This window comes from Bidens hawaiensis, unplaced genomic scaffold (assembly GCF_021521415.1).
Source record: "Bidens hawaiensis isolate Kalapana, Puna unplaced genomic scaffold, B.hawaiensis_p1.1 tig00032417_1, whole genome shotgun sequence".
Classification (NCBI taxonomy): Eukaryota; Viridiplantae; Streptophyta; class Magnoliopsida; order Asterales; family Asteraceae; genus Bidens; species Bidens hawaiensis.
Genome location: NW_027505249.1, coordinates 135,296 through 201,844, shown reverse-complemented (window position 1 = coordinate 201,844; position 66,549 = coordinate 135,296). Strand labels below are relative to the sequence as shown.

Genomic DNA, 66,549 nt, shown 5'->3' with positions numbered 1-66,549 from the left:
CGTATAAATTTTCATGAACGGAAGGGGGAAGGCTCAAATTTTCTGACGAAAACAAGTAAATTTACGCTACGTATAAAAAAATTCCGGACAGAAATGGATAAATTTACACTATTACACAAAAAATGGAGGGGGCCGGGCCACCCATGGCCCTAACTATCCTACGCCAATGGTTAGAAACATAAAAAGTAACTTATAGTTTATACATGCGTGCTAAAATCGAAGAATCAAAATAACATCGGGTTAATAGATTATCAAAGAATGTGCAACCCTCTTGTTAGAACATCAGAAGAAAACCATCAACGGCATACATATTCAAATGAGCTTGCAATGCAATGTGATGCAGCTTATACATAACCCGAAATATGACATGAATTCCGAATCGAACAAATATTTTTTTTCATGTTTATTAGAATATTCCAGATGATGATGCATTGAAGGTATCTATATTCAAAATCATAGAGTAAACGACAGAACCAATTCATATGATCAACAAAGACATCGTACTTAACAGTGGGAAGAGCTTATCTATCTTCAACTGTCATTACACTAAACATATATGTGACGAAGTACTCATGGAAGTTTCTATTCGGATGTTCTTTTTGTAGTTGTTTACAAAATGCGGCAAGTAGGGTGGCATTTTCAGAAAGCCTGTTTAGAAAATCAACACGTGTTTCTTTCTTTTGCTTTTGATATATTTGGGTTTCTGGCCCCGGAGGCCGTGAATTTTCTAAACAGGGTTCAGCGTGTCGTTCATGGTACTTTGTCGTCTCCTACGACCCAACGCTTTGTTTTTAGTAGAATTGGTTTTGCTATTCAAAAGGGGGTTGGCGCAGCTTGTTGCCCGTTTGCCTACCACTTTATTGTAATCGTTTTGATTTTAATGATAAATCATATAATACAAGTAAATAACTTACTATTACTATACCATAAACAATAAAAAAAAAATACTATTGGATGAAACAAATATTGGCTTAGGTAAGACATAAAGCAAAATGAATAGCACTTTATGAAACTAGTTAACAAGATACCCGACTCATTTTGCTAAAAATAAATACATAAGTTTATAAAAATGTAATAAAAATTAATTACAAGGATTTATTTTGTTAAAAAGTAATTGCATACATTTATAAAATTGTTATAAAGAATTATTTACACCGATGGTTTATATAGATGGCATATATTACCCAATTGTCGCCGACCACCAACTCTACCAACCCACCTTGTGGCGATCAATTCCACCAAAAGATCTTATTGCCAGCTGTCTTTATCTCTCACTCGAGTGTTTACTCCTCTTTTGTCGCCAACCCTCACCACCAAGAGATCTTGTCTTCTATCTCTTGTTCCAGGCCAAGTTTTCTTGCCAAAGGTCCGTTTCAGTGGTGATCATAGTTCAGACCTAATTTCTCCTTTTTTTTTGTCTTAATAAGATAGTATTGGTCGTGTGTGGGGTGGGAGGGGGGGGGGGGGTTCCTTGCGGACCATTTCTTTTAGGAGGAGGGGTGGTGGCACAACTACACACACCACCAATCGATAATTACATTACACATGTCACCTCATTTGAACTCAATGCAACCCTTCTCCATTTCAAAATCAGTGAATTGATCAACTCTATTGGTCAAGTAGAAAACGACCTCTCATTTATTATGAGCTTAACTACCAATTTGTTTATCTAACCTCTAATCAATACTATACTAGTCTTAGTTGATTGAATTGATCTTCATTCCCTTATGCCACTGTGATTTTTATATTATATAGTTAAAATCTTGTTCTCTTGTCAAAAAGTGATATTTTATATCACAACTCGGGTAGTCATGATCTTAAAACTTTTAAAAATATATATACCTGGGCTAAAATAATATCAATATAGCATGTCAAAGGAATGATGTTTGATATACTATTTGAGTCATGTTTTATTGTAACATTTGGATAGTTGTGACACAATGACACAGTAAAGACGTGTATGATAACAATTTTTTATTACTTGTTACCAAATTGCCGTACTTAAACAAAATTTTAGTTGCTTTCGTTTATTTAATACTAGCTTTTAGCTCCCGTGTTACGGGGGTTTATTTAGTTTTTTTTAATCTTTTTGCTATTTTATTTTTTGTATGATTTGATTTATTTGTCAATGGAATTTTGTTTTAATTTAATACATTAGACACGGGCTTAATAGTGTTTTGTTTTTCATATTCATCTTTTAGGTCGATGAAAATTAATATTTATAACGTTATAGGTGGTAAATTTTGTTTAGCTTTATTTTTCTTCTTTATTTATTATGTATATATTTTTTGAATAATTGTTTGCATGAAGAAACATACTTTCTAAATTTAATTTAATTTTATTTTATTTTTCTTCCGTGTAGGGTCAAGCTTGCTATTTTCATTCCTAAAAATTCACCCATATTAGAGTCCATTAAAGGAACCATAAATCAAGTAGAATAGATTAAGCGTTCATAGAAACATAATCTCCACCTTCAATGAATCATTTGACTTAAGTCAAGGTAGTCACTGATAACATAACCCTTTTGCCCCTTGTCTTTATGGGAAATATTTAAGCGCTTAAAATAAAATTAGAAAAAATAAAAACTAAATTAGATGTAAAATAAAACTTGCTCCATAAATTAAAATCCATAATTTGACTATTTGAAAAGAATCCAAATGGTAAGACTTAAGAGCATGTTTTGGACTGAGTTTGAAAACAACTTAAAAAGTTGTTTCAAAAAGCGACAAATCCTTGCTTTTTAAAATGGTTTTTTTTTTTTTTTGAAATGCCAATAAGCCAACATACCTAATCAGCAATAGCAAAGCAGCAAATATATAAGTGAATATGATAGATCGCAAGTGCGGTTTAGTTAATATATTTAAAAACAAAAATGTGTTTCAGCTCAAGCTGACCCATATCGACTTTCAAACGCATAAAAACTTGCAACACATGACCATGATGAAACTGCAATTCAAATATGATTTATTAACATATACTAAGAGGCCCACCTGCAATCTTCATGTCAGGTTATATTGCATAAGTATAAAGGTTAAACTTTTAGTCAACAGAGAAGAAATTGGAGATGTCATCAATCAATAAAACATTGTTATTTACATGTTATCAATCAATAAACCATTTTACTAAATAACGTTGACCTTAAAGCCAAAATTGACAAATTAGTAACTTTAGTTATTTTAACATGTTGGCCCTTATCGGTAAACACAAATTGCAAGTTGTCAAAAAAAATGTAGCCTAATTAGAATACGACTCTTTAACAATCAACTTTAGATGAATCTTGGTATAGTAATTCCCCAATGGCTTGTGTCTTCCAATCCGAATGAGGAGTTCTCTTTTATCTTGGGCTCATTCTCTCATATCTGACCAAAATACCCTTCATGCAAAATCTGACCCGTTGTCAAATTCACACCAGATCTGTTAACAAACCACGTAAACTAACTTGTTGATTACTAACTGAAAAACCGCAAACCGATTCTGTTTTGGTCACCCGGTAGACACAAAATTTAGATGATTAATGACCCGTTAGCGATGAGATTTAAATCAAAATTTTCAGTTGAATTGATGTCGTAAACCTTTTAATTTCGGGTGTCTGGGCCTTTGTTTTAATCAAAACTTTATGATCAAGGGTCTAAGGTGTTGACCGCCTTTCACTACATCATCAGCAGGCTCAACCAAGATGAATCTTTTTTATTAAACCGTTTCGAATGGGTTAGTTTTTTTTAATGGGCCAAGCTTATCAGCTTTGGTTTCTTAAACAAGCAGAAGATCATTATTTCACAAAACGGTCGAACATGCTAGTTTTATTAAATGTGTCGAATGGGTCAGTTATATAAAACGCGACCAACTGGTTTTAATAGGAAACATTTTTTTGTTATAATGGTTTGGTACCAAATTATCCATAACAACACCAACCATTTTATCTTTTGTAATAGTTTGTTGAGAATAATAAAATGACAATTTTATTACAAAACCTATGCAATAGTAAACCATCTTATAAAGTTAGCCAATAATAAAGGAGTGGTTCAAATAAAGCTTGTAGCTGTGCTCATCCACAATTCATCACACAAGCTCTCTTGGTAAGAAATTCATGGACTCTTCTTCACACAGACAGTGAAGATGTTAAGAAAAAGATGAAAGAAAGCAAATTAGGGTTTGAAATTTACCCAACTGACGATAGTGGTGGTGAGGACGGGGAGATGAGAGCAATTTTAGGGTGTAGGGAGACATCAGTGAAAAGTTTTCTTGATATGGAGTTACGGTTAGAGATGGTTTCTAGGAAATTTGAGATGTTATGACCCGTGTAAGGGTTAAATGGGTCAAACCGGGCTAAATCAATGAAGCTCTTTATTTACAAACGAAACGAAGTAATCTAATGGATTCCATAAAAGAAGGGAGCGACTATATCGCGACACATAGGATTTTTAAGTTTTCTTTTATATATATTATAGATTTGGGTAAACCTATTTCTTTTATAATATTAATTTTCATATCTTCATAAACAAACACATACAGAGGAACGGTCAACATATTAATAAAAACAAGAAAAGGATGTATACAATTTGTATTCGAGTTGGTTTCGGATATAAGCCGAGAAATAACTCATTAGCATCTTAATTTCAATCATATCTTATTTTAAAATACCATTTTATAAATCATAGATTTTCATTAAATTGTATTTTAAAATAAGATATGATCGAAATTGCGTATAAGTTGCTAATAATAAGTATTTTAATGTATTTTAGAAATAATGATTGTTTATATTAAAGAATTTTTTTGTGCATTTTTGTGTGGATCCCTCAACAAGCTTTTGATTGTTATAAATACGAATAGAGAAAGTAAGAGAAGCGGGAAAAAAAAATTTAGACTTACAAAATTATGATGCGTGATGTTACCTGTATTTGATATAGAGTTTGGGCTTACAAAATTTTGCCTTTCAGTTATATCTGAATCACTGTATTATTAAAGAAAATATTTTATAGCCTAAACCTTTGACGGCATGCGGAGTCTATTTTACAACCATGGCCAAAAAATGATGCAAATGCATGTCCCCTATCGCCAGTTTTAGTCTTCCTTCTCTACTCACTCTATCTCCTCTCTCGCAATACTTAAAATGCAATGCACTTCATAACAAACGTGACCTTTAAATGCACCTCCTCTTCAATACATGTGCCACGTCACCTAAAGACAAGATAAATGCCATGCACTGGCATGGTCTACATTCATAAGACGCCTTTTAGGTAGAGTGCTTTTAATATGTAACATATATTTAAAAAAACACAAATTAAAATGCACTATGTTAAATGTTAACTAGTTTTACACTCGTTTCTAAACGGAAAAAAGATTCTGGGCCTTAGCGATTTTCTTTTCTCTCTCGTGTTTATGGGCTTTTGTTAACAAAACAAGCTGTAGCCCACTAAGTAAATCTTCCTTTTCTTTCTTTCTTTTTTCTTTCTTTCTTTTTTTTTTTTGAGGGTTACAAATAAAGGTGCAAAAAAAACCCGAACCTGAAACCAGACCTGAAAAAAGAAACTTGAAACCGGGTTTTTAATTCCCGACCCTACACGTAGGGTACGGATAGGGTATGCATTTCAGCACCAAAACCCGCACCCAAGCTGGACCCGATTTGTACCCGGTAATACCCGAAAACCGGAACCGGTTCCATACCAGGAACCGGGTTTTTCCAATACCTAAAACTGGGTTTTTCAAATACCCAATATACCCGAAATTACCTAAAAATACCTTTAAAAGTGCAACCCCTTAAAATATCTAATCTATACCCAAAAATATCTGAAAAAAACCCGAAAAAAAGCCGGAAATATGGTTTTTTCAATACCCGAAAATAGGGTATTTAAATACCCGGTTTTAAAATACCCGGTTATGTACCCGACCCAAACCCGATGCATAGGGTATGGTTTTAGAGACAATACCCGGAACCGGACCAGACTTGGGTAATGCCAATACCAAATTTTCCAATACCCAGTCATACCCGAACCCGGTTCCATACCTGAAACCGGTTATTTAAAAATCCTGATTTATGTAACTCTAGTTACGACACTTATGATTAAAAAAAATCCATAAATTTTTCTCTCGTGTGAGAAGAACAAGAAGATGCCATAATAGGTTGGTAGCCCTTTGACCTTCTGTTTAAAGGTACTTGGTTCGAATCCTAAGAAGCAAAAGAAATTTATCATTGTTAAAACATATTTGTCGCATTCGATTTCAAGAATTCAACCCACAATTTTAGAAATCAGTCAAGTTTATAACCCGTACGATAGGTAATCCTAATTTTAGTTAAACCAACCCGACACAGCATAAACTTTCATCTTCTATGTAGTTTATTCTTTAATAAACGGTTCTTTTTAGGAAAAAAAAAATGAAGAAATTAAATGAAATGTCAAAGGAAATATTTTACACTTGCGGAAGTTACGGCCCTAAAGTGTGAAGCTGCCAGCCTCCTAAGAGAATTAATTAACTTTTTGAGTATATAATATTACTAGGTTATATATCCGTGTATACACGGGTTGGGTAAACTATATTAACAAAAGATCAAAACCATATGAAATAATTATACTAAATCATTTAGTACTAATATTAATTTGATATAGGGATTTATATTTTTAAGAAAAATAGTGTTTAAAAAAAGAGTGATACAACTCATACAAATACTTAAATAAATAATACACAAAGTTTAAATAAATATATATTATATTATAAAGTAATATAAATTAATATTTGAGTTTAGCATTCAAAAAAACATATATAAGCAAAACATCAGAAACTAAGAGTTTAAAACAATGCTAATCCACAAAAACTGAAAATGTATTTTAAAACATAAAAAACATTATCTTAAATATAAAAAACAGCTTCATTTTTTCAAAACAACCAAACATCCCAAACAACATGAAACCATTGTAGGTTTTGGATAACAACGACCGTTAGATATTTTGGTCATATTTACATGTATTTTTCTTTAAAGGTATTTATCTAGATTTGATGCATATGAACATGTAACACTACATGGCCAACAATAAAAATTACCGCTATTAACATTTGTTTTTTTTAATGAGAAATATATCAATTTAATAAAAAAAAAACATAGGATAGTAAAATTACATAAAAATTAGTTTATAAGTTTTTGAGCATGTTGCTGTTGCTGTTACTTTTGAAATATAATAGGAGTTATAATTATAGTCGGAAAGTGAAAAATTTTAAAAATCATGAATGGTTTTCAAAATTAAAGTGTTAAGTGTAGTTTAAACTAAAAACAAGAAAAGTATAAAATTTAAAACATTCACTTTTTATCTAAAATTATTAAGACTATTATTTTGTATAAGACTATAAATTGTAAAAAACATGGAATGTTATATTAAAATTATAAAACAAATTTTTTAAAAAGATATCATTTAAGAAACATTTCTTTTTGTTTAAATTAAATATTATGAGAAAAAACATGTTAGAATTTTTGGTGTTTTGATGTGATAAAAGGATAAGTTAGGGAATATTTTAAATGATTTATCTTAATAAAATAATTAGGAATTAAAGATGAAAGAATAGGGGTGCCACTTGTCAAAATATTAGGCTAATTAAAGGATGTGTGGTTGAACCATCATTTTTGTTTATTATAATAGTAGAAGTAGATTTACTATCAATTAAAAATTTGACCAAAGAGTAAAGATAAGGAAGAAAGAAAAACAAAAAAAAAAGGGCTCCTTAAACGGCCGACTAATCTGCCAACACAGAACACACCACATCTTTAAACGCGTGATTAAGCAATTATTGATTTCTTATGGCCCACCAAACATCTAATTATTTACAATGGATAAAACCTCTTGGGCCCACGATCTAAGGCCCACTAACACACCGACCCACAAAACCCTTAAAGCCCACCCCACGTCATCTTTGTAGACAGTGAATGTTTGACAAATGACAATTGGGGTGTAAATCGGTGGGTTGAATTGTTAAATCCAAACAATATTCATATAATTTTTTGAATAAAAAATATCAATATTAATAGGCACACATTTAAAATCTCCAGGTTTAACTCTTTTAATGGCAAATAGGTTAATGAATAATAAAGGTGTCAAACAAGCCATAAAACAGGGTTGTGGGTAAACATATTTATAAACTATAAAAAAACGGGTTAAGCATACAAACCCTAGGTCCCAACACGACCCATTTAACTAACTTGTTAATTCAAACATGACCCATTTATCAAATGTTTAAAAATGACATATACTATTTCTTGCCTTATTTCATTTCATGTCATAAACAGTCTAGTTAATTCAGTTATTAGGTTACCCACCGGTTTTGAATGTATATCCTGGTTCACAACCTATTAGATTTTGAACAGTTTGTTTTTTTTCCTTTTAAAATAAAAGACTATGAAATAATAAATACAAGTCAAATTAATGAGAATAACGACTTAAACCAACTAAAAAGATATAAACTGATTACAAAATTATAACTAGGGAAAAGATTTCACCTTTACACGTCAAAATATTGGATTAGATTAGTTTTACAACTTTTTTTTTCCCCAAAGTATCATCATTACTACCACAACACATTTTGGGGTTAGCTTTTCTTTTTTTTAATGATACTGTTGATTCAAAATTCAATAAGGATCAAATAAAAGTGTAACCAAGATGCTCGAATTTAACTACTAAAAATTGATTCAAAATCGAAAATGATTTTACTCATTTACACCTTTTAAATTCAAATTCGTAACTTGAACTTCTTATAACGTGCATGGGTTAGATTAAGATAGGAAATATCATTTTTGTCGGAATGCTAAGAATTAATCATAACAATAAGATTTTTTAATAAATGGCTAAGATTATGAGCAGTTTGGTAGCCTCTTAATGTCTGCCTCTGAATCGGTTAGAGACAGAATGTTGTTTAGTTTACTAAAAAGACAAATTTTAATGGTACATGTAGCCCCTTAATGATTAAGTTTCAAATACATACCGAATGATTTGCACCCCCTAAATAAATAAACAACACAAAAGGGTGTTAGGGGTATGTATGTATGTATGTATGTATGTATGTATGTATGTATAATTTTAATAATTTAGATGAACTTTAGGGGATCTGAACCATAGGCGCCTGTCCTGTAACTAAAATACTAAATGCAAAAATTGAAGGGATGTGCTTTCGTGTGACAAAGCCAAAACTCCCGTGAATATAATTTGGCTAAAGAAAAGAAAACAACTTAAATTATTCAATTTCAAATAGCAATTTGTTTGTTTGTTAATCAATATAAAGTACATGAAATAATAATAATAATAATAATAATAATAATAATAATAATAATAATAATAATAATAATAATAAAAGTACCAATAATATTATGTAGCCACATAATATCATGTGATTAGGAGCATCTGCATGAACCTAGTTATTTTTGTTTTCAGTAAATATCTATTTAAGTCCCTATGTTTTGTTTGTTTTAATTAGTGGTGGATTTCAATTTCTTGATTCTTAACCCATTGAGTCACCATGGTTTCCAAATTAAGTTAACACTAGGAAGAAAAAAAAACAGTGTTTTGTTAGCAGATATGGCTCAGGGCATTCTTCGTTATAGACGGTTAGACACCCTTATAGAAGTTAATAAAAGAAATGGAAAGATTTATGTGATGTTGATGCGAAAAAGAAAGAGTTCAAGAAATGACATAAATGAAAGATGCAACGTCCCCCGTCTTTATTGTATCACGTATTTGATTTTAGGAAAGTGTACCTTACTGAAGAGGTAGGTCCCAGCAGAGCCCAGTTGGACCCGCAAGACTCACCTTGAACAGGGACGTCTGCGCGATGACCAATTGCTCCAGCAGGACCCACCATGCTCAAAGAACCTTACGCGCAGTACGCCAGCTGTACCCGCAGGGAAAGCCTCCCAATGGTGAAGTACCCCGCCTGTTCCCGCAGCTGCGGATACAAGCCATCAGGGAAGGCTACCCGCACTAACAGCAAGGCTACACGCACAAGGCATTCGTTACTTCAGTTGTCACATGAAGGAATGAGCAAGGCGGGAACACTCCCGCCTAAATGAGCCAGTCCGTATGCTTCTGGAAGGTCTTTCGTACTATACCTACTAAGGTATGGACGGAACAGACAGTTTGACCAGAAGCAGCCCATGAACTAATCACAGGGTGACAGCTCACCGACAACAATACGAGGAGGAGCACCCTCTAGTACTGTTTGTCACTATTAAGCCGCTGCCTACTCACCAACCCTTACGAGGGGACGTGCGCAGCCTACAGTTGGTGGAACAGTGCGTAGCCGGCAGTAAAGGAACAGTATACAGCCGACCTTATTACTGTTGGCCATAACCTATCCACCAACCAGCATGGCCTGTACGTACGTCCACTGTTGGTAGAACAGGAATACTATTCAGCCGGCTGTACCTGCTTGGAAACCTACCTTCGGCTATAAATACTCCAACACCTTGGAATGGTAAGGACATCATCTGATATCTCAATCTTATCTAGCAATCTCTTAATATACTCTTATATTCAGAGCAATCTAGTCTGATTCTCACGCCGGAGGGTGGTCACAAGGAGGAACCCCCCCCCCCTTCTCAGTGACGAGCTTACGGTGTCTGTTTTGCAGGTCTCCTGAAGAACAACCTTCTCAGCTAGATCTCATCCGTGGGAAACTTTACTTAACCCCCAGATTATCTATAATCTGTCCAGGGTTCACTTAGTGTTTCTTCATTGGCGCCATCCGTGCATAAAAGCTAGAACTATTTTAGTTTTTTCAAAATTTCTGAAGAAATGGTTAACGTTACTCCGGTCCAAAGGCCAGTAACCGACCAAGAAACCCCGGTAACCACAACCCCAGCAACTGGGGGGAACACCGGCGGTTACACAAATCTTACGAACACTACCCCGACTACCCAAGCCGGGGCAAGTGCAGTAAATATTCCACTAGGGTTCACTGACACCCAGTTGGAAAAACGAACAAGGGCCCCTCGCCAAACACTAGATCAAGTGAAGGCGTGGGCCGAAGCACGTCAAAGAGAATTCCAAGCCGAATTGGATGAACGCTTGCGTTCAGCTCAACAGGCTGACGAATTCGGCAGTACTCGCCAACACCTCAATATGAGCAGTGAGTGCGAGTACTCAGACGACGAGAGGGAGTCCGATACCGACGCAAACCCTCGCCATAAGGCGAAAGGGAAGCGTAAGGAAACGGACGTCCAACCAAAAAGGAATTTTGGGGAAGCTTTTAAACCAACTGCGGAGAAAAACCCGCGTGACTTCTCCAAAACCTTTAGACCAACTGCTACAAATGCAGGAAAGTCAAAATACGCAAGGGACATTGCGGAGGCAATCGCCCCGAGAAGTGCCAAACAGATGTCCAACATTGGCACTTATGATGGTCTATCCGACCCAGACGACCATTTGAACAGGTTCATTGCGGGGGCTACCGTCAGCAACTGGACGGAACCTACGTGGTGCTACATGTTCCAGATGACTCTGGTCGGAGCGGCCAGGGCATGGTTCGATCGTTTACCTATCCACCACATATATGACTGGGCGGACTTCCAGAACAAGTTCAGCCAGCACTTCAGCCAACAGAGGAAGTACACTGAAGAACAGTGGACGATCCTCAACTGCGTGAGAGAGGAGGATGAATCTTTACTAGACTTCATCACCCGCTTCAACTCCAAAAAGCTAAGTCTCGGCAACATAAGTGAAGATCTGGTTCGCGCCGCTTTCATCCAAGGCGCCGAATACCCAGAACTTATCCGCACATTGACGGGTAAGGATGGCATGCCATCAACATGGGATGCCATCATGACGGCGGCAAAACGCTTTGCCGAGACGGAAAAGCAACTGGGAAGGGATCTTCCCCAGAGTACACACCTCTACACGCAGAGGACAAGAGAGAACAATGTCCGGATCGCCCGGCAGAACAAAAAACGGAGGCTAGGTATCTGGCAGTCAAGGGTAAACTTTGACACCACATCCAGCTCTCGCCCTCTTGTTGGCGGAAGAGGTCACACACACCCTTCAAGCCAAAAGCACCGGTGGACGCCACTCACCAAAAGCGTCACGGAGATATTTGCCACTGAAAAGCTACCGTGGCCAAAAGCTCCAGCGATCCGGCACCGACCTAATGCGGATCAGAGCAAATCCTGTGACTTCCACGGGACCAAAGGTCATGGTACGGAAGAGTGCACATCCTTGAAAGACATTGTCGAAGCATTCGTCAAGGATGGAAGATTGGCACACCTGGTGGCATCAATCAAGAAGGGAGGACGGAACGACAACCGGTACCGGGGCAACGGACGAAAGCCCGTTGACATCAGCATCAACATGGTTCATGGCAACATCGAAGGAAGAAAAAGGCGAGCGCCAGAACCATGCGCATGGAAGGAAGCTGAGGTGCGCTTCCCGCGAGTGCCAGGAGGACCCAGCAAAGAAGGCCCTATCGTCATAAAAAGCCAGCTGGGGCACTACATCACTTCTCGCACTCTTGCTGACAACGGCGCCTCGTCAACGGTGATGTACAGGCAGTTCTTCGACAAGCTAGATGACGAAGACAAGGAGCGCCTGGAGACGATCTGCGCCTCGATGGAAGGGTTTGATGGCAGCACAAGCACCTCCCTGGGTATCCTATCTTTCCCCGTCACTCTTACAGATGGAAAACACTCCCGCACAGAGGATGTAGACTTTGTCGTGATGAGGAAGCCGCACCACACGTACGACATTCTCTTCGGGAGAGACGGGATGGCAAGATTCAACGCCGTGGTATCCTCAGTCCACGGCATGATGGGATGGCCAACAGCTGAGGGTGTAGCGATGATCACCGGCATTCCCCAGGTATGCATCGCATATGTCTCATCTAAACCCAAACCAAAGATGGCTAAACCAACCATCACCGAACCAGAAAGATGGGCCCTCAATGGAAAGTACCCTGACCAGGCCGTTACCATTGGCCCAACAATTGTTGATCCCACTCGCACCTTACTTAAGCGCTTATTACAAAGGAACGCCGACATCTTCGCGTGGACACCAGCTGACATGACTGGTGTACCCCGGAGTAAGGCAGAGCATAAGCTCAGATGCGATCCGGCTGTCACACCGATCGTACAAAAGCGTAGAGTAATGGGGCCAGAACAAACTAACGCGTGTAGAACCCAAGTCAAGGAACTTCTTGACGCAGGCATCTTACGCGTTAGTAGATATCAAACTTGGGTTGCAAATCCCGTAATGGTACCGAAGAATGACAAACAATGGCGCATGTGCATAGATTTCAAAGATTTGAACAAAGCATGCCCCAAAGATTGTTATCCGTTACCTGAAATTGATCTTAAGGTGGATTCGTTGGCACCATTCCGCCTTAAATGCTTCCTGGACGCGTACAAGGGGTACCATCAAATCCACATGGCCGTTGATGATCAGGACAAAACCGCTTTTCGGACGCCCGATGGCACATTTTGTTATCAAATGATGCCATTCGGACTTAAGAATGCCGGGTCCACATACCAACGCCTGATGGACAAAGAGTTTCATTCCCAAATTGGAAGGAACTTGGAAGTCTACATGGATGACTTGGTCATCAAAAGCCCTGACCCAGAAGCGATGTTGAAAGACATCGAAGAAACTTTCAACACGCTCAGGAAGATAAACATGAAGCTCAACCCGAGCAAGTGTGCCTTTGGAGCGGAAGAAGGGAAGTTCTTGGGGGTCATCGTCACTAAAGATGGCTTCAGAGCGAACCCTGAAAAGGTCGAAGCCATTATCAAAATGGAATCACCTACTACCATCAAACAGGCTCAGACACTGAACGGACGACTAGTGGCACTTAATCGCTTTTTGGCAAACCACGCGGATAAGTCGTTCCCCTTCGTGTCAACGTTGAGAAACTGTTTGAAAAAAACGCACTTCCGCTGGACACCAGAAGCGGAAGCAGCTTTCCAGGAGATTCGGTCACGCTTGATCGAACTCCCAACACTCACGGCACCAGAAGCGGGAGAGGAGTTAATCCTATACCTTTCCGCAACTGATAGAGCAACCGGGGCAGTCCTGCTAGTAGAGCGAAAAGGCATCCAGATGCCAATCTATTATGTCCGCCGTATCCTAACAGATGTTGAAACCCGGTACTCTACCCTCGAAAAATTAGTCTTAGCACTTTTACACGCCTCACGCAGGTTAAGACGATATTTCCAGGGTCACCCAATCACCATACTCTCCAACTTCAAACTTGCAAACGTTCTAGGCAAACCCGAGTTATCGGGACGCCTAGCCAAATGGGCAATTGAGTTGGGAGAATACGCGATAAAGTATAAGCCAAGACCAGCCATAAAGGGCCAGGTTCTGGCCGACTTTATTGCAGAAGTGCCTGCATCGCAGGAAAAAGAGTGCCAGGAAGAGGCTCAACCCTCTCCAGCACAAGACATCAATGATGTCTGGCGGCTCTACACTGATGGGGCAGCCAATAACGAGGGTTTAGGCGCAGGGCTAAAGCTAACCAACCCAGCGGGCCAAGAATACACCTACGCTATTCGATTGGATTTTCCAAGTACGAATAACGAAGCCGAGTATGAGGCATTCCTGGCTGGGCTGAGAATTGCGCGTAAGATGGGAGTGAAAAACTTGGAAGCCCACGTGGATTCCATGTTAGTAGCCAATCAAATCAATGGGACGTACACGGCCGTGAACGACACAATGGCCCTGTACCTTGCACAAGCAAAATCCCTTATGCGCGATTTCAATGACTGCAAAGTCATACACGTCAAGCGAAGTGAAAACAAATCTGCGGATGCGTTAAGCAAGCTTGCTTCATTAGCCTTTACCCACCTAGGAAAGGATATCCGCATTGAACTCCTCCAGACACCTTCGGTCCCGCACAAGGAAATTTGTGTCATCCAAACCGGCACGGAAACGTGGATGACACCAATAATAAAATACCTTGCGACAGGTACACTACCGGAATCCAAAACACAGGCAAGAAAACTACGCTGTAAGGCACTGAATTATCAACTCGTCAATGACATCCTTTACAGACGTAACTTTCTTGGCCCACTCTTAAGATGCGTGGACAACCAAGATGCTGACTACCTCCTAAGGGAAGTACACGAAGGCATCTGTGGAGTACACGCAGGTCCCCGCGCTGTTGTAGCCAAGCTAAACAACGCGGGATACTTTTGGCCGGGGATGCATACGGATGCACTGGCATACATCAGAAAATGCAGGTCTTGCCAGCTTTACGCACCCAACACGCACCGCCCGAAGAATGAACTGGTTCCAGTCACTTCTTCATGGCCATTTCAGAAGTGGGCCATCGATGTGACAGGCCCATTTCCTACAGCAGCAGGAAATGTTCAGTTCCTAGTGGTAGCCATCGACTACTTCACCAAGTGGATAGAAGCAAAACCTTTAGCCCAAACAACCGCGAAACATATCAAAAAATTTATTTGGGAATTTATTATTTGTCGTTTTGGACTTCCACAGAATTTGGTGAGCGATAACGGCACCAACTTTGCTGACAAGAAGCTACAACAGTGGCTAAAAGAACTTCAAATCACCCACACCTTTACCTCAGTGGCACACCCGCAAGGTAATGGTGAGGTGGAAAGAGCAAATAAGAGCATCGTCGAAGGCATCAAGAAGAGACTATCGGAACACAGATCCGGCTGGGTGGACGAGCTCCCGCACGTCCTTTGGGCAAACAGAACGCTGAAGAAGGCCAGTACGGGAGAAACCCCGTTCAGCCTCACTTATGGCACTGAAGCCATGGTCCCGGTCGAAATTGGTCTACCCTCACCAAGGGTCTTGATTCAGCCAGAAGACAATGATGCGGAAAGACGGTTGGATCTTATGCTAACCGAGGAACGCAGAGACTTAGCCGCAGTGCGTGAAGAGAACTACAAACGACAAATGCAAAAGTACTACAACACGCGGGTAAAACTCTGCAACTTCAATATAGGAGACTACATACTGCGTAACAACGAGGCTTCAAACCAAGAGCGCCCGGGAAAGCTGGCCCCGGTCTGGGAAGGGCCATACATTATCAAAGAAGTCCTGGGAAAGGGCGCATACCGGCTCGAAAGGCTCGATGGCACTCCCATCCCAAGAACATGGAATGGAGCTCAATTACGCAAATGTTATATGTAGATCAATTCCAAAACTTGTAAAGAAAAGGCCTAGAGCCACTTCTAATGGAAATGATTCTCCTTTCATAATGTGTTTACCTTTATACTTATGAACTTCCCACTGGTATCGGTATTCACCGCATAAACGGGAAGAAGTAAGTCGTTACGTGTGGAAGGCGGCAAAACCCGCATAAACACAACGTTAATAAGGGAAACCTACACGCAGGTATGATGTAAGTAAAGTTTAGCCATCCTTATAAGTGCAAGTGACGGTCTTACCCGCACAATCACGAACAAGGAAGCAAAACTTCAACCTATCATCTACCACGTTCAAAGGTTATCCTAAAAAAAAAAAAAAAAAAAAAAAAAAAAAAAAAAAAAAAAGATAAGGAAAACCTACACGCAGGTCAGATATGGGTAAAGTTTAGCCATCCTACTAAGTGCAAGTGACGGTCATACCCGCACAATCACGAAAGAGGAAGCAAAACTTCACACCGATTATCTACCACGTTCAAAGGTTAACTTATCCTCAAAGATGAGGAAAACCTACACGCAGGTTAGATGGTAAAGTTTAGCCATCCTACTACGTGCAAGTGACGGTCCTACCCGCACAATCACGGAAGAGAACGCAAAACTTCACACCTATCTACCACGTTCAAAGGTTAACTTATCCTAAACACTTGGAAAATTGCTAATTTAAACTAAAGTATGCAAGTCATATAAAGTTTATAAAGCAAGGAATCCAATGAATCAAGCGGTCTTAGCCGCACAAAGATTTACATTTCATAAATATTCGTTACAAGAATGGCCAGGTAACTACCCGCCTACAAGAAAGTAAATCTATACAAACTAAATCTATCCTAGCAGCGGGAAGGGATCTTCAGGATCAGGCTTCAGGGCCACTTCCAATTGGACCAGCGCCGTCAGTAGAGCGTGGCTGTTCAAGGAAAGCCTTAAGGATAGGTAGCCCATCATCAGCAGCAGCAGCAATTTCATTCACCTTCTCCACCACCGGATGCGGGAAGGCGGCGTATTGATTTACTGCTTGGTCATATATGGCTTCAGTATCTACATTGTACAAAGGGAAGTTGGATGGCGGGACGCCTTTCTCAACAAACCCTAGACCAAGCAGGAAGCCGACCCGTTCCCCATCCTCGTGAGAAGCGTTGAGGGCTGCGCTCATAGCATCATCGTAAGATGTCTCTGAAAAGACCCGATGCACAACCTACATAAGAAAATATACAAGTGTCAACACCCTATTTACAAAGAAAAGTGTTAAAAGACTAAGGATTAAACTATGAAGATAAAAGCTAAGAGAGTTGTACTTACGGGTTTTCTTGAGCCTAAAGGTACGGAGAGGCGGGGACGGACCTGATGGAGCCGGCCTCTTTGCGCCGGTCACCGTCGTCTTCTTTGGCTCTCCGGAGGGGACAGTCGCAACCTCCGGAGCTGTGGTCTTACCACCACCGGGATTCCCCGCCACCTCTTCGCTCTCCGTCTCCGAGTCAGACAGAGCCACCGGATCGGCAGTGGAGGCCACCTTCTCTTTTCCCTTCCCGCCGGCAGCCTTCTTCTTCCGCACCAACGGAGGACCATCTGCGGATTCCTCATCAGAACATACGATTAGAGGAATTCCAGCAGAGGTTTCAGCATTGAGAGGTCGAGGGGCGAAGAGCGCCTTACCTGGCCGACGGGCACTGAGGATATCATGGCCTAGCGGATAGACCTCCACGAACCGATCCGCCGTTTGTTCGAGGATGGGCAACTCGTTCTCATCTAGAGCGCGAGTACCCATCCGTGCGGGACCGTCAGCCTCCCGCGGGTTCAGGAGCGACTGCAGGTCGTTCCCCTCTGAAATAAACAGGAAAAAAGTTAGAAGAAACTCAAAATCAACAAAAGGGAAAAAGGCATACCGTAAGGAACAGAGTTCGAACCGTATTCGAGGACGATCGGAATCTTGCGCGCATCAGCCTCCTTCCACACCCGGCTCATCCCCAGCATTACCATCCCGGACTCCGCAAACCGGTAAACCGGAGATTGGACCCGAGATATCTGGGCAAACCATTCCGCCTCCTGGTAGCTGGAAGCGTGAAGGCTGGGAAGGGCCTGCCCATTCTTGAATTTCATAGCAATGGGGATGGCGCGGGCGGATATGAAGAAAAACTCCCTCTTCCACGCGCGAAGACTGCGCTCGGTCGCACAGATCTTCAAACCCTTAATCCGGGTTGTCAGCGTGTACCACCCCTGGATGCACCTCCAAGTGTAGAAGGTCATCAGGCGGTCAACATGGGGCTCAATGCCCAGTATCCGGCACACCCACTCAAAATGGCGAATCTTGGCGATCGCCATGGGGTGCAACTCGGTCAAGTGAACACCATGCCTCTCAAGGACACGGTAAACAAACTTTGTCAATGGGAACCTAAGATTCCCATAGACAAAGAATGCTACATAAACCCCGATCTTGCCTCGGGGGGCATCGTACACGGTCTGATGGGGTTCAGGAAACTCAGGCTCGAGAGACTCGAGCATGAACTTCCTGACAACATACCGGTACAGATCGCCAGGAAGAGCACACTGGCACTCACCAGCAGTACTCCTGTCGTCAGCTGTGGAATCGATATCACGAGACATCTTGTAAAAGAAGAAAACGATTTCGGGAGAATGCTTGCCTGAAAAGGATAAGTATTCGCCGGAAATCGCAAAGAAGATGAAGAGTGAAAGTGTGGATTACAAATAACCCTCTCCCCCTTTATATACTAATCGCAATTAATGCGATGAAATTAATGCGGAAGAGAGAGAAAACGAAGGTGCAATGAAACTATGACACGTGGCAAAAAGCAAGCTGGCAACAGCTGTTGACAGGACGCACACCATTAATTTCGCGGCCACGCGCCCGAAAAATCGCGCCCACGCGCCTGAAAAAGCGTCTGGAATGACCATGTACTGTCACGTCGCCATAACTTCCTGCACGTCCTGACACAGAAGAAACCGTCGCACGACGTTTCAGATGTTTGGACTGTTCCTATCTTTCCACCAACTCTTCGAATTTCAAAAAATTCAAAATTCAAAGATTCAAAAGTGAGCGGGAAAATACCCCTTACCTTGGCAACCAAGTAACCGTAAGACGGGTGCGGGTACAGTGTTAAGGCAAAACCCTTCACATACCTAACACCCGCAGGGAATTGAAGCCAAGAATAACTTGGCAACCAAGTAACCATCAGACGGGTGCGGGTACAGTGTCAAGGCAAAACCCTTCACATACTTAGCACCCGCAGGGAATTGACGCCAAGAAAACCTTGGAAGTAAAGTAACCGTAAGGCGAGTGCGGGTACAGTGTCAAGGCAAAACCCTTCACGTACTTAGCACTCTGCAGGGAATTCAAACCAAGAAGGATCTTCTGGGCCATGCTTGCGGAAACGTGAATAACATTCCCGCACGACGGGAACGTCGAGAACTATATTGTTTGAAACTCCAAAATGGAATTGGTGGTTTTAGCATAAATGATCACTATGTCGAAAACCACCAAAACCTCATGGAGAACCCACACAATTGGGACTCAACACTCCTGACGCGCGAGGAGGTTACAAACTTACCCGCTTCACGCCCAAAGATCAAGCAGAAAAGTCGGGAATTTCTGCGTGACATCAGGAAAACCGCGGGATGAATCACCACGGAAAACCGAAAAACTAAACCCTTTTCAAAACCCCTTGCTAAGTCCAAAAGCTCACCTCACTTATTAATAATTCATGAGAAGAACATTGGACTGGGGGGACTTGAAGAGGTAGGTCCCAGCAGAGCCCAGTTGGACCCGCAAGACTCACCTTGAACAGGGACGTCTGCGCGATGACCAACTGCTCCAGCAGGACCCACCATGCTCAAAGAACCTTACGCGCAGTACGCCAGCTGTACCCGCAGGGAAAGCCTCCCAATGGTGAAGTACCCCGCCTGTTCCCGCAGCTGCGGATACAAGCCATCAGGGAAGGCTACCCGCACTAACAGCAAGGCTACACGCACAAGGCATTCGTTACTTCAGTTGTCACATGAAGGAATGAGCAAGGCGGGAACACTCCCGCCTAAATGAGCCAGTCCGTATGCTTCTGGAAGGTCTTTCGTACTATACCTACTAAGGTATGGACGGAACAGACAGTTTGACCAGAAGCAGCCCATGAACTAATCACAGGGTGACAGCTCACCGACAACAATACGAGGAGGAGCACCCTCTAGTACTGTTTGTCACTATTAAGCCGCTGCCTACTCACCAACCCTTACGAGGGGACGTGCGCAGCCTACAGTTGGTGGAACAGTGCGTAGCCGGCAGTAAAGGAACAGTATACAGCCGACCTTATTACTGTTGGCCATAACCTATCCACCAACCAGCATGGCCTGTACGTACGTCCACTGTTGGTAGAACAGGAATACTATTCAGCCGGCTGTACCTGCTTGGAAACCTACCTTCGGCTATAAATACTCCAACACCTTGGAATGGTAAGGACATCATCTGATATCTCAATCTTATCTAGCAATCTCTTAATATACTCTTATATTCAGAGCAATCTAGTCTGATTCTCACGCCGGAGGGTGGTCACAAGGAGGAACCCCCCCCCCCCCTTCTCAGTGACGAGCTTACGGTGTCTGTTTTGCAGGTCTCCTGAAGAACAACCTTCTCAGCTAGATCTCATCCGTGGGAAACATTACTTAACCCCCAGATTATCTATAATCTGTCCAGGGTTCACTTAGTGTTTCTTCACTTACTTTCACCCGTGATTTGTTTTCGATATTTTTATGATTCTCACTAAATCGTGTCATTTGAAACATAAGTATAGAAAATTAATTTGTTAGTGAGTTCTAGTTAAAAAAAAAATAAGCACTTTATTTTAAAAAACATGGATTTTTAAAATAAATGTTGGATCTGATTAACTACAATACAACATATGGTAATTAATTTATAATATGACTCTTAGACCTATAAAGTGCCCCTAAAATTTTATAAGTTTTATTCAGAATATTATTCTTTTTGTCTTAAAATGATGCACAAAAATTGTTGTTTATGAACACAACGTGGTTGTCGGTCTTAAAATTCTGCTTATTTTCTGTAGTGTATTTTACGTTAACAGTGCTTGTTAAGTGTAAATAAATCATAGTTTTATAAAGTAATTAACGAAAACCTGGTTTAGTTTGTCAGGGTGTTGGTGACCTTTTTAATGATGACTACAAAATTTTAAGTTTATATAAATTATGTAACTATTTATGTGCTTTAAATAAATAAGGTACATAACAGGGTTTAAAACCTGGTATGGAAGTAGATTATCTTTTAAAGTGGTCGAGGAGTAAGATCGAGCACGAATAGATAGATGCGTTCGTAGTTGTTAAAAAAATTTTAATTTAGAATAATCTCATTCTCATATTAACAAGTTTGTAAATTTTTTAATTGTTGCAAAATGTAAATGAATTAATTAATAGTAATAAGCTTGAATTGACCCATTCTGTTAACCATTAGCCAAACAATCTATTTCAATAACTGATTAACATAATTGATTTTAACCGAAACCAATCTATGATGAAAATATAAAACCAAAACAATTATAGGTTCGGTTTTGACCCGTAGCTGAATCGAACCGTTATAACCCTTAGTTGCCCCTAGAATCCAATTTGATTTTCCAGCTTTTTTCGTCTTTACTTTGTAATTGCAATGATTTGAAATCACAACCTCAAATTTGAAGGAAAGACACCTAGTTATAAAACTTATGGAAAAATCAAGTTTTAAGTTTTGAAGTGTACTAGCATTAATAGTTATTAGCATTAATTTGTCAATAATTGATTATCAAAACCACAAATTTTGTTGACTAGACGGAGGATCACGGAGGCAATAAGCTAATGGTTGATGTACAGTGGTAGTTGGCCATTAATATGTATTAACAGTTTGTTTTTTCACTATTCTATAGGGGTGCTCACGGCAGCAAAGGGGCTTCAAATTGGTCAGGTTGATCGGCAACACCATTGTCAGCAATTTGGGCTGGAGAATTAGTTTGGTGAAACCGATTTGAAAGTGTAATAGTTTGGCTGGCTTGCTCGGCTTCCACCTCTATTGATTCGGTTTGGCCATTCGGCTTCCATATTTTATTAGGTGTCATACGAATTTGATTATTTGAAGTTGTTATCAAATATTACTTCAATAAAAGTTTACTATATTTTTAAAATATTATCAATAGTAATAAAGCAAAATAAAAAGAAAGGAAGCACATGCAAGAAAGTGTGTTAAAGCCTCTAATTACCATAGAAGTTGCCCCATTTGTTCAAAATTTTGTCAAAGTTAGGCTTTTTGTGATGAAGAGGTTAACAATGATGTTGCAATAATGACTTGGAAAAAAAATATGGAAGTAGCGGCACCAAAGTTAATCTTCTCAAAAGAATATAAAGCAATAATTTAGGATTTCTTAGACCTAAAAAGGCCACTCAATTCTTTCTCTCCAAAGTAATCATTTGAAAACCGATCATTTTATCTAATAATGTTTTAATTGAAAAGAATAAACTTTGGTTTTCGTATCTGTGGTTTGTTTAAATCTACGTTTTTAGTCCAATAGTTTTAATTTTGTGATTTTCGTCCTTGTGGTTTCATTTCACTTGCAATTAAACCCGAATTTACTAAACTCGTAAAGTCTGGCCGTTAAACCCATCAACGTGTCCTTCACGTGAGGGGCAATTTTGTCATTTTTTTCCAAAATACACCCCACCCCTCACGTGAGGGGGCTTGCGAATTAGGACTGGAGTTTATTTGGGGAGAAAAGGAACAAAACTGCCCCTCACGTGAAGGACACGCTGATGGGTTTAATTACGGCCAGACTTAACAAGATTAGTGAATTCGGGTTTAATTGCAAGTGAAATGAAACCTCACGGACGAAAATCGCAAATTTGAAACTATTGGACTAAAACCGCATATTTTGACAAAACAAATGGACGAAAACCGCAAATTTACTTTGCTTATTATATTTAAATTTTTTCTAAAAAAAGTTCTCTAAAATATAAATGTTGGAATATTATTGATTCAAATAAGGGTGGGGTAGGATACTCTACTCGCCCCACCTTAGCTCGCTAGAGTAAGATTAGCATACCGCACTGCGTCTTTTGATTAGTGAATGCGAGCTTTGTTTCCAGTTTGTAGTATTTGAAAGTAGCGTGAGGGTGGATGAAGCAAATAACGAGCTGATTTGGGCAAAATATAGTTGTTTGTGGATTAATTTGGGTCATTTCAAATTAGTTAATATGTCTTACTTAAATTAGTCAACATAGGTTAAAATTGTTAAGTGGGCTATAATTACGGGACACAAATATTTCATCCTAAAATACATAGCAAAATAATATAACGTTTAATAGGTTAAAATTCAATTCAAATAATTAGGTAAAGTTAAGTTGTCTCTGTCCTTAAATAACTTAATTAAAGAACTCAATTGCTCATACCCGGAAGTCCAGATTTTGTCTCTAAAAACCATATATTATGCACCGAAACCTGGTAGGGTATAGAATTGGGTATTCTAAATCCGGGTATTTGAATACCCTATTTTCAGGTATTGAAAAAACCCTATTTTCGGGTTTTTAGCAGTATTTTCGGGCTTTTTAGCAGTATTTTCGGATATAAATTTGTTTTTTCAGGGATTGCACTTTATTGGAACCCGGTTTTGGGTATTGGAAAAACCCGGGTATGGAACCTTGCCGGGTACAGGTTTTGATAATGAAATGCATACCCTATAAATACCCTATGAGTAGGGTTGGGTAGTAAAAACTCAGATATAAAAATCCCGGTTTCCGATTTTTTTGTGGTCGGTTCCGAATTCGAGTTTTTTTTTTCACCTCTAATTAAATGTGTACTTGTTGCTGAGAATTTGTAAGGTTCTAGGTAAGTCGGGTCGGGACTCGTTGATATACCTATGACCAAGTAAAGATATGCACAAAATGTATTCAATATTCATACATGAAAAGGTTATAAAATATAGAAAATAAATAAATTAAAGACTTATAAAACATAGTGATTACATTTACTTCATTTACATTTCGGCTTCACCTTTTTGGACCATAGAAACATATCATGATGTCACATGAGGTGTCCTTTATCATAATCCATTAATCCCACATTCCCATTTCTATAATACTATTTATTATTGTCTAGCTATATATTACTCCCATATTATAACTCACTCACACCTTCATTCTCACACCCAAAACACACACAACATGAAAATCAAAACAGCTGAACTCTTTTGTGCATCTCCAGCATCCACAGCCATTTGCACCACCATGAACCAACACGCTATGGTCCGTCGCGGTGGTGGGTCCACCCCGAGACCAATCAACCACCACCGCCACCACAACTACTATAACAACCATTATCAGTTTGACTTTGGTGATAGGCCTAAGTTTAAAGTACCTACAATCCCTTGTACTTCACAACAACATATTGACCCTAAACCCTACAGTAGTTATCTCCATAATAATAATACTAGAAAAAGCACTTCTTTCACTGTCACAGTTGCTGATGATGTGTCAGCAACTGCGACAGTCAGAAGGAAGAGTAGTGCTGATGTGAATGGATATAAGAATAATAATAATAACAATAATAATAATAATAAGAATGATGGAAATAGTAATACTAGTGGTGGTTCTTCAAGGTATATTATTAATAATCCGGTTTTTGTGAGGGATATGAAGGATGAGGGTGATGCTAGTAATGTTGGAGCATTGGTGGTGAGTGAGCCGGTGTGGCCGGATTATGATGATGAGTCGCCTAAGAAGTCTTTGTCAAGACGGTCGCGGAGTGGTGATTCGCCAGCGTTGGTTAAGTCTAGATCGTCGTCGGTTCGAATGGATGTGGTGGCGGAGAAGGCGGCCGTGGAGGTGGAATCTCCCCGGTTGAAGTCTTTTCGGTCTCGTTCCCGTGATCAGGTTTGTTTAACTAGTTTTATTTATTATTCAACACCTTGATACATACCGTTTAGTAAAAATTCACTTTGTTCTATTATCATTTAGAAAATAAATAAATGTTGGCAGTCAACAAAAGGGAATTTGAAGTTGGAGTTTTCTGGAATATTTAATAATTGTTGAGAATATATGCATCCAAGTTTTATTTGTGTTTTTTTTCTCAAACTTTTTTTATAAGTTATAAATTTTTATAAATATTAAATCAGGTAATTTTTTAAAAAAAATATATGAATTTCTTTATTATATAGTGAATATTTTTTATATGAAACAATTGTAAAAAAAGGAGTTGTCGAAGCATGAAATGCATCTGACCTGATCCATGACGATGTTTCCACGGATTTCGAGATGAACGAACCGCATCTTGAGCTTTTCCTCCGGCTGCTTCCGACCTGCCATGGCTTTTTTGGGGGTGTGGAGGTGACCGCTAAGATGATCTTGAAGATCTCTTGTTCACAGACACAAAAACTGGTGGTGGCACTTATTGAGCATGACCCTTAATAAGGAGATGAAGACCTCCTTATATAGAGAGCCTCATGGCCACCATCATGGTACCCTAAATGGGCCAAGCCCAATTAGGGTTACCTCCACAAAACCCCTCAGCCCAATAACATTGTATTAGTCCATATAATAAGATAAGCCAAATATATAATAAATTTAGGATTGTAAAAAACCGGGTTTAATACCATACCCCTACAAGCCCCCCAAGTCCAGCGTTGCTCCTGGGCGCGCAAGCGCTTAGGTGGAGCGCTGGACTTTATAAGGTGTGTTAGGGCGGTTTTTCCCTGTTCTTCGGCGTTATCTTTATTGTCTTTGGGTTTTGGGAGATTTTCTCCATGATGGTGACGTGTTATGGGTTTATGATAATGATGGTGCACTAGTATGAATAAGATATAGCACGCATCATAATAATAGTGGCGCAGGGCCTGATGAAAGATAGAGTGCGCGTCTTGATAATAATATGACATAACTTGCGCGCGAAGCAGCTTACGAGCTACCATAATGAAGCTTGCGCGCGAGGCGTCTTACGGGTCTGAGAATAATAAAGCCTGCGCGCGGGGCGTCTTACGGGTCTGAGAATAATAAAGCCTGCGCGCGGGGCGTCTTACGGGTCATGAGAATAATAAAGCCTGCGCGCGGGGCGTCTTACGGGTCATGAGAATAATAAAGCCTGCGCGCGGGGCGTCTTACAGGTCATGAGAATAATACAGCCTGCACGCGGGGCGTCTTACGGGTCATGAGAATAATAAAGCGTGCGCGCGAGGCGTCTTACGCGCTATAAGAAAAATGAAGCTTGCGCGCGAGGCGTCTTACGAGCTTTTAGGAATAATAAAAGCTTGCGCGCGAGGCGTCTTACGAGCTATAAGAATAATGAAGCTTGCGCGCATAGCGTCTTACGAGCTATAATAATAAAAAAAGCTTGCGCGCGAGAGGCGACTTACGAGGCGTCTTACGCGCTATAAGAATAATGAAGCTTGCGCGCGAGGCGTCTTACGAGCTTTTAAGAATAATAAAAGCTTGCGCGCGAGGCGTCTTACGAGCTATAAGAATAATAAACGTGCGCGCGAGGCGCCTTACGCGCTATAAGGATAATGAAGCTTGCGCGCGAGGCGTCTTACGAGCTTTAAGAATAATAAAAGCTTGCGCGCGAGGCGTCTTACGAGCTACAAGAATAATGAAGCTTGCGCGCGAGGCGTCTTACGCGCTAAGGATAACAAAGCTGGCGCGTGGCCAATGGGTTTATGAGGATTCCCAACCTTTGGGTTTGGGGGATATTGTGAAGATTCCCAACCTTTAAGTATGGCGCGTAGCCATATGGGATATTATGAGGATTCCCAACCTTTATGTATGGCGCAGAGCCGTTATGGGATATTATGAGGATTCCCAACCTTTAAGTATGGCGCGGAGCCGTATGGGAGATTATGAAGATTCCCAACCTTTAAGTATGGCGCGGAGCCGTATGGGATATTATGAGGATTCCCAACCTTTAAATATGGCGCGGAGTCGTTATGGGAGAATATGAGGATTCCCAACCTTTAAATATGGCGCGGAGCCGTTATGGGATATTATGAGGATTCCCAACCTTTAAGTATGGCGCGGAGCCGTATGGGATATTATGAGGATTCCCAACCTTTAAATATGGCGCGGAGCCGTTATGGGAGATTATGAGGATTCCCAACCTTTAAATATGGCGCGGAGCCGTTATGGGATATTATGAGGATTCCCAACCTTTAAGTATGGCGCGGAGCCGTTATGGGATATTATGAGGATTCCCAACCTTTAAGTATGGCGCGGAGCCGTTATGGGATATTATGAGTATTCCCAACCTTTAAGTATGGCGCGGAGCCGTATGGGATATTATGAGGATTCCCAACCTTTAAGTATGGCGCGTAGCCGTATGGGATATTATGAGGATTCCCAACCTTTAAGTATGGCGCGTAGCCGTATGGGATATTATGAGGATTCCCAACCTTTAAGTATGGCGCGTAGCCATATGGGATATTATGAGGATTCCCAGCCTTTATGTCGCTTACGCGCGGCCTGCGCAATGCCTCCTTTATTCTCACGCGCAGATGTGGTGCGTGAGCGTAGGAGATGCGTGAGCATGTGATATGCGTGAGCATACGTGATGCGTGAGCATACGTGATGCGCGTGAGAATATGTGGTATGCGTGAGCACACGAGATACGCGTGAGCATGCATGATGCGTGAGCCTGTGATATGCGCGAGCATACGTGATACGCGTGAGCATGCGTGATGCGTAAGCATGTGATATGCGTGAGCTGTGGCGTAGAGTGATCGCCGGGAGCGCGCATGCGGTCCGCTTTGGCGTAGTGATCGCCGGGAGCGCGCATGCGGTCCGCTTTGGCGTAGTGATCGCCGGGAGCGCGTATGCGGCCCGCTGTGGCGTAGTGATCGCCGGGAGCGCGTATGCGGCCCGCTGTGGCGTAGTGATCGCCAGGAGCGCGCATGTGACCCGCTGTGGCGGAGAGATCGCCGGGGCGCGCATGCGGCCCGCTTTGGCGTAGAGATCGCCGGGAGCGCGCATACGGCCCGCTTTGGCGGAGAGATCGCCGGGGCGCGCATGCGGCCCGCTTTGGCGCGCATGATCCGAAGATTTTGAATATCCCCATCAAGTAGGTTTTATGGAAAACCAACAGATCTGATAGGGTTTATAGATCTGCGAATATGCTGTGTGGCTGCTGCTCAAACGAACCCAGATATGAGAAAACACAGATCTAAAGGTCTTCCCCAACAGCTCGGTGGTTTCTTTCTGTATATTTCCAGATCTGGAAGTATTTTTAGATCTACGGATTTTCGGATTTCCGTAGAACGTATCTGAAAGAAGAAACCGCGTATCCGAGGTATCGATGAACAGATCGGAGGGCTGAGACGAGAAGCGAAATGCAGTTCGTTGCCGTCCCACGGATGGCGCCAATGTCGAAGCATGAAATGGATCTGACCTGATCCATGACGATGTTTCCACGGATTTCGAGATGAACGAACCGCATCTTGAGCTTTTCCTCCGGCTGCTTCCGACCTGCCATGGCTTTTTTGGGGGTGTGGAGGTGACCGCTAAGATGATCTTGAAGATCTCTTGTTCACAGACACAAAAACTGGTGGTGACACTTATTGAGCATGGCCCTTAATAAGGAGGTGAAGACCTCCTTATATAGAGAGCCTCATGGCCACCATCATGGTACCAATGGGCCAAGCCCAATTAGGGTTACCTCCACAAAACCCCCTCAGCCCAATAGCATTGTATTAGTCCATATAATAAGATAAGCCAAATATATAATAAATTTAGGATTGTAAAACCGGGTTTAATACCATACCCCTACAGGAGTCAATAAACTATAAGATTATTTAATAAGCGAGCATAGCCCAATCATATATATTCAGCTCGATTTTGGCTTAAAAACTAAATAAGCCGGCTCGACTTGACTCAAAATTTATCTTAATAGGCTAAAATAAGAATTAATGCTAGGTTTTCAAACAAAGCTTGTGTCAGCTCGTATAACTTTGAATTTTGATTTTACAATCAACTTTGATATCCAAGTAATTTTGCAGATAACAAGCTCAATTAGGATTGCTTAATAGAATTTAGTTAAATTTTGAAGTTACCATATGTATAATTTTTTTATTTAGAACATTTAATTTAAATAATAATAAAAGTATTTATAATAGTTTAACACTATTTGAAAGAACTTAAAATAGTGTCTTTTTTTAAAAAGGTACAGGCAATTTTTTAAAAATAATAGAAAAATTTAGTTACCATTTCCTAATTTTATTCTTTAATTTAAATTTTTGAATTTTATAATCAAGATAACGCAAAAGGAGGCCAAAACTTGGCTTTTTATAGAGGAATCATCTTAAATTTAAAATTTGCATATATTTTAGTAAATCAACTTTATAAAGTTAATCCGTGATTTATTTGAATCCGGAATATAAAACAATAAAAAGTTAAAACGGGTGGCAGATTAATATTGTCCGTACTTTCTCAAACTCGAATCTTTAAATATTATTTAAACATATTATTAACTTTATTAAACAGAAATAAACAATTTTATATCATAAGTATGGTTATTTTTAAATGATAATAAAAAAATTATTTGTGCAGGTTGTGGAACTGAGGGTGTCGATTCACTGCAAAGGGTGTGCAGGGAAAGTAAGAAAACATTTTCAAGGATGGAAGGTATGATTTATTTGTGGAAAGTAATACCAAATAACCATTTTTACCGACAAAACCGTTAAAGCTATAAAGTTCATGCATAGTTGCTTAAATTAATTTGATTTGATTTGATTTTTATAGAAAATTTAATTATCTTTCCTTATAAGTTATAACTCCTTTTTTTTAGGTTCATAGCGCCTTGTTAGTGTTCTTAATGAAATTTATTGATCCAAAAAAAAATATTAATTATAAATTTATCGATGTGATTTTGTTGAACCTAGTAATTTATATACACAAATCATTTCTTAAAATGTAAAATCACTTAATGCAAGCATGTTTCTTATTTTTATTGATCAAGTTATTAGTATGAAATTTTGCAATTTGGTGAAAAGCCTATAATAGTCTCTAAAGATAAACACGTAATTTAAGCATATTTTAAGCTTTTATTGATCTTTTTAAGTTTTTGTTGGTCTTTTTAACTTAAAAGTTAAAAAGACCATATCTGTCATGTATTAAAGGTTATTTTTGTGATCTTTCGTTAATATTTATTATTATAAGAAAGGTTACTTTGATGATTTTTTGTTACGAATTTGATTGACATGCAAATATTTATTTACATGTGAAAGCATGTTATACATTTTATTGGTATCAAATCATAAAAGATCATGTGACGATTGGTCTTGAACCCACATTTGAATTTAAATTCGTAAATGTAGGAGTGACATCATTTCATATAGACTTGGAATCAAAGAAGGTGACGGTAGTTGGAAATGTAACTCAATCGAGTGTTCTTTCAAGCATTTCAAAGGTGAAAAATGCACAATTATGGCCTTCTCCATCTCCTTCATCATCTTCTACGTCACCTTACATTACCATCGGATACTAAATGCGCAAATTATCGTTTTTATATTTGTAATGAAATCGATTTTTTGTGTTCTTCAATAGTTACAAGTAACAAGCATGTGTTTATCAGTGTGCGCCTCTTGTAAAAACCGTTACGGGCTTAGATGATTTATACTTGTAGAACACCCACTTCAATGTAAATGAACGAATGGGCTGTGCTGTTCAAAAGGGGGTTGCGGCGCAGCTTGTTGCCCATTTGCCTGCCACTTTATTGTAATCGTTTTATAGTAAATTATATAAAACTTGTAGAACGAATAGACTTGGATTGGCTTTGCTGTTCAAAAGGGGGTTGCGGCGCAGCTTGTTGCCCATTTGCCTGCCACTTTAGTGTAATCGTTTTATAGTAAATTAGATAAAACTTCGATTGTGATTCTTTTCTTAAATGAAAAAACATAGGCGAACTTTCTATAAAGGATTTGTGAACAATTTACCAAACGTCCGGTTCATTTACAGCATGTAACTACTAATATTATATGAACCAATAAGTAGAAGTTTGAAAATTAAGTTATATGTTACTAATAACTTTTATTATAATTTCAAATTGATTGCAAACTTTTGAGTATTGTTTCTGCAAGTTTCTTTATAGGTTCTATGAAAAACCGAACATAATCAACTGATTTCTAATTAATAATTATTAAATTAGTGTTTTTAAAAAATTTATAAATTCTACACCAAAAGATAAAAATGATAGATATCAACCATAGGAAAATAGTGAGAAAAAAAGTTTGGTCAACAATAAAAAGTTTTTCTTTCAAACTAGTAGTTTCGTAAGGCTTTCCATAGTGGAAAAAAAATCTAAAGCCATGTTTGGTGTACTTAACAGTTAACACCACAAATATCTCATCTCAACATACACAAAATTCTTTTTTTCATAAGAACTTACTACCTAAAAGTTGAATAAAATTAAATGTGGTCACAGACCATATAAATTAGTTATAACAATTATTAACAAAGGAAAATGACCAAAAGTCAAAACCAGTTTCTTGATCAAGTTACGATCGGGTTGAAACCATATAAATTAGTTATAACAATTATTTACAAAAGTCAAAACCGGTTTATGATCGGTTTCGATTCGGGTTGAAACCGGTTTCTTGATCAAGTTACGATCGGTTTCGGTTCGGGTTTTGATTCGGTTCGGGTTTTTGCCGGTTTCGGTTCGGTTAACCGGTTTTGGGGGAAAAATTACAAACCGATTCGAAACCTACGGTTTCAATCGGTTCCAAACCGGTTTCTACATAATCGGTTTTAAACCAGTTCCTTTTCGGTTCGGTTAACCGGTTTATTTGCCACCTCTAATTTAATTTACTAAACTGTCGGATCCAACAAATTAGAACTGACATCCGACAGATCTATCTGACACCCTTTCAGCCTTCCATTTTTTAAACAACCACATCTAGAGACGCATACACTTAAACGGCTTGCCATATATTTAGTTCACCGGACTTCATATCATTCTTTTTTTCATATGAACAAAAGTATCAAACAAGAGGTTTAACTACTTTATATGTCATACGTATAAGACAGCTTTAAGTTTCATGTTACAATAAGGGAAAATGATGGAGAGTTGGAGTCTAGCCTCCAAATTTTAATTATTTAAGAAAATAAAAAATTACACACCGCATTTTTTTGATAAATAAGTCTTATCGTGTTTTAAACATGTACCCAATTGTCAGCTCTAACTTCAACGAGCAATAATAAGAAAATAATAAGAAAGTAAGAACTACCAAGAACCCAACTAAACTGTATGATCACTTGAACAAGAGAGGGAGACAATTGATGTCTTGGGGTCAGTATTTCTAACGGCGACTCACAAATACATACTTAATTCATACTCCCAAAATACTCGAAAAAAGTAAACACTCACGTCAGGAATTAAACTCCGGTCTTCTTCCTAATAGATAAGTGCTTTTACCAACCAATTAATGCTGGAATGAGAATCTTGGGGTCCATTTAATTATCATAATATTTTTGAAAGGATTAGAATTTAAAAGTTGATGGTGTCGAAGTCAATTTCTATGAAATTTTATATCATGTTCAATTTGTAAATTTGTGTGTGAAATTTAGAATCTGAAAAAAATTAAAAAGACCAATTTACTCCTGAGTGAGGTATGGCCCTCATTTACCCCTTAGGCTATGCGGTTACCTATCACTCACTGCTTACCCATCACCACTACTTCACCTCAGCGTGGAGATCTCCTCTCCCTCCTCACCGATCAAATCATGCGTGCCATCAACATGAGGCAGTGCCCATACCATTGATCCGCAACCTAGCACCAAAAAGAAGTTGTCTTTTGCATTTCGTCTCGATCCTTCAACACATCCACCCCAACATTTGATATTGATCTGCAACTCATGTTTTACTGCTAACAACTAAAATAAAACCAATAATAATAATAATAATAATAATAAATTATAATGAATCAAAAAAGAAATAATTTTGTGTGTCAAATCATTTTTTTTTCTTTCCAAATTAGGTGGCTATCATAACATAAATGTGAAACGAATAGTGACAAACATGAACTTATGTTGATGGCAATTGTGTCATCTTCTTGGTGAGTCGTTATAGTTGGTAGGTTTGTAGGTACACTTTTACCTTTTTACAAGATTTTTAACTTGGGTTGTGTACTTACCCAACATAAAGCTTCACCAACTTGATCATAGAATTACATGGACCATGGTATATTAGTATTTAGAAATAGACCATGTGATGTGAAACCGTATAATAAAAATATTAGCCTATTGATCTCTTAAATAGCATGGAACATACAGTTTTGAAAATGCATAGATGTCGATGAGCTCTAGCTCAATTGGCTTTTAAAGGGAAGTGAAGATTCGGGCTAGAGATCACAAAATCTTAAGTTCGAATTCAATCCCAACAAGGTTTTGCTGTGATGGGCCTCAAGAGCTGGGTTTTAAGTAAAACAGGAGATGGTGGGCTTGAACAACCCAGTGCAGCCTGCAATCGGAGACGTATGGGTCACCTTTTGCCATTAGATTTCCCCGGATAGTCAAGCTTTATTCGTTGTTAGTTAAAAAAAAAAGAAAGAAAATGCACAAATGAAAAATCATAGTCATTTATTTCTCTTTTACATTAATCAGTAGATTATGTAATGAACTAAATTGCTCATACGTTTATTTTAATTTGTGAGTTTATCTATAACTGTGTAGATAACATAATTTACTCATAGCTTACAGATGTGCAGGTAATATAACATACGCATGACTTACACATATACGTAGTAATGTAGGTTATATATATAGACAGGCAATCAAACAATTTGTTCTTTTTTTTTTTAATTTTATGAGTGATTGAAATGGAAACAATGAACATTAAATTTTTAAAATTTTCTTTAATTAATATATTTTTAAGATTAAATAAAATATGAATTAAATATGAAATATGATTTGTCCCAATCATGATGGCATGTCATTTTTGTTAGTAATGTTGTGTGGGTACATTCTCCACAATGGAAACCTAATGATGAAAGCAAAACACACTTTTATGACAATATTGACATTCCTTGGGTTTCTTTTATTCAATGGTGGGTTCTACCTCGTGTCCCATTTATCTTCTTGTTTTCTTCTTTCATGGAACTTTCACAAAATTCTAGAGTCTAAAAAGATGAACGATTCTACATGGTTAAATAATGGTATTTGCATATTTTAAAATATTTGAAACGACTTAAGGTACTTAGGAGCCACACTTTGGTTTCAAACGACCCCTACCGACTACTCACAATGCAAAAAACATATAGAAGGTGGTGTGAGGTCAGCTTGCAACTAACAAATTAAGGCTTAATGGGGTTAGTATGATCGGATCGGGATGTGGGATATGATCAATACAGATGTGAACTCCGCCCAATCCCCACATACCGAGACAATCTCGGGATGGGTGGTGAAATTTTCCCATGTAACCTAAAGCGATCTCTAAGAGGATTATTATTATTATTATTATTATTATTATTATTATTATTATTATTATTATTATTATTATTATTATATTTGTGTTTGTTAGACTATTTGTTATGGGACTTCAATAGGACGAAAAAAGGATATGATGTGATAACGGGATAATCTCCGGATGGGTGGTGAAATTTTCCCATGTATCCTAAAGCAATTATTATTATTATTATTATTAGACTACTTGTTGTGGGGCTTCAATAGGGACGACAAAAGGATATGATGTGATAACGGGGCTTGAACATTGCCCCGTAGTGTTAAAGTCCTGGCGGTAAACAAGGAAATGGTAACGTGATAATGGGCTTTTAACAAAGAAATGGTTGGCCCAAATTCTTTAACAAGGAAATAGTAGGGCTTTAATATGGTAAAGGGGCTTCAAACCATAACGCAATGTTAAATAAGGTGTGCTAGTTAAAACTTCATTGCATACCTGGCAATGGTGGGGCGTTGTGTTTAGCTTGACGTTTAAAGTCTCACCACAACAAGTAGCCTTACCAATTATCATCATTATTATTAACGTATTTTTATTAGTTAATATTATTTATTATTTTAATTACTCATATGTTAATAGTTATATATTATTATAATTTATAACATCATTATCAGTAGTATTGTTTATTATAATAATAATTATTATTACTATTTAACTCCATTTATTTAATTGGATTAAATAATTGAAAATTAGTTTTAGGATAAGAGGATGAGAAGTGAATGCATTTTCATGGCTTTTATTCCAAAGGAAGTCATATTATGATATATGTTGTTTGCACATAAATATTTGAACTTATTGATTGAATTAATAATTATGTGAAGAATAAAAATCACACACTTTTGCCTTTATTACAAACGTGGATCAATTTTGGAGGGCCTCTTTTGTATGCAAGAGCTTTGCAGTTTGTGCATAATAGTTTGGTTGAATTTTGTTGCTATATGACAACCTTTTATGGTAGTCATCATAAAACGACATTTGGTGGAAAAGATGTAGACGGTCCTAGCGTTAATCGATTTATAACCCGAGCAACGACAATTTTGAACAATGTTAATCAATGGCGAGCAAATAAATGAATTAATTGAACCGTAACCAAATTAACTGACATAATTAAACTGAGTAGCAAACCGTTGGTTCAGTTAAACCATAACCTATTAACCAAAAATTGTGGTTTGGTATTGGTTTTGGTGTGTGGTGTAACCGAATTAACCAAACCGAACCAATTACGCTTGTATAATTTAAAAGTTTACAACCTTTTGTGAGGTGAATAGAATGTGATGAATTGTTCACATTAACTAACATTGCATTACTCCCTTTGATTCAAACAACACAAAAGCTTATTTTAGCTTCTAAATTAGGGAAGAGCAAAGGGTACAGGGTACCAGTACCAAAACGAGCATTTTGGTAATGGTACCAAGTTTTTAAGAAAATCAAGATTGGTATCCGTATTTACCGAATTGTTGCTCACGGTACCAGTACCGAACTAGTCCCAATAAAAAGAAAACCAAATTAACCAAAACCGATCGGTGTTGGAAATCCCATAACCGAAGGGAACCTCCTTGTGCACACCCTAATACAGAGTCCCTAGCTAAAAATTATGTGATCCAAACCAATATCTACCGATATAGAATGAGCCAACATAAGCCGAGCCAAAATCAACTCAAACTATACCAGTGTCTCAAGCATGTGCGGTCACAGCTAGCAGCTTAGCGTAAATCAACTCAAGCAAGCTCACTAAATTGGTTTTCTTTTTTACTTTTGATAACTTTGTATATATGTTTTTGAGTTTTTAAAAACAATTCAACTTCGGTTTTGGTTTTACTATGTAGGCTTGAACCTTTTGGGCCGAAATAATGAATCTGAACATGAAACTGTGACCAAAAATATATTTGTTAAATATGATAAAACGATTATTTTGGTTAAACTATTTGGGCTACACGATTTGTTAAATTCTTAAAAATTACTTAAAATTCAAAACAAAAAATGAAAAATACAGTTTTAATCGCAGCGAAACAGAAACCGAACAAAAAATTCAGTTTTTACAAAAACAAAGTTTATGCACACCCACCAATATACAAGTGGAAACAAGGATGTGCTTGGAAATTTATACGAGACAAATGAGCGAGCTAACTTATACTGTAGAATGTAAATTTATACGAGTAGCTACCAAAAGCTAAATTTGATAAATTTTTGCGAGCTAATTATCGAACAAGTTGCAAGCTACAAGTAATATGTTTACCCTATGCTGAAGCAGTCTAGCCATACCAGTTATCAGGGAATCACGAAATTTGCACTTCCGCCGTATGCCTGTAATAAAGATATTAACAGTTACAGAATGTACAACTCACAAAAACATGAAAGCAGTGTCTAATGGCGTCATGTTTGGCCGGGCATACCATGTATGGATGTTTAAGGATATAGACACAATAAATGTTGGTTGTGTGGTCACGAGAAAACTGCAGTCGTACATGTGGAATGTTTTTCCAGCTTTCACCAAGAGCCGGTTTAAGAGTACCTCCTTCTCCACTAACCATATGATTTGTAACCTTAAAAGCACATATTAATGTCATATTAATATTACTATTAGGTTAGACAAAATTAAACCTCCTAACAAGATCAAGCAAGAAATAAGGTTCTGCTCACCACCACAGCAATGCTGTGTCTGTCTGCTAACTTCTTCAGCAAATATCCCACAGAAACCATTAACGCGTGCCCTACAATTTACGGTTTTTTCCTTACCAAATTAAGCAGACATCATCAGCTTGCATGAAACCGAAATAACCCACCCGCACCCAAAATAACCCGACCCAAAACTGACGATTCGTTTTAGGGTTTTTCAAAAACCGAGTTTCCAGTTTGGTTTTGGTTTTGCATGCACCAAAACCCGAACCCGTAGAAGCCGAACTGACATTAATAACCGAACCCATAAAATAGAAAAACCTGACTTTTGTCATTTAATCTATGAACTAAAATAATTATTTGTGAATGCTAAGTAGCGTATAAGAAATTAATAAATGGCGTAGCCCAAAATATTTAGCTCCAAAATGTGTAATAATCAATTAAATTATTAACTTCCAGAATTTTTAGGCCCAAATTCATTTTTTCCGGCAAAAGATTTCAAGCCCCAATGGAAAAACCGAACTGAACCCATAGTCAAAATCGAAAAGACCCAAAACCAGACGGTTCTTATAAACCAAAAACCTAATCTTCGGTTTTTGGTTCGGTCTGATCCCAAGACTGGCCCATGCATGCATGTATGTATATGTAATATACCTTGTGCGCTGTTGCCCCCTAAAATAGGAGCAACAAGTGACGATACAGAATCTATTATTATCAACCGTACTTCGTATCCAACCTGCATTAGGATAAATTGTAGTCACAAAATGACATCAACAAAAATAAAATATACAAAAAAATGGTAATAATGAAAAATAAATAAATATATAAATAAAGAGAGGAGAAGGAATTATCTTTTCGGTTAACAAACCTGAGATTCTAGCTTTGACTTTAGCTGATGAAGAACATCAATAAGGGCATAAATGTCAAAAACAGCATGGCATTCTATGTTCCTCATTGCTTGTTGAACAATTGCATTAACCTACAACACAATATTATTATTATTTCTAGTTTATCACTTCATGTTGTATTTTTAACAAAAATCTACCTGATTTTCAACTGAACCAGATACACGAGTAATGATTTGCTTAATGCGTGTAGGCGAAAACGAGTTACCGGAGTCAAGAAAAACCACACCACCTGACTTCATAGCCACATTTGATGCAACTTGAAAGCAAATCTTGAGCCAATTAACAACTCAGAATAAAAAAACTAACAACAAATAAAATCATATATATGTAATGCAAATATACAATTAACTGATTAGATTCTAACTTGTGTTTTTCCAGATGATGATGGGCCCACTAACTCGGTTACGTATCCCTCACACAATCCACCTTGGAGTAACACGTCAAAGCTGATGGTTTAGTGTATGCAGTCATTAACTTGTGTTTAGCATGTTATAAATTTCTTATGATAATATATACAAAAAGGATTTTTTTTTAAAGTTATTGGTTAAATACCTATTGCATCCAGTTGATATATAATGCTTGTTTTGAACTCTGTCTTCTAATAATACTAGACCGTTGATCCATGGTTGATGGTGAGTTTCGATTATTGATAAAAGTTGGTTGATACCCTGTTGTAACGTTAAACGAAACATAATACAAAACCATGACTTCAATTAAATGTAAGGACATAAGCTAAATGATTAAAATTAACCTGTTTTAATTTATCTGAATTTGGGAGTTGTTCTGCTGAAGCTAATAACATGTGCACGTCATGAACTAAAAAATCTTCAACTATGGAAAGAAAAAAAAAACAGTTATTAGTTACTATATAAAAACAAGAACCCGAAGGCTGGCGTAAGTGAGCCAAGCTGCTCATGTCAAGATCGGCTAGATGGAAGCTTGAATCGAGCGGAGCTTAAACGAACTAGAGCCTTATAAGCTTATTGGTAAACGAGCCTAAACCGAAACTTCACTTATCGAGCTTGAGTTTTGCGAGCCTAAACGAGCTCATTATTTAAGTAAGTTTTATTGAATGTACTATTTATATATTTAAGTAAGGGTGTGTTTGGGATTCCTTATTTTCCTCTCCTTATGACTTATGATGGTTGAATAAGTCCTTTTGTGTTAAAAAAGTGTTTGGGAACACATAAGGCCTTTTCCAAATCTCCTTATCAACAAAGCCAAAATAAGGGCTTTCAATAAGTTGGAGTTTGCTAACTTATCTCCTTATAGGATTAGAATACCCATTACACCCTTCCAAGTTCCATTCCACCCAACTTATTCACTTATACAACAATATCCTTTTTGGTCATTTTACATCTTAAAAAACAACTTATTGTCTTATGTTAATCCAAACACTTTTTTAGAAACTCCTTATTAGAAAGCCATAAGACCTTTTTAACTTATCACAAAAAGGCCTTTTTACCTTAAATAAGGAATCCCAAACACACCCTAATAAGAAATATTATCTATATAATTATGATAAAAATAACTAATCCCAGACCCTACTCTACTGGTAGCTTTTGCTATGAGTGGGATTTTACAGGGTATTCGTTTTTGTTAATAATAAATATAACTAAATATACATATTATGTTATGTATGAAAATTAGAATTATAAAAATTGCAAAAATAGTTATAAATGTATATAAATCAATTAATAAGTAATAAACAAGCCGAGCTCAAGCTCGTAATGGAGCTTGAAACGAACTCGAGCTAGTTTAAACATGCCAAGCTCAAACTCATACGAGCTCGGACTCAGCCGTTTACACTCTTAACTTATAAGCTAGAGCTCGAGCTAAGTTAAACAAACTGAACTCCAGCTTATACAAGCTCGAGTTCAGCTCGGCATGTTTACACTCTTCAATAAATAAACAAGCCGAACTTGAGCTAGTCTAAACAAGCCAAGATCAAGCTTATACAAGCTCGGACCTGGCTCGTTTACACTTTTAAATTTATAATCGAGCCAAGCTCGAGCTAGTTTAAACAAGCCGAACTCCAGCTAAAATAAGCTCGAGTTCAGCTTGGCTCATTTACATTCTAAAATAAATAAACAAGCCGAACTCGAGCTTGTAATCGAGTTCGAAACAAACTGAGGCTAGTTTAAACAAGCCGAGCGCAAGCTTATACAAGCTCGAAATCTGCTCTTTTACACTCGAGCTCGTAATCAAGTTCAAAATGAACTCGAGCTAGTCTAAACAAGCCGAGCTCAAGCTTATACTAGCTCCGACTCGGCTCGTTTACACTTTTAAATTAATAAACGAACCAAGCTCGAGCTAATTTAAACAAGCCGAACTCCAGCTAAAATAAGCTCGAGTTCAGCTTGGCTCATTCACACTCTAAAATAAATAAACAAGCCGATCTCAAGCTTGTAATCGAGTTTGAAACTAACTCAAGCTAGTTTAAACAAGCCGAGCGCAAGCTTATACAAGCTTGGACTCGGCTCGTTTACACTTGAGCTCGTAATCAAGTTCAAAACGAACTCGAGCTAGTCTAAACAAGCCGAGCTCAAGCTTATACAAGCTCGGACTTGGCTCGTTTACACTTTTAAATTAATAAGCGAGCCAGGCTCGAGCTAATTTAAACAAGCCGAACTCCAGCTAACATAAGCTCGAGTTCAGCGCGACTCATTTACACTCTTAAATAAATAAACAAGCCGAGTCTCAAGCTTATCCGAACTCGGACTCGGCTCGTTACACTTTTAAATTAATAAGCTAGAGCTCGAGCTATTTTAAACAAGCCGAGCTCCAGCTTATAAGAGCTCGAGTTCAGCTCGGCTCATTTACACTCTTAAATATTAATAAACAAGCCGAACTCGAGCTCGTTTATTAATTTATCAACGATTTAATACCGATTAAACCGAATACAAGACTGAGCAACGGTAATTGATAAACTAGTGATGTTTATATGATATGAAATCGAGAATTTAATTACGGCGATCATGTAAATAAACGCGCAATGAACGGTTATGGAATTAGGGTTAGTGATTTGCAGAGATGAAGTAAATGAAAGAATGAATGGGTGAGAGAGAGAGAGAGAGAGAGATTAATATTACCGGAGAAAATGGCGTGTGATGCAAGGAATTGAATGAAACTGGCGTCGATTGTAGAGTACGCTTCCGTAAGATGCTTTAGAGCGCCCATGTGATCTTCGTTTGAATGTTTTAATCCATGTTTTTAAAACTTTTAACTAGTATGGGATTTGGTTACTTGTAGTCTTATTGGCTGTACCTCTTAACCATTTAGAGCAACCTTCTCGATTGTTAAGTGGCTACCAAACAGCCACGACTCTAATAAAAGAATAGCATGTCGTGCCACTTGTCACTCTCGTAACACTCCTCACCTTTTTAAAACCCATTTTCATTATATGGTTCATTTTCGGATCCAGCGTGGATAACTACCCGACCTAGACGTTGTGATTTGGATCTATAAATTGTTATAACCAAGTTTTCATTCAACATAACTGTAACCCTCTCCAATTACAAACCCTAGATAATGCCTCTTCGGACAAAATTCTGCAGATTTTTAAGGTAAAAGTAAAACTCTTCAATAACACACTTTCCATTTATTTTGTTTGGCGATTCGATTGATTTACAAACGTTTTAGTACGAAGAACCCTAACCTCGAAATATTAGGGGCTTTGAAGGGTTCGTTTTGATTAAGTAATCATCGATTTTAGCATCTTATGTTTTTACTTCAATGATAGGTATTAAATCGATTTGATTTTGTCTTTCTTTCAAGAAACGTAAACCCTAATTATATATTTATTTGTCGTTTCCTTCAGTGATTGATGTGGTTGCATTAGATCATTGTGATGATTTTTTTGGTATTTCGTTTCAATAGTTCTTAATCATCCTTGTTATGTGAACCCTCCAACCTTAATTTTAGTAGAATTTGTCAATTAAATGTACAATTATATGTATAGTAAACTATAAGCCAACAATGTTCCGTCTGTGTTGTAATATATATATGATTTCATACTTTTTCAAAATATATTTAATACATCCGAATTTACTTTCAAACTTTGATTATATATAAAACCTTGATGATAAAATTTTATTTGCAACAAAATGGCGTAAAAAAGAGTTATGATGATCACTTTTCTCTACCTGTTAAGTTTTTACTTCGAAAAGTTAGGCATTTTTCATATTTTTATATATATCTTGCATCTTTTTTTTATACAAAAAAATGTAATCTTTTAGATGACTAATTTAATGGCAGCATATGCAGAATGGGAATTTGCAAGAATCAAGGGAGCAGATAGGTACTTGCTGAACTTAAGTAGGTTTTGGTTTATTAAAGGAATTTAAATCAATAAGTTGGAAGAAAATGCATTATGTGAACAACAATTGCTGGACTCAAGCAATTATTTATATTATTAGTTTTATTTTAACTTTATTATCAGTCCATGTATTACACGGGTTCTAACCTAGTCTTAAATATATAAACGATGTATTTGAACAGAATTTACGGGCATGAATCACTAAGCCCATATAACATCTTATTATATTATATTAAATATTAAGAGGTGTTTAGGATTTCTTATTTTCATAAACTTATAACTTATAAACAACTCATATAGTCTTTAAACGGGTTATAACATCTCTTTATATTATATTAAATCCAAAAGCATATATATTAAAATCGAAAAATATAAAACAACACATATAATACTGGGAATAAAAGCTAGTGTATTCACACACATATATATATAATCATTCACTACTTGTGGGATATTTCTTTCTCTTGATCGTTACAAATATCAGAAACATTATTTACATATCTACTGGAGTTCCATTAAAGAAAAGTTTAGATTACATCGAAACAGAAGGCAAGCGGGCAACAAGCTGCGTCGTTACCCCTTTTTGAATAGCTATTCACACACATATATATATAATCATTCACTACTTGTGGGATATTTCTTTCTCTTGATCGTTACAAATATCAGAAACATTATTTACATATCTACTGGAGTTCCATTAAAGAAAAGTTTAGATTACATCGAAACAGAAGGCAAGCGGGCAACAAGCTGCGTCGTTACCCCTTTTTGAATAGCAAAACCTAATCTTTTAAAAACTATATTTGCTGATCTTTGAGTCATAACATTACTATGCATGACCCGCTGAACACGGGTAAGTAGCTCCACAGCTTCAGGCGCGAGGAAACCAAAAGTGTCAAAAGCAAAAAGAATAAATACATGTTGGTTATCAAGACACGTTAGCTGAAAGATAAGGGTACATGCACCGATCAGCCGGTGTCCCAATGATTGAGTGCTATGTGCCTTATGTCTAAGGCTTGATGCAAAACTACTATCGAGCCGGGGGTCTCACCGGAAGCAGCCTCTCTATCCCTATGGGGTAGAGGTAAGGCTGCCTACATCTTACCCTTCTCAGACCCTACCATAGCTTTGCTATTGGTGGGATATACTGAGTACGATGATTTTTGGTTATCAAGACACGCCTTTTCATGTTTTGTCACCTTACCTGAAGCAGCTTTTAATGCGGCTTGACCGACTGCAAAACCACTACTCCCTAAGCCACCAAAGGAGAAACCCTTGTTAAATCCACACACACGTGTTTCTCTCCTATCCATCCAAACACCAAAATGTCAGCCAGTCGAAGAGATGATCTTCCCTCCGACAGGTCAGTTAGGAAATTCACAGGTGCTTCTTTCTTACAGAAATTCCAGCTCGCCTGATATATCAAAGAGCACATCCCTAACCAGATCGTGTCGGTACTTGAACCCTGGGAGCTCTTTACAGTGCACCGCGTGCTCCCCATATGAGTCTAAACACGCCTTACGACAAACAGGACATATCTAAAAATTCATATATATATATGAATAAATAATATATATTCATATATATAATCGTTCACTTGTAACCTATCTGAAAATTCAAATTTGAAATCCCGTTTGTTGGAGATATATGTTGATATTTCTCAGTGTTATCTAGCTACTAGCTACATTTTAGTATATTTTGAAGTACTAGATAGATGTTAGCATATCGGCTGTTGTTGCTCATATATATAGATTTATGCAATCTGTTGTTTTACTGTAAAAAGTGAAGGACACTTTTAGAGTCTTATTTATTATATAAACATAATGGAAGGAAAAGGAAATCATGACGCGCTGGCGATTGGCATTGATCTTGGAACAACTTACTCTTGTGTCGCTGTTTGGAAACATAATCGGGTCGAGATCATACCTAATTGATAGAATAATAAAATGATTATCAAAAGTGTCCTGATTCTCCTTCCTTTAACCCTTAAATAGGCATATACAAATACAAAGATTATCTCTATTTTGAGATAAGATTATCTCAAATCATACAAATATTATCTATACATAATATTATGCTATTACACCCCCGCAGTCGAAGCGGGAGGTTCTCTGATGCTGAGACTGGATCTGAAATCTTCAAATAAAATCTTCGGTAGCCCTTTGGTGAAAATGTCAGTGATCTGGTACCGCGTAGGTACATGTAGGATACGAACCTTCCCCCGTTGCACGTGTTCCCGCACAAAGTGTATAATCAAGTTCGATGTGTTTCGTTCTTTGATACTGAACGGGGTTACCGGATAAGTAGATCGCACTGATGTTGTCGCAGTAGACCAAAGTGGCTGAAGATAACGGACGTTGAAGCTCAAGTAAAAGATTCCGGAGCCAACAAATTTCGGCGACAACGTTTGCCACGCCCCGTACTCAGCCTCGGCGCTTGAACGTGAGACCGTTGATTGGCGTTTCGATGACCACGAGAGAAGGTTGTCACCGAAATAAACGCAGTACCCGGAAGTCGATCTGCGGGTATCCGGACAGCCTGCCCAATCGGCGTCCGTGTATGCTCGTAACTGCTGAGTACCCGTTTTGCCAAGAGTGAGACTGAGATGTTGAGTACCTCGTAAGTACCTAAGAACGCGAAGCAAGGCGTTCCAATGAGCGAGATGAGGAGCATGCATATGCATGCAAACTTGCTGAACCGCATATGATATGTCGGGGCGGGTGAACGTTAAATATTGTAGCGCCCCAACGAGGCTTCGGAATAAGGTCGGGTCGACGAATAGAGAACCGGCCTCGGCGCTCAGCTTTGATTTTGTGTCAACCAGGGTTGGAACTGATTTGCAAGAGGACATGCTAGCTCTAGTCAAAATATCGGCCACATAATTGCTTTGAGATAAAAACATGCAATCGCAAGAAGAAGCTGAGGGGCCCGAGGTCCTCCATGGCAAATTCCGAAGCGAGTTTAGCCATTAGCTTTTGACGAAGTGTGTCAGAGGAGGTCGTGAAAATAATATCATCGACATATATTAATAAATATGCCATGTCTGTCACACCCTCAAAATCCACTAACGGAGTTTTACCGTCAGATGGTGTGAACTAACAGGATCGGAATCATTAGTTATAATCAAACCATAAAAACGTTTAAATGAAATTAAGTGCGGAAGCGTAAAAACCAAGAGATAAAAGTTGCGTCACGCAGGACGACTCAAAACCCCATAATAACAGTTTAAAATCAGGTTGCATAAACAAAAGCGTTTCAAACAATGCATGATCCTATACCGCGCGCCCGCCTCGGCTACCTGAGAATAACATACTAAAAGTGTCAACACGGGGTTGGTGAGTTCACATATATTTATATAAAATAAAGCGTTTAGCGTTTGAGTTCAGCGTTTTGCGTTAAGCGTTTTGCGTTACCAGATAGTGTTAAATCAATTATATATCTATAGGTAGCTAGCCTATAAAACAAGTATTACTAAGTGTTCGACACCGAAGCTGACTGTTTATCATTTGCCTTGCCACCAGGTCTATCCCGACCATGGTATGTGTTTAGCCAAGATTACACCCACTCGACCTCCAGTCGAGTTTAGCGTTGGGTGGGGTTTGTCAAACCCAGTAGTACTACTCAACAATGACTCGCTATTATCCAATATTAAACGGTTCGATGTGAATGAAGGACTTTAGTTATTGCGTTTGCCACTTAGTCTTTACAAGTGATATATAATCTATATTAACAAAATCTTAAATGCGTTTTCGGAGTATGTTATCTCCCCCAAGTGAAAAGCGTTTGAAAACAGTTTAAAAGGGGTAAGTGAACTCACTGTTTGCGAAGTATTCCCAAAATAATTCACCAAGATGCGCGTCACAGAAAAACTCTCTCTAGCGTTCTAAAACAACAAGGAGATTTTCTAAGTGTCGGAACTATTATCGAGTCTCTAGACTCGGCACATAATACCTATGCACACAACATGTTTCGTGTTTCGTTTGTGAATCGTGTGTGACTTTAACAAGTGTATTTGTGATACGTTACATGTGTGAGCAATTATTTACGTGTCATGTATTCATAATGTACATCACTAGCAATTACTCCCCGTAAGGGCAATTTGGTCAACACATAACAATTAACTAGCAATTATTCCCCACGAGGGCAATTTGGTCAAATCATGACAATCAATTAGCAATTATTCCCCGCAAGGGCATTTTGGTCAAAACACGATAATAAATTAGCAATCACGTTGTTTCATGCAACTTTCACAAAATTCAGCAACTAGTTTCTTAACGACAGAATTCTACTTGAAAAACTAGTCTATCCCACCGATCATAGCATCACAATTAATTTACCAAAAATCATCACAAAAGCATATATGTCTTAGGTTTCCAGAACATATTTTATTATATTTTTATTCCACATAGGTTTCTCACAATAATCAAATCATTACAGCAAACTCATAACAGTCAAATTCATGAGCAACAGAATGTTATTTGAAATTCCCGTTAAACGAAAAATCCAATAATTGCAAGACTACTTGGGTTAGGTTCCTAACTCAACAAGTCAACTTTCAGAAGTGAAACCAACCCAATTGGTCTCGTAGTTCATGAGATATAACATTTACAAAACAACCTAACAGCAGGTCTAACAACTCAGCTTTGCACAACGTTTTTGTAAAATCATAAAGGTTAACTTTTACACGTTCAAAAATTGCAAATTTACATTCTTTAGAAACTAGACTCAACCTAGTTTACTGTAGTATCAATTATCTCAACCAATTTTCACATTTACACCCCGTTACAGTCAATTGAACATCAATAACACAATCTGTCCAGAAACTGTTTGCATCCAAACTCAACATATTAACTATCTATGGACCACAAATCATTCATATAACAATCTAGACACTATAACCACTATCCATGCATATCAATTATACCATACACACATGGTTAGGGTTTTATTTGATCTCAAACTCAAAGACACAACAATTAACATGCAATAGCACCAATACTAGCTATCAATTCAACAATCAATACATCTTTCAATCAAAACAAGACACATGAACACCATCACATATAAAAATCAGACCTAGGGTTTATAATTAACCCATTAAAATCAAAATTAAGCATAGAGGATGCATATGATAGTTGTTTATACCTTCCTAACACCTTAATCTTCAATCAAACTTGAACAATCTTGATTGTATGTGTGTATATGAGGCCGATCGCAAGGGATGGGGGCATAGAGCTGCCGTCGGGTTTGGGAGGGAGAGAAAGAGTGTTAGGGTTTTAGTTTATGTTATTATTTATAATAAAATGTTACACTTTAGTCCCTCAACTTCCAAATGTTACTTTTCTAGCTTAAATAACTAGTTCTAGCACATTGAGTTAACGTTTATACCATGTTATCACATAACACATAAGTCTAACACATAATTATCACATAATTATTGTTTTGACGTTTTCGTTTATTCACCAATCGTTTGCGTCAACTCGTTTGCGTTTCGGTGCAATTCCCGAAAGACTACACATGTAGTAAGTGTTAAGCGTCATTTAAACCCTAGTTTAAATGTAATGAGGTGTGCGTTATAGATTCAGTGATCTTTAAGTTTGAATTGACGGAGTTGAGTTAACGGAGTTAACGGAGTTAACCTGAAATTGATGATTGTCACAATGTCGTTTCAGTGATTAAAAACGAACAGAGAGTTATCGCATCGGCTTTGACGAAACCCCAGAGTGGTCATAAAATCCGTGAACCGTTGGTACCACGCACGCGGTGCCTGTTTGAGGCCGTATAATGATTTCTTCAATCGACAAATATGATCAGGATAATCCCGATTTCTGAACCCCATAGGCTGATACATGTACACGGTTTCGTTAAGATTACCGTGTAGAAATGCATTAGTGACGTCTAACTGATGAATCGGCCAAGATTGTGTTAATGCTAAAGATAAAACTGTGCGTATCGTGGCCGGTTTAACAACTGGACTGAACGTCTCCCCACAATCAATACCCATCTGTTAGTTCCGACCATCACAAACCAACCTTGCTTTATACCGTTCCAATGACCCATCCGATCTAAATTTATGGCGAAAAAGCCACATGCTTCGTATAACATTCATACCCGGTTGACGGGGAATTAATTCCCACGTCCCATTTTTAATAGGGGCATCAAACTCAATGTTCATCGCTTGGCGCCATTCTGGTGTGGACAAGGCAACAATCGGGTTACGGGGTATAGGAGCAATATAGGTAGAGGCCAGGTTAAAGGTTTGTTTGGGTTTGGTGATTCCATCCATTGACCGAGTATGGATGGTTCGGGCGGCGGTGCTTGGTGGGTTTTGAGTTGTAGTGGATGTATTAGTATGGATAAGTGTAGGTTCGGTGGCAGAAGTGAACACGGGCTGTGGGGGTGGTTGGTCTTTGGGCCGTCGAGAATAAACGAAGGAAAGTGGGCTATTTAATGGGCTGTTTAAGGTGTTTGTGGGCTGAAGGTTTGGGTTTGGTTGTAATGAGGAGGCCGTAGGTAATAGAGTGGTTGGGTGTGTAGTCGGTGATGTAGGATCAACCACGTGTGACCATAAAGACGGGTTAAGGTCATCGGTAAGGAAATTATAATTTTGAAGGGTCGGTATCTTTATTGTTTTGAAGGGGAATGTGGATTCGTCGAATCGAACGTGCCGACATATGATAATTTATGTGTGGCGATGTCTAGACATTTATATCCTCGAGATAACCGAGAAAAACGCAAGGTTTGGAACGATGTTCCAATTTGTGGATTGCGGTGTGCGGGACTAAAGGATAGCACAAACAACCGAACACGCGAAGGTGTTCGTAGGTCGGTGCGCGGTTGTAGAGAAGGTGTGTCGGAGTTCTGTATTTTAGAGTTTTGTTGGGTAAAATGTTGAGAAGATAGGTTGCTACTTCTAAGGCATGGTGCCAGAAAGTGTTGGGAATGTTGGCTTGGGCTAGGAGGGTTCGAATAATGTTGTTGATGGAGCGAATGGTGCGTTCCGCTTTCCCATTTTGGGATGAGGTGTGGGGGCACGAAAAGCGGAATTGCATTCTGTTTTGATGACAAAAGGTTTGGAAAGAAGTATTGGAATATTCCTATCCGTTGTCACATTGAAACTGTTTGATTTTGCGATTTTGCGTTCAAACTGAGTTTCAATAAGGGTGTAAAATTGTTTAAACACTGAAAAAACCTGAGATTTGTGGGATAGGGGGTATGTCCATAAAAAATTCGTGTAGTCATCGATAAATAGGATGTAATATCGGTGACCACCCGTGCTAACAATGGGTGAGGTTCATAAGTCACTATGTAATAGATCAAAAGGCATGCAAGTAAAAGAAAAAGAATCAATAAACGGTAGTCTAATACTTTTGCCAAAAATACAAGGTTCACAAACTTGAGAAGTAAATCCATTACATTTAATAAAATTAGACTTATTTAAAGACTTTAATAAATCTGGACCCGGGTGGCCCAGGCGTTGGTGCCACAAGTCTTGAGATAAAGCAGCAAAGGTGGATGGTGAGCGAATCTTGGATAGGATCTCGGGAGTGAGAGGATAGAGGTCCCCGGTGCTATTGCTGCGTAGGATGCGCGCCTTGGTCTTGAGATCCTTCACAAGAAAACCAAAAGGGTCAAATTTAATGGAAATTTGGTTATCGGTTGTTAGGCGGCGGACGGAAAGTAAGTTTTTGATAATGTTGGGGGCAAGTAATACGTTATTTAATTTAAGGGGTGGGTAGGGTGGTTTAAGAGTTTGGTTGCCTTGTCCGGTCACGGGAATGATAGTACCGTTGCCAACAATTATATTACGTGAGATGCCGGTATTAAAAAGGGAGGAGAAATTACCAGGATTGTTCGTCATGTGATTGGTTGCACCAGTGTCCATGTACCATGGCTGCTCGGGCGGATAAAGAGCCATTGTCTGAAAGTCCTGGTCGATGTCCGTGGGAACGCATCCCATCTGAGAGGCTTGAGCGGGTCAGGGTCCTAAAATTCCTTGAGGGGACTGTGATGGTGCTCTTGCAGCGGTCGGGTACGGGCAAGGCGGCATAGCCGGTCACTGTTGCCAAGTTTGTTGGGGCATGCCTGGTTAATAGCTTAGGAGAGGACCCCACGGTGTGTAAGTAGGATAGGTAGGACCCCCTCTGCCCCGTCCAAAGTTGTTGCGGCCTCGACCACGGCCGCGCCCGCGGCCTCGTCTACGACCACGGTCAACAGTTTGGTCCGATCTAGTTGCTGTTAGAGTTTCCGATTGGTGTACCGGTTTAGCTGAAGCTTGAAGGGCTGTACCGGCTGTTTGGGCAGCATGTAGGGCACGGGCGGCTATATCGGTTTCTTCCTGACAGAGCTGTGAACGTGTGTTATTGAAATTCGGAAGGGGTTTAGTGGACCGGATGACGGTGGCTATGGTACGGTATTGTTCGGTGAGACCCCCAAGAACCTGAAGGGCCATTTGAGTCTGTGAGAGGGGAACATCCACGTTGTAGAGCTGATCGGCCAATATTTTCACTTCTTGACAGTATGCCGCCATGTCTTTGAAGCTTTCAAGGCGGGTGTTGTTAAGTTTCGAGTGGAGGTGGAGAGCCCGAGCACTCTTGTTGTCTTGAAAAAGATTTTCCAACGCGATCCATGCATCATACGCGGTTGCGTTTTTCTTCATGACCGTTTGAAGGAGGTCGATGGAGATGGTACTGTAGATCCATTGTAGTACAATGGCGTCAAGACGTTTCCAAGCTTCTTCGGTTAACGGAGGGGTAGCGGGTCCTTTATCTCTGTCGGTTGTGGCCGGTGACGAGGTTGAGGAGGACGATGTGTCACGCGGCTCAAGGTGGTCCGCCACCTGGTAAGCGGTGCAGTGAATTTTGAAGAGCTCAGACCATGTGACGTATTGAGCGCTTTCATTGTCGAGAGTTATGGGAATAAAATTCCGTATGTTGGTAACGGTGATAGCGGGATGAATATTGGATGACATGGTTTGTTATTGAGTGAGGGAAGGGGAAGCCTGTGATGACAGGAAAAAAAAAAAGAAACCTGCTGTGGTAGGAGGCAGCAGAAGAGGGTGGCTGCAGAAAGAGTTTAGGGTTAGGATGTTGATAGGTATGATACCATGATAGAATAATAGAATGATTATCAAAAGTGTCTCCTGATTCTCCTTTCTTTAACCCCTTAAATAGGCATATACAAATACAAAAATTATCTCTATTTTGAGATAAGATTATCTCAAATCATACAAATATTATCTATACGTAATATTACTAATGATCAAGGGAACAGAACCACACCCTCTTTTGTTGCTTTCGCTGATCATGCAGAGCATCTAATCGGTGATGGCGCCATGAATCAACAAACAATGAACCCTGCTAACACCATATACGGTCAGACTATTGTTTTTTCAGTTTCTATATATTGAATGCTGCTTATTTTATTTTTAGCCATCATAAAAAAATAGAATATGATTCTAAGAACTTTATGGAATATTTGAACTTTAGATTATATATATTAGATCATTAGAGCATTCATATTCTGTCCATCAAATATCAAATAATGTGAGTGGAGTTTTTATAATTTAAGGTGTGGTTTAGGGTAATGTTTTAAAACCGGTTTCTTACTCATACCAGATTGGGCTAAAAAATGGTATGAACCGGGTTGTACCGGAACGTTCAACCGGGTTATGTAATTTACCTTGTAATTTGATATAATTGCAACATCAACTCAAAAAATAACCCAAAAACTTATGATTCCATAATAAAATATAATCCAAAAGTTAATCCATAATTAAAAAATAATACAATGCCACTCGTTTTTTAAAAATTAATCCAAAAGTATACTCGTTTCAATGTTAATCGCTAGGTTAAAAGTAATTTTTAGAAAAATATGGGCCACAAAATATCAAAAATCTCTAGGGCTTTAAATCGGTTTGTCGGTTTAAACCGATATTTTAGATAAAAACGCTGGTTCAATGTTCTAGCAAACCGTCCAAAAATACAGGGCTTAAAATACCGGCCTGATATGCGAAACTCGGTATTACCGGTTCAATCGGTATTTAAAACACTGGTTTAGGGTGTTGAGTAGAGGAGAGAGAAAGTGTAATGATTTCTCTGTATATTTGAAAACTTTATGTAGCACCTTATAATTTTTTTAATATTTTTTGAAAAAACCTTTTTGAGTGAAAGAGATAGAAACTGTAATTATAAATGTATAAAAAAGTATTATTTAATTAACAGAAAAGATAAAATATAGTGTTTTAGTGTAATTATAAGGATAGAGATGATGGAAGGGATACGAATGCTCTAGACAAATATTTAAATATCTTCTGCTTATGATTTGACTTATTAAACTGCAATGATATAGTTTGTTTTTACTTGATTTTTGTCTTAATTAATCATGGATTTGCAGATGCTAAAAGGTTGATTGGAAGGAGATTCAGCGATTCTAAAATGCAGGAAGACATCAAGTTATGGCCCTTTAAGGTCGTCAAAGGCTCGGCCGACACACCAAAGGTTGTGGTCACTTACAAAGGTCGAAAGGAGTTTTTAGCTAAAGAAATTTCTTCAATGATTCTTGGCAAGATGAAAGAGATTGCTGAGATGTATCTTGGAAAAGTTGTAAAAGATGCCGTGATAACTGTTCCTTCTTACTTCAACGATACACAGCGTCAGGCTACCAAAGATGCCGGTACTATTGCTGGATTAAATGTCATTCGTATGATCAATGAGCCTACAGCAGCTGCAATTACTTATGGTCTAGACAACAAGTCCGACATTGTTGGCAAGATGAACGTGCTTGTCACACCCCGACCATGACGGAAACGTCGGGGCGCAACCGATTGTTCATCGCACACGACACTATTAAGTGACAATATTTAATCAACTCATTTAAATTCATAAAAACACAAAGAGTCATATAACTTGTTCATACAATAACCGAATTCAAATCATAATAAATAATATATTGTTCGTTTTGCTAATATCCTAATAGTCTTGATAACGTTTTTTTTTCTTCAAGTCCTCGAGTCAACCTAAAGTCAAACCTGTAATATTGCATAAATAGATTTTGTCAACACAAAGGTTGGTGATCAATTTCATAGTTTTTGAACAATAGATATATAATATGAAATTCCACAACTTGTATACAAAACAATAAATAATAGCAACAATTTAGATAAATGAAATCGTTAATAAGAATACATTAACGACACCTTTCTATAAGGGGATGCCAAATATACTCGGATTTTGTATGAAATCGTTAATAAGAATACATTAACGACACCTTTCTATAAGGGGATGCCAGATATACTCGGATTTATGAATCAACTATCCAAAAGCGGTAAACACATTAGCACTTAAGCATATAAGCATATAATCACTAAATCAAGCATTTATTTAAGTGATGTATACAATAAAGTTTGTGGTTTAAGACTCAAGTATAAATCATTTGGATTTGAATAAGTTTGCAATGTCACCCCCAAAATATAAAAGAGTGAAAATGGGGGATGAAAGTACTCACATTCAAGTAATAAACTTGAAAGATTTGATGATTTGGAGATTAACCGGAACGATGAGTTTAACGAACGAAGCCTAAAGGAGAAGAAGTCTTGTATTAGAAAAGTTGTCTTGGAAGTCTTTAAATGAAAATAAATGCTAAGAAATATAAACAATTTAAAGTTTAAGGTTTAAAATGTAAATATTTAAGAAATTATAATAATAGTCCTTTAAAAATGTAAGTTTGCTCGAAACCGGGTTAAAGTATCTAGCCCTTAATTTTACTCAACCTTTGTTAAGTAATAAGGTGGGTAAAAATGCAAGAAAACAAATCCCTTTATAATATAGATACTAAAACGGGTTTTAACGAGTGTTCGGGTGGTCGGTTCGGGTCTTGGTGACTTGACCAAACCCAAAGTCAACTTTCTCAAAATAATAAATGTATGAGATAACTCAATAAATCTTAAAGAGACTTAACCAAGTATGTAGTTCTATTTTTTTAGAACTAACAACGTCCGTTAATCGAGTGTTCGGTTTAGTCGGTCCAAACTTTGTTATAGGATCAAGTTGGATTCAACATTCCGAGTACTTTGTGAAAATAATTAAAATCAGTTTATAAAGTATTTTTAAAGAAATATATAAACTTTAATGGTTAAAAACACACTTGTGTGTCTTAAGCGAGTAAACTTGGTTTAGTTCGGTTTGGTTCGGTTTTTTTATCTTGGAATAAGGCCAAGAATGGTTACCACATGTCCAAACCTCATAGAACTTGTAAAATAATTTATAAATAATAATACCAAAGTTTTACATACAAAAAGTCAACAACAAAGTCTTTAAACGAAAGTTCGGTTTCCGGTTCGGATCTTGTTTCGGGATAAACCGAGGTTAGATTCTACAAACCCATAACCATGGAACTAATTAAAATGATTTTAGAAACTCAAATCTTACATAAAACATGTTTATACAACTATTTAAACAAACTAGTAAACAAGAGTTCGGCTTCCGGTTTGGAGCTATTTACGGAATAACCGAGGCTAGTCTCTACAAACCCATAACCATGGAACTCAAAATGTAAAATAAAACTAAGATGAGCAGAAGTTAAACAAGTATAACTAGTTTGATAGTTAGATGCGGAAAATATATAAAATCAAGGACTACTACGAGTCCTTCATATAGCTTTGTCTTATGGGCCGGACACTTAACCGACCGAGACCGGAGAAATGCCTACCGAAGGTACAAAGGGTGCTATTATATATATGTTGTATAACAATCTTCAAGTATAAATAAGTGTTAACGAGTTGATTATAATGTAAGACTATGGTCAGTTTGACTTTGGAAAGTCAAACTGCCAAAAAAAAATATGAAGAACACTTTTGAATGCTTGAGAATTGGAAGAGAAAGAGATGAATGAGAAAGGATTAATGAAGGGGATAGGGGTGTATATATAGAGTGGGTTGAAAGGGTCAAGCTTGGGGTGTGATATCAAGGTTTGCATGCAAGAGGGGTCAAGACAAGTTACAAAACAACAAAAAAATAAAAAATAAAAAAAATGGGCTGCTGGTCTGCTGCTGATCTGCTGCTGGTCAGCACGTCGGTTCGCGTCCGGAAGTTCGTTTTTGATGTATCTTGAGCGTTTTAAGTCCGTTTTCGAATCCGTAAAAGGGGTTTTTCAAATTAGACAAGCGGGAATGTTTTAGTAACATAAAATCCAATATTTTATATATTTGAAATGTTCGGGATATAAATCGGGTCGGTTTACAACATAAAAACAAATACAAAATAAATACAATTTGACCCGAAATCGAGGATTGTCACAGTGCTCGTCTTTGATCTGGGTGGTGGCACTTTTGATGTTTCTCTAATGACAATTGAGGAAGGGGGTGTTTTTGAAGTGAAAGCTGTTGCGGGTGACACTCATTTGGGGGGTGGGGATTTTGATAACCACATGGTGGATTACTGTGCTCGAGAATTCAAAAGAAGATGGAATAAGGACTTGACTGGGAACCAAAGAGCGTTAGGGAGGTTGAGATTTGCTTGTGAGAAAGCAAAGAGGATTCTCTCATGTGCTACTCAAACATCAATTGATTTGGATTTCTTGCATAGGGCGAAATTTGAAGAGCTGAACATGGATTCGTTTAATAAGTGCATCGAGACTTTGGAGACATGTTTTAGTGACGCAAAGATGAAGAAATCATGTGTTGATCAAGTGGTTCTTGTTGGTGGCTCAACTAGGATACCGAAGGTCCAGCATATGCTACAGGAGTATTTTGATGGCAAAGAGTTATGCAAGAGTGTGAACCCTGATGAGGCTGTTGCGTATGGTGCAGCCGTTATGGCTGCAAAGGTAAGTGGTAGAAATGATAAGAGCGTTCAAGATGTAGTGTTACATGATGTTACTCCTTTGTCACTTGGTATAGAAGTAAAAGGAGACATATTCAATGTTGTGATCCCGCGAAACACTCCAATACCTACAAGTAATGCCAAACAATACTGTACAATTTATGACAACCAATCTAATATTATTTTCAAGGTGTTTCAAGGTGAAAGATTAAGATCCACAGATAATCATCTTTTGGGTAAGTTTACGATTTCTGGAATACCACGTGCTCCCAAAGGAGTCGCTAAAGTTATGGTATTCTTTGAATTAGATGACAACGGTGTCCTCAGGGTCACCGCCTCGATATTATCCACCGGTAAGGTTGAGAAAATTACAATCACCAATGGAATCAGAAGGCTCTCCAAAGAAAAGATTGAGAAGATGGTACATGATGCTAAGAAGTACAAACTTGAGGACCAAGAATTCAAGAAGAAAGCGGAAGCACATAATGCATTAGAGGATTGCATTTACGATATGAAGAATAAGATAGAAGGGCACAATATCCAGAATAGCATGCGCCATGAGATCTTGCAGGTAACAAGAAAAGCTGTTGACAAAACGAGCAAGTGGCTCAAGGATAACCAAGCTGCACCTTTTCCTGTGCTTCACTCTAAGAAGGTACACCTAGAGTTTGTTTCCAAGTCTCTATCTTAGGTCTTTTTTTTTTTCTTAATGGTTTTTGAATATTAGGATCTAAGCTTGTGGTTAAACTTTTTGTTCCACCTAATATGTCATGTGGTTGTTTGAATATTGGAATCTAAAATTTGGTTGATCTTTGAAGTTCTACTTTTGAATATTGACATCAAGAGCAAACTTAGTAGCATTAATTTATATGGGATTTTCATTCGATTTTTCTCGCAATAATGAATATGAACAAATATGGAGACAAGTATCAGCAAAATCGAGGATAATGATTATATATGAACTAAATGAAACATAATTCAACAAGGGTGAAGGGAAAAATAAAAATTAACATTAAAAAAATTTCCGTCGGGTAATCGAGCAAGGTATCTTCTAATCTCACACCTGCAAAAATTTTTGAATTATAATTCCATACCCGTTGGTTTTTAGGTATACCTGTCGGGCTTGAGTTTTTTTTGTCATCCCTATATACAAGTATCTACTATTATAATAAATAAAAACCATTGTTGTGCCACATGGCATCTAATTGTCTCATTTTTTGCCAAGTGGCATCATTATTGTTCAATTTTGAAAGTCAATATTATCTAATTAAACCAATTAATAAATATTTTAAACATCCATGTTGATGATATATCTATATTTTTTAGTAGTAAATAAAGTAAAAAAAAAAAAGAAATAAAAGAACGTAGGTAGAACTTCTTAAATTCATTTTAGTGTGTGTAAATTTGTGTTGTATGCTTTTAGTTTATTAGTGACCAGTTCAGTAGGTGTAATGATTCGTCTTTACTCTAAGCAATACGAAAATAGTTCATCTCATTTGATTATTTTTTACTATTAATTCTATATAATAAAATTTTTTATATGTATTGATAACTTTTGCTAAAATGACATAATTTAACACTTACGGAGAATAGTATATTGATGATGGTGCATATCGGTACTTTTCTTTCAGATCTAATAATTATGTGCATTTTTTGTCACATGTTAATTGATAATGTGAAATTCATTATGCTTATTCATTGTCACAAACTTGCATCAACTAGAGTTTCGGGCCAAGCTGATATAGAAAATGAGTTAATTTGATCCCTAAAATAGAGTGGTGTCATGATGAGTTTTGTTTCCTATGATGATATGTTTATATCCATTTGTTTTCATGAAGCAAGACATTGTGTTGTCATTTATAGGCACTAACACTCATTTTTTTTATATTTCAAATCTTGCAAGTTAATGCCATAGTATGCCTGACTATTATAAATGATAGGAAAATGGTTGTAATTATGGGTGTTGCAAACCGATTTTATACAAAATCATTGTAAGAAGTAAGATCATGAGCAAGGCGTTCAAAACACTAATATGTTTCTTTTAAGTTGGTTGTTTATTATTATGATTTGTTTGTGTTCTATCTTTTATACGAGAATGTCAAAATTGTTTGATATATGGGAGGAATGATGGTTTGGTTTTCAGTGAGATACTTATTTGTTGTAAATAAAACCTTTTCAATAGTATTTTTACTTTGATTTACGTAATGGGCCACAACAAGTTCCACTTGAAACAGACCCACTTTTAGTATGACTTGAAATATTTCGGGCAAGTTCAACTTGTATTCCACCCTTTAAGTAAACGGGTCAAATTTGTTTTTACTGGTCATTTTAAGAAAAAATATTACTTTTGGTTCGGAACATGTTTTCTTTACACTTTTTTGTTTTTACTTTTACACACAAATATAAAACTCACTCTACATGTTTAGTTTCTTGTATGTTGGAGTTGAGCAAAATGTGTCAAGATCATCTAAAACTAAAAGTTCAGTAAGATGGCATGTTTGAAACAAAAAAAAATTTTGAGATAAAATGCTTATAACTTTATTAGTATTACACTTTCTTTGCCGATATTACTAAATATGCAGTTGTCCTTGCTTCTAATTTTATAGCCTAGGGCATGAATTAGAAGAAAATACATGAATTAACCACACAAGTTTATTTTTGCTGGTTATGGATTATTAATAATTTAATATCATTAAACCCTCAATTTGAATCCTTTGGTAAATTTTCTTTTTCCGATAGAAACTCTTGCCGTTGTAAGTTCAGTCGCAAGATATGTTGAAAGTAACACAACAATAGACTTAGAAGCAGTTTGCTTTTAATTTTAAGCTCTTATGATTTTTCAAGACTTTTGATGTGTTTTTTATTGTATGATTATTACAACTTGAAGAACCAAAATCATATAATAAGATAATGAATGAGATTTAATTTTTCAAACCCATGTAATACACGAGTTTATAACCTAGTATATAATATAAGGTTGAGTAAGCTAGCGGGACCATAACTCCTCAAATACACATTTTTAGCAACCCATACATCAAGCACGTAAATAGAGGCGCGCAAAAAAGATTTTAGATCAACTGGATCGGTTTTGACACTTGTTTGGATTGACTCACAAAAGTCCAGATCGAATTGAAACAAGAGTACAAGACTCGAGTTATTGTACAACTAGTTTTTCTATGAACACATACCATATTATCAGATAAAATCACCTAACACGTAATAACACGTACAATAAAAACACAATACAAAATTTTTATATGGTAAATATCGTCTTAATGTTTAGTGTGATTTTTTAAGACAACATGAGTTATAATCCCCATATATTTTTTTAAACCTTACAAATTTTAAGTGAATTAGTTAATCCAACCTTCCATTGGTAACCTTCTCAAAATTCCACCAATTCTATAACTCATCAACCATAAACATATCTAAATCATTTTATAAAATCCTAAAAGAAAGAAAAAATCATTTTGTATCACGCTATCGCTTTCAATGGAACGTTATCTTCCTCGTCCGACTTGTGTAATGAAGGTAACGGCTTCTCGGGTTTGCTTTTCAAGAAGCCCCTTGCATATAGCGACCCAAACACGATAACCTACAACAAAATATGTTTAGTAAAAAAAACATTATTACTTAAATATTTTAATTAAAATATATATATATTACAAAATAATAGTGCTTACGGCTCCAATGCATTGTTCCACACTAAGGGGGTGAGCAAACCACACACATGACAACAAAATGCTCACAAGCTGCACAATACAAAATTAAATTTTTAAATGATTAATTAACTTGAAATAATAATCAAAAGTTTAATTTACTTGTCTAGTGGTCATTATGGTGGCAAATGTAAGAGCACCGAACGTGCGAATTGTGTACGATATGAAGAACTGACTGGCTGTTGCAACCTGCGATTAAACAGACAAGATCATAAGATTAAAAGTTGAACTTTTGAAAACAGCTCATTTTCGGTTTGGGTTTTGTTTCAATTTTAAGTTCTACCATTTGGGCTAGAAATTTTTGGGCCGAAAAAGTTGACCCAACAATAACAAATGGCCTAAATCTTTTCCTTAACTAATGATTAATTCATTAATATATATTTGTGCTAAAATATTTGCGTTAAACTACTTAGCATCCAAGAAAAAATAATGAAAATCCATAATTTTAGTTTTTTGGGTTTAAGTTGCATGCAAAACCAAAACTGAACCTAAAATTCGATTTTCACAAATAACATAAAACCAAACTTTTAATTAGAACTTGAAGAATAATAATCAAATAACCAAGTATATGTAGGTAATTTTATATTTAACTCAATAAAACATTTAACTTGATAAAATTTTAAAATTAAAGAAAAAGGACTTACAGTTGAAAGTAATGCAATGTCAAAGAAACAGTCTTTGTGTCGCGATACAAAATCAATCGCCATAAGAAAATTGCCCTGCAAAATTAAACCTAACAAGAACAAAAAGAATCAAACACAATAGTTTACTAGAAAAACACAATCTAAATGTTTAAATTTATACAAATTACAATTTTAAAAATGGAGAAATTAGTTTCAAGTTGAAGAATACTTACCAGTCAAGCTAAGTATGCAAGAACAGAGAGTAGTGTAGAAAACTTGATTGTAGATTCCCATATCATATCCTTTAAATAATTTATCTTGAAAAGTGCTTGTAAAACCATCAAACCTAAAATTAAAATAAAAGAAATCAGAATTTAATCTTAATGTTACCAGGAAAAAATAATATGTTATACACATTTAAATATTATTATACCAAATCTACCCACCAATATTATGCACTTAATTTATGGATGTTTGGATGTCTGTTTAATGTTTATGCTAATTCCTGTGATTAGAAGCTGACTTTATCGGTTGACTGTATTTAAAAAACTGACTATGAATCTGATTTTCTGATTGTTTTAATTCAGAATAATCAAAATTGAAAAATCAAGTGTAAAAGGTAGCAATAACTATAGCTGTAAACGAGCCAAGCTGCTCGTGAACCACTTCAAATCTACTCGCTACAAGCTCGAATCAAGCCGAGCTTAAACAAGCCCGAGCTTCATTACACCATCGAGCCCGCAAGCCTAGACGAGCCAAATCGGCAATTATTATGTATATAACCTTTATTTAATATATCAAATATATACTTATATAATAATTATTGTTATATATAATAATATGGTAAAAATAACTAAGATAATATATATAAATTATGTTTATATTAGAATTATAATTGAAAGATACATAAAAAATAATTATATATGTATATAAACTAAATAATAGATAATGAACCAGCCAAGCTCGAGCTTAAAAACTACTCACGAACCGAGCTCAAGCTATAAAAATAGAGCTCAACGAGTTCTCACTCTCGTTAGTTAAATAAACCGAGCTCAAGATCAGCTCGTTTACACCCCTAGCAATGATACCACCTTAGAAAGCACGCATCCAAACACCATAATATTTTTTTAAACATAAAACTTGTTTTAAATATTAGAGCTGCATAAATATAATAGGCAAGTTTATTAAAATACCCTAAATAGCCAATCATCAATGAGACGCCCCAAACTGTACTTTCCCTTTCTTTGCGAAAAGAACTCAGATCGCTTGCACCCTAAGAATTATAAAAAAACGGCGTTCAACATTACTTTCAAAGTGTGATTACACCACTTGTGGAAATATAAAGTGAATTATTTACCGGAAATAGAATAAATAAGGAACACCCGAGAGTAACTAGTAAAGCCAAAAAATAATCTGGCCCTTTGTACCTCTTTTGCATAATCAAGGTTCCCCAAATCTGCATAAAAATTTATCTTAAAAGTCAATTACTTGAAAATCAATCTAAAAAACTAAAAAAGATAAAAATACTGGCTAAACACATAAAACAATCTATTTTTAGAACATACCATTACAGGTATCATTTTGGCACACTTGGCTAACGTTTGAACGGGAAAGCTAACGTATTTTAGAGCCTGAAGATATAATAATAAGAATGTCGATAAGCATTTCATTTACAAGTATAGAAAACAAATACTTGTTTTTAATAATAACACTAAGAACAGAAAATATAAAGCATATTAACCTCGTATTGACATGTTGTAGTTAGTATGTTAGATATTGATACAACACCATATTTGTAAATAGGAGCAACAGGATCCAATGCTTTTTTACTTGTCTGCGATAATAAAAAAGCATAATACCATCATAAAATACAAAAAATAACACTATCAAGATTTTTACCAACTAAAAAGGTAAAATATTAATCACCAAATACCAATAAAAATACTCCAGATACTGCTGAGGTGGTTATACGGTTACAGAAAACAAGAAACAATGAGTGTTTGAAAAATTCATGATTTGGCCCATAAGGAACTCTCATAATCTTCTCCTGCATATACAAATTCAAGAAATAATAATATCAATCAACCAGCAATCTTGCAGTCATCAAAAAGTATATGAAATTTAGCCCCTTCTGCAGTTAACTATTATAGGATTTAACAAATTAAGGAACTTTACACACATTCTATTACCTATATTCAAATTGTCAAAACAATCAAGTAGAGATGTAAATGAGCCGAGCCGCTCGTGAGTTACTCAAGCAAATCATTATAACTTGATTCAAGCCAAGCTTAAAAAAATAAATTTAAAAAAAACCTTGTTTAGTAAATAAGCCTGAGCCAGCTCGCAAGCCTAAACAAGCCAGCTGTTTATCTACTTTTTAATAATATCAGATATATATATATATATATATACATATTCACAGTAACTAATGTTATATATAAAAGTATGTTAAAAATTAGTAAAATAATTAATACATAATAAACAAGTGACGCCCGCGCCGAGCAGCCCGGGCTCGATCTTTAGAGATTATTAAGCTCGAAACACACCGAGCTTGAAAAACCACTCACGAGCCTACACGAGCTCGAACTTTGCTTGTTTACACACCTACATTCAAATGTTCACATCTTCAAACCAAGACAATGCTAGCAACAATACGTAAATCAATTGCATTCAAACCCTAATATCCCTAAAATCTAAAAAATCTCCACAAAATCATTCACATTTAGGTTCCAATCAGCTCAAATTAACCTCCATCAGCTCAATTCAATTCACAAATAAACAATAACAGAAACCTATCATAACATAGCATACCTGTAACACACCGTAGATGACAAGAGTCGACATAATCCCAATAACCGCAAAACTACCTTTCAACAACGTATTATTCTCCTTCGCATCTCCCGACGGCGCGTCACTCACACCGCCGTCCATTACCACAGCCGTTCACCGCCGGAGAAGATGCTGGTGTGTGATTGGTAAACCCTAGGATCAGTGATGACGTGGAATCGACATCGAGTGTTATGTAACGTGTTGTTTAGGGTTTCGGTGATTGTAATAATAATAATATGATCGGCGGTGTTTCCGGTGAGTTGTTTTTTTGTTTTATTTTTTTGTCACCGGCGATTTGAAAAATGGTGTGTGGGAAAGTGAACAACTTTTTTAGTTGGTGGTGTGTTGTTAATAACTTAATATGATGATGGGAGTCACGCCTTTCCGTCTGACTTACGTTTATTTTATTATTACTTATACTATTATTAGTATTAGGAGAATGATTAAATGCATATAGTATTCATGTTTTCAATTTTCCATAACTGGATCGGACCGAGGACCGAACAGATGATTGATTCACCGGTTCAGCTGTTTAAAGCGGCTGAACAATTTTAGTAAAAAAAATGGCAGGTAGAGCTGAAAAAAAAATTAAAAAAAAAGAATATTTTCCATGGTATACTGGTTCAACCGGTCTGGTTTTCCATTCGGACCGATTGAACCAGTTCAGACCAGCCGGTTCTCGAGGAGTTGTGTGAACTACATTGAACCAGACCGGTCTGGTTTCCACAACATTGTATAGTATTGACAAGTTTTATATTTGTTTCGTTTTTCCTTTACTGAAGGCTTGTGATGTGATAATAAGTTTTGTGATGGCATTGGCACTTGTATAGTCGGTTTAGTGGGTGTTTGGGATTGTTTATTTTAAGCAAGTTATGACCTATACTTTTGAAAAATTTAAAGATACTTGATATTATGTGTTATTTTGAGAATATAATAAAAAGTTATAAAGTTGTAATTTATTAAACTTATGAAAAAAATTATAAAAATGTAAAATAAAGAATCCCAAACATCCCCTTAAACGGTTATACTCGAGTTTATTTAACGAAAGAAAGAAAAGAAAATAAAAGTTTTCCTTTTCTTTCCTTTCTTATCTTTTATAAATTCTTCTCCTCCTTTCATTCACTTTCCTTTCAATTTGAAAAGAAAACCAAACCTCCAATTTTGCCTTCATTTTCTCTCCATTAAAGCATTTCCATCATTTTCTTTATATTTGAATTTAAAATTACACTAATTTTGATACATTTTTTATTTCATTTTTAATTAAATAATGCATTTTTATATATTTATTATTACATTTTATTTTTCATTCATTCACAACCACTTTAAAAAACATTTAAAAAATTATAGATTGCTACATGAACTTTTCAAATATATAGAAAAATCACTGCATTTTTTCTTCTCCACTCACAACCACTTTAAAAAATTATTAAAAAAATTACATGTGCTACAAGAACTTTTCAAATATACAGAAAATAACCGCATTTTTCCCTCCACTCACAACACCCTAAACCACTTTATAAATGATAAAAATCTCACTCACATAATTTTCCTTTCTTTTCTTCCTATTAATAAAACTCGAGAACACAAAATTTCTTTTTTCCTTAAATAAAACTCATGAACAAAAACTCTTTCTTTCCTTCACTTTCATTTCCTTTATTTCCATAAGTAAAACTTGAGAACAAACTTGTTTAAACGTTCATATAATTAGTTGAAAGAAACTTATTACCATCATCCATCAGAAATATGTAGCATTTATATTAGTAAAATGAAACCATGTCTTAAAATTTATGTGGATTAAAGTATTTCATAATAACGGATTTTGTTATTATTCTTATGTTTTTTGAGTAGACCATGTATTGGTAGTTTAGGTTGAATACCTAAAACATACCAAAAAATGTGTGATGTAATATGGCATGACTGATAATAATCAAGTAAATGTACTAAAACTTTATATAACTAACCTTACAAGTCTTCATTCTTAAGCCCATTGGGCATTGGGCAATACTAGATATTAGTTAATCTTTGTTGAGTTGGGCTGGGCTTGTTCTTGTCATGTTGTCCATCTACCCTTTTGGTCGATAATAATTTGTGTGTTTGAATTGATTTTCATTCTAACTTTGTATGTATTGTATATGAACTATAGATGCAAAAGCATACAAAACTATTTGTTTGTACCTCTTCAACTTAGTACATGACTCTTTGTTAAGTTTTCTTATTGTTGTCCTGGTCATGTTTATCAGATTATTTGTGCGATTTTTTTGGTAATTACTATATCTTCTGATAATAAACTCTTTCTATTTTGTAGAATCTTCGTTACATTTAGAACAATTGGTTACCTTGCACTTCGAGTTCAAGTATAATATACGGATATCTTCTCTGACGAAAATTTGTGTACTCGTAGGTAAATCGGTTTAGTTAATTTTTTTTCAGAAGTTTTGGAGGGTTATTAACCTATTTCCAATTTTTAAAGGTGTTTGTTTCTTGCCAAAAATGATTCTTTGTAACAGTTGTTATACACAATAAATATGCAATTTAATTTTTACATGTTAATAAAGGTAAGTTGCCTTCAATATCCCCTAAGGGTTTGAATAGTTTAGATCAAAAATTAAGAAGTAAGATGATAAAAAGTATAACAATCAAGTCTTAGTGACTAAATATTAGGGATCTTAGATATCAAACTATTTATATGGACATTTTAAGATTTAGCTCATGATTCTTTATTCAGTTTTTCATTGTTTTTTTGGTAGTATGATATTTTTTGCATTGAACTTTTGACAATAAACTCCTTAGAAGATTATACATAAAGAATTTTATAACTTATAACAATTAATGAAAAACTATGAAATTAACATAAATATAAATTAGTTTAAAATCCTAGAAACAGGATATCACTAATTGACCATATACACCCAAGTTATACCAAAACCCTTTACAATAAAAGGTAACTAAAATGTTGCCATCTTAATGTAACCTTTGCCTCTTTCCAATTGACCCTAAATTACTCCCACTAGGGCAAGCCACCATACTTCCTTGATAACAACCACCATCACCAAAACTCAAAACACCGCCGCCGCCAACACCAACACCAACGCCACCCATCATTTGAGAAGAACTCCCGCATGCCATT

The 66,549-nt window shown here is 37.1% G+C and overlaps 4 protein-coding genes and 1 pseudogene across 5 annotated transcripts in view; 2 read left to right on the top strand and 3 right to left on the bottom strand.

Moving 5' to 3' along the window:
- The first annotated feature begins 24,072 nt into the window (after positions 1-24,072).
- LOC143611836 (uncharacterized) lies at positions 24,073-30,709 on the top strand (annotated as a pseudogene). Its single transcript, XR_013149840.1, has 3 exons — positions 24,073-25,033; positions 29,687-29,761; positions 30,454-30,709. The product of XR_013149840.1 is annotated as an uncharacterized LOC143611836 (transcript).
- A 5,962-nt stretch (positions 30,710-36,671) lies between these two features.
- Positions 36,672-41,300, bottom strand: LOC143611835 (DNA repair protein RAD51 homolog 4). The gene is made up of 10 exons (XM_077085968.1): positions 41,209-41,300; positions 38,868-38,947; positions 38,669-38,784; positions 38,481-38,562; positions 38,254-38,385; positions 38,077-38,187; positions 37,863-37,944; positions 37,233-37,303; positions 36,986-37,135; positions 36,672-36,896 (listed from the first exon to the last, which is right to left on the bottom strand). Exons 1-10 carry the CDS (start codon positions 41,294-41,296, stop codon positions 36,861-36,863), a joined length of 948 nt encoding a protein of 315 aa, XP_076942083.1. The 5' UTR covers positions 41,297-41,300; the 3' UTR covers positions 36,672-36,860.
- Positions 41,301-52,867: 11,567 nt separating this feature from the next.
- On the top strand, positions 52,868-56,978 carry LOC143611847 (heat shock cognate 70 kDa protein-like). The gene is made up of 2 exons (XM_077085976.1): positions 52,868-53,198; positions 55,729-56,978. The coding sequence occupies exons 1-2, from the start codon at positions 52,868-52,870 to the stop codon at positions 56,940-56,942; spliced, it is 1,545 nt and encodes a 514-aa protein (XP_076942091.1). The 3' UTR covers positions 56,943-56,978.
- A 2,631-nt stretch (positions 56,979-59,609) lies between these two features.
- On the bottom strand, positions 59,610-63,765 carry LOC143611834 (UDP-galactose/UDP-glucose transporter 5-like). Its single transcript, XM_077085967.1, has 11 exons — positions 63,405-63,765; positions 62,527-62,640; positions 62,335-62,427; positions 62,159-62,224; positions 61,951-62,049; positions 61,787-61,866; positions 60,827-60,939; positions 60,615-60,703; positions 60,073-60,159; positions 59,935-60,003; positions 59,610-59,846 (listed from the first exon to the last, which is right to left on the bottom strand). Exons 1-11 carry the CDS (start codon positions 63,522-63,524, stop codon positions 59,727-59,729), a joined length of 1,050 nt encoding a protein of 349 aa, XP_076942082.1. The 5' UTR covers positions 63,525-63,765; the 3' UTR covers positions 59,610-59,726.
- Positions 63,766-66,383: 2,618 nt separating this feature from the next.
- The window catches only part of LOC143611846 (uncharacterized), a 2,393-nt gene continuing 2,227 nt past the window's right edge, over positions 66,384-66,549 (bottom strand). Inside the window, exon 2 of the mRNA XM_077085975.1 lies at positions 66,384-66,549. This exon is cut by the window's right edge and continues 731 nt beyond it. Coding sequence (XP_076942090.1) covers positions 66,384-66,549 — 166 coding nt within the window.

What these genes read in the sequence shown, in the direction of transcription:
- LOC143611835 (XM_077085968.1), bottom strand. Translation starts at nt 41,296, where the DNA reads ATGGGCGCTCTAAAGCATCTTACGGAAGCGTACTCTACAATCGACGCC. An exon ending in CTGGTTCAGTTGAAAATCAG is followed by an intron (nt 38,188 to 38,253) that starts GTAGATTTTTGT and finishes ATTGTGTTGTAG; the next exon opens with GTTAATGCAATTGTTCAACA. An exon ending in AGTCAAAGCTAGAATCTCAG is followed by an intron (nt 37,945 to 38,076) that starts GTTTGTTAACCG and finishes ATCCTAATGCAG; the next exon opens with GTTGGATACGAAGTACGGTT.
- LOC143611847 (XM_077085976.1), top strand. Translation starts at nt 52,868, where the DNA reads ATGCAGGAAGACATCAAGTTATGGCCCTTTAAGGTCGTCAAAGGCTCG. An exon ending in CAACAAGTCCGACATTGTTG is followed by an intron (nt 53,199 to 55,728) that starts GCAAGATGAACG and finishes GGATTGTCACAG; the next exon opens with TGCTCGTCTTTGATCTGGGT.
- LOC143611834 (XM_077085967.1), bottom strand. Translation starts at nt 63,524, where the DNA reads ATGGACGGCGGTGTGAGTGACGCGCCGTCGGGAGATGCGAAGGAGAAT. An exon ending in TTGATGATTGGCTATTTAGG is followed by an intron (nt 60,940 to 61,786) that starts GTATTTTAATAA and finishes TTTTAATTTTAG; the next exon opens with GTTTGATGGTTTTACAAGCA. An exon ending in ACATTGCATTACTTTCAACT is followed by an intron (nt 60,160 to 60,614) that starts GTAAGTCCTTTT and finishes GTTTAATCGCAG; the next exon opens with GTTGCAACAGCCAGTCAGTT.